Source organism: Coffea arabica, chromosome 2e (assembly GCF_036785885.1).
Source record: "Coffea arabica cultivar ET-39 chromosome 2e, Coffea Arabica ET-39 HiFi, whole genome shotgun sequence".
Lineage (NCBI taxonomy): Eukaryota > Viridiplantae > Streptophyta > Magnoliopsida > Gentianales > Rubiaceae > Coffea > Coffea arabica.
In genome coordinates this window covers 11,040,607-11,093,928 of record NC_092313.1, presented here as the reverse complement: position 1 = coordinate 11,093,928, position 53,322 = coordinate 11,040,607, and the positions used below count along the sequence as shown (strand labels likewise).

General features: G+C 35.8%; 3 protein-coding genes and 1 pseudogene across 7 annotated transcripts; all 4 read left to right on the top strand.

Annotated features, from left to right (window-relative positions):
* Positions 1-5,109: 5,109 nt before the first annotated feature.
* LOC113728551 (uncharacterized) lies at positions 5,110-6,298 on the top strand (annotated as a pseudogene).
* A 7,741-nt stretch (positions 6,299-14,039) lies between these two features.
* Positions 14,040-17,807, top strand: LOC113730928 (uncharacterized). Its single transcript, XM_027255923.2, has 2 exons — positions 14,040-14,627; positions 16,910-17,807. The coding sequence occupies exons 1-2, from the start codon at positions 14,340-14,342 to the stop codon at positions 17,090-17,092; spliced, it is 471 nt and encodes a 156-aa protein (XP_027111724.1). The 5' UTR covers positions 14,040-14,339; the 3' UTR covers positions 17,093-17,807.
* A 17,866-nt stretch (positions 17,808-35,673) lies between these two features.
* Positions 35,674-43,538, top strand: LOC113730927 (protein STRUBBELIG-RECEPTOR FAMILY 3-like). Of its 5 annotated transcripts, none has more exons than XM_072078911.1 (17): positions 35,674-35,910; positions 36,481-36,708; positions 36,981-37,110; positions 37,213-37,284; positions 37,512-37,577; positions 37,697-37,768; positions 37,870-37,941; positions 38,026-38,097; positions 38,641-38,706; positions 38,804-38,869; positions 39,923-40,317; positions 40,425-40,801; positions 41,382-41,653; positions 41,920-42,058; positions 42,227-42,360; positions 42,465-42,621; positions 43,087-43,538. In XM_072078911.1, the coding sequence occupies exons 2-17, from the start codon at positions 36,612-36,614 to the stop codon at positions 43,159-43,161; spliced, it is 2,262 nt and encodes a 753-aa protein (XP_071935012.1). In that variant the 5' UTR covers positions 35,674-35,910; positions 36,481-36,611; the 3' UTR covers positions 43,162-43,538. The 5 variants fall into 5 exon arrangements, with proteins under 5 accessions (XP_071935012.1, XP_071935011.1, XP_071935009.1 ...); XM_072078910.1 differs by having other exon boundaries at positions 35,674-36,166; positions 36,486-36,708; XM_072078908.1 differs by having other exon boundaries at positions 35,674-36,166.
* A 633-nt stretch (positions 43,539-44,171) lies between these two features.
* LOC113730926 (E3 ubiquitin-protein ligase JMJ24-like) lies at positions 44,172-52,823 on the top strand. Its single transcript, XM_072078907.1, has 15 exons — positions 44,172-44,487; positions 44,810-44,891; positions 45,471-46,066; positions 46,879-47,021; positions 47,105-47,204; positions 47,319-47,451; positions 47,545-47,596; positions 47,744-48,428; positions 48,589-48,918; positions 49,494-49,925; positions 50,031-50,103; positions 50,754-50,839; positions 51,681-51,800; positions 51,899-51,969; positions 52,368-52,823. Exons 3-15 carry the CDS (start codon positions 45,533-45,535, stop codon positions 52,465-52,467), a joined length of 2,859 nt encoding a protein of 952 aa, XP_071935008.1. The 5' UTR covers positions 44,172-44,487; positions 44,810-44,891; positions 45,471-45,532; the 3' UTR covers positions 52,468-52,823.
* Positions 52,824-53,322: the final 499 nt, after the last annotated feature.

The following is a 53,322-nucleotide window of genomic DNA, read 5'->3' as shown; positions in this document are numbered from 1 at the left end:
ACAAAACATGTTTGGTTGGAAGCACATATATTAATGTAATGTAGTCATACATTGTTGAAAATTATATATATAATTAAAATATTTAAAAAATCATTTAAAACATTGCTCATATTTTAATAAATAGATTTTTTGTCTTTCGCTTTGAAAATAATAACTTTTCGTCGTCAAAGACTTTCCCGGTAGCAATTTCTTGAGGTCGACTGATTCTTGCTCAAGTCCATTGTGAAGAAATATAGCTCAAAATTCATTAATATTTATTTACGGCCTGGAGTTAATCACGTGAAATAATCGGCGAGGAATCTCGCTGGTGATGCATCAAATCAGAAACCCTTTTTCCCCGTAAACTCGTTTGTCTCCGACAAAAGGTAGTAGTGTAAAATGCGTTCAGAGTTGTAGATTTCAATGCTTCTCCCCAATGTCTAGTTGCAGTAGCCAGTTTGGACTTTGCAGATACTCAATAAATTCTCTTTTGCCCGATTTTTGGTCCCCTTTCCCTTGGGCCTTGATTACCCTGGTTAGCGGTTGGGGGTGTTCACGCACGCATTGATATCAATGATATGTTGACTCGATTCGCAAAAGCGGATCAGTCATTTTGTGATCCATATTCGGATCCTCCGCTAATGCGAATATCTACACATATCTGCAATATGCAGTCGGGTCAATTAGATATTCGATTCGTATCTGATTTTAATTTTTTTTGAAAAAAATATAAATCCAAAAAGTAAAATGAAATTTAGATGCATTAGAGTTTCAAAAATATCATGTGCCTAATTTGCTGAACTTTTTAGTCAAAATTAATCAATAATTCTGTTTTGTTGCAATATAAAGTAACTTTTATATTTTTTTTCTTATTTCGATTCAAACAAATAATATTAAATATTTCGTCTACAATTTCTTTATCCACAGATTACACAACAATATGTTTAAAAACTTAACATCATATGCAAAGAAAGTTTATTTTGAAAGATGATATCGATATCAAAATAAGAAACAAGAGGTAAAATAATTATAAATTAGTGGATTTAATGTATAAACAATTCTTAAAATTTTTAAAAAAAATACTATACGGACGGGATCAAATATTCATGGGTCGATGGGATCAAATATTCATGGGTCACAAAAAATGATATCCGAACTCGACTCGCATAACTTCTTGATTTAGATGTGATTCGATCCACATATGATGATCTGAGAGACTGAATATTCGTTATTTTGCATCGGATCCAAATCAGATCACTGGATTTTTAGATTATCGGATCAACATGCACACCCTTATTAGTCGATAGCCCCACTTCCTCCTACACGCCCTTCCGCAAAAGGGAAGCTGAAATTTTGAGAAAAAAGAAAAAGGTAGAAAAACAAAAACACACAGTAAATTTGAGACAGATGACTCAGGAGACAACCAACCAAAAAACTGCCAATTGAATAACTATGTATTCTATTATCGTTAGGGAAAAAAAATAATAATAACTATGTATTCAATTTCTGATGTGCACGGCCCCGGTATAATAGTTACCCCATCTTCCTGCACATTGGCTTCTGTCCTCGGCAGGACATAAATGCACTGATATACAGCAAAACATCTTTGGAAGCACGTATATTCTTTTTTTTTTGGTTGAAAATTATATATATATATTTTAAAATATTAATATTGCGAATTAAAGTGACACATTGGTACATTGTACTAAAAAGAAATAAAAGTAATATATCACAACTAATCGACTTAGAATGGAGGGCCTCTTTAAATCTTGCCAAGTCCATGTTGATCAGTTCTGGACCAAACCTTATTATATATATTAGTTTAAAAAAGTCTCCAAGTCTTACAAGTTAAAAAAGCAAAAAAAAAAAGGAGGAGAGGAGAGGAGAGGGGAGGGGGGGGGGGACATTTCAAAGACTTGAACAAATTAATATAATATTCGGCTACTAGGGATTCATCAAAAACTTCCATCGTTTCTCTGGGGTTTGGGGGTTGGGTAGTTAAGTCCCCAAGTTTGCCTCAAGAGTTGCCGATTTTTGGAATTAAATTTGGGATTAGGTTTAACTCACTAATTTCAAAAGTCTGGAAAAAAAAGACAAAGACGCAGGGGAGGTATCTGGGGTAAGTGGGTTCTTCTTTAAACGTCTAGTAGAGGCTTCCCTACTAACTTTCCCGTAGTCCCACATCGTTTCTCTGGGGTTGGGTAGTTAAGTCCCCAAGTTTGCCTCAAGAGTTGCTGGCTTTTGGGGTTAAATTTGGGATTAGGTTTAACTCACTAATTTCAAAAGTCTGGAAAAAAAAAAAACAATTTCTTGAGTAGTTGACTCTAGCTATTAGTCTTGGTGGCTGAGCCCGATTCATTGACTAAGATTAAGCTAGTGTAATCCATTGGAATTGAGGCCCAAAAGCAATCAGCCCATTTATTACATCACTTGGTCCATATCGCAACAAAGAAAACTGAAGCTTAATCTTTGGATTGCTAGTTTTTAGAGTTTTTTTGTATAAAAATATTATGATTAATCTTTCGCGCACTGTATTGTATATATTTTTATTATTAGATATATTATACATAATTTTAATTTAAATTTCAGAATTTGCATAAGTGTCGTGCATCAAACTGTAATAACGTATACACTGTCAGTATATATAAGATTTTCTCAAAATGTTAATATAGTAGTGTGATGTATATGAGGTAGAAAGAAATTGAAAAATGTGTCCAAAAATTCTTTTTTTTTTTGGGGGTCAAACTTAGCATTCCAAGCAAGGTTTAATTTTTCCCAATGAAAACTGGTTTTTAGGCTAATGCAATCATGTGCATGGTCCAATTTGATATTAGTTTAATACAGCAATTAAGAAGCACTTCTTATTCTCTACTTTAGGGGAAAAAAAACCCAAAAAGAAAATGATGGCAGAATTTTAACAAAAGCGCAATTCGATAGCTCAATAATATTTGAACCTAAAATTATCCACCTTAGCCAATGCTATTTCATAACTCGATCAGGGGCAATCTTGGGGTTAACATACATGAAGCTTGTACACAGGAACTACTCCCTAGACATGTTTTTCTTGCTCTTTTTTATTCTGTTAAATATTTTTTTCGCTTTTCTAATGATGTGGAACTATAATTAAAGTTAAGTGGCATGCAGATGTGACTCAAAAAATAATAATAAAAAGGGCAGCCAGCAGATAGTTACGTTACTTCTACAAAGCTGCACCAATACAAGGTTGATTGGTTCCCCGGTTGCATGCCTTGCTTTCTCAACCCTTAAGCAACAGCAATATCCATATTGATCTAGAACTGCAACTTCAATATAGTATTTGGTTTAGGATTTCTTTTCGCCCCAAAAGTAGATAAAGAAGATCTTTGAACAAGAGATATTGAGACATTATTATGTTCTAGCTCGACTAAAAAAGTTAGTTGTTTCTTGATAAGCAAACCTCGATGATGTCTATCGCCGAATTGAATTATTCTTGCTCATTTAGACCCTAATAGTAGTATTAGTAGAAGTAATAGTGAGATTTGGTGTATCTTTGTATGGATTGGATCCATCTTCTTTTTAGGCACTTTTTCAGAGTGGTTCATGCGAAAGTGCATCTATAGCCAACTTTTAAGTAACATTAAGTAATGAACTATTCCAGCCCTCCACAATTTATTTATGGATAATATCAGGAAATCTCCCTTAAGGTTTCTTCTAATATCATTTAGCACTCTTAAAATTTTGAAGATATCACTTGACTTACCTCCCCTATTAATTACAAAAAGATTATATTAACTCTCACTTGATACATAATTCACATATCAAATAAATGTAACTCAAAAATTTTTTTTTGTTTATTTTGAATTGATTTTTATAATGATCAGTACAATTTAAAGGATTTAACACGGATTGAGAAGAAGTTGGAAAAAAAATATAAGGATCATAAGAAATCAATTTTGAGCATATAGAATAAAATTGGTACTAGTGTATTTCTTTACAAATATCTTTTTTGTTTTTCAGATTTGTACTTTTATGGACTATAGCATTGTGCCCTGGTAGTACTATTAGATATTATTTTTTAGGTGATGGTTTTCTTGAAACAAACAAAGTAACTTACGAGCATTTTTATTTAGCGAGCAAAATGGTAGTTTAGGGTTTTTAACACAAATAAAAAAAAAAGTAAAGGAGATTAAGTGATAATTTTAAAACTTTAGGAGTGCTATGTGATATTAAGAGAAGCTTTGGGGGAGGTTTTTTATATTATCCCTTTTATTTAAGTTCTAATTAAACGTGATTGATTGCATAAATAAAATGAGAGATAATGGAGTGGTGATAGAAAGAGAGGAATAGAACACCATGGAATGATTAGACTTGTCTATGATTTGAGGTCGTGTGTTCCTTCTTCCAAATTAAAAAAAAAGGTCGTATGTTCCTAAGCATGATTTTTGTACTGATCACTAACAGTATTTTAGATGTAGTTTGCACTTTAGTAAGACTTAATGTGTCGGCAAACCACTAGTTTTTTTTAGTATAAAAAATTTGTGTGTCCGCCTATATATATATATATAGCTTTCCTAGTAGCAATCATCTTCATTTGGATTTCACTTGATTTGTTTTGTGCAACACACTCTAAGCCATGCCCAAATGTGTACAATCTTTCATCCCATGATGGTATTAACTAAAAAGAAGGAAAAGGAAGAGGGAAAGAGACCCTTTTACTCTTAGAATTGACCAGGATGAATTAAATGATAATAAACTAGACTTCTTGGTTGTATCGAATTCGAGTATTTGGATTTTGTAACCAACTCAACTCCATTCTAATCGTGGCAAATGTTATGATGCTTGCATGATCCTGATTTACAAGCAGTGCCCTTGAATTTGATCCCAAAGTACTAAATCTCAAGAAATACAAACAGATGTGGGAATACAACAATTTTGGACGTGTGACACATCAGAAGAGCATGAATTTAGTCAAGATTTTGTCCAAATTCTTCTAATCTAATCCGATGATTACACCGTCCATAAGTTTACTCCTATTCGATGCTGACAAACAACAGCTTCATTGTTGTCTTCGCCGCGTTATTCCGCTATCTGACACTTCCCTTATAAATAGTATGGAACTGCAGTAATATGATTAATCCCATATACTGCAATCCCCCCCCAAAACCACTTCAAGCCCCTGTCATGAGTTCCCTCCCTTTTACACCACCACCGTCACCGGGAAATTCTGCTTCCGGTTATCGAATTTACGCCTCGTTTTGCTCAGGGGAGGTAGAACCTAATCTAAGTGTCACAAATTGGTTAGAGTCTTACGACCCTTATAGCAACAGATGGACTTATGCTAGCTCAGTTCCAGGACTAAATGAGGACCATGTGTTAAAGGGCTCTGCCATGATATCAGTTGGAACTTCAATTTACATAATTGGAGGAAGATTATGCCTTAAAGGGAGAGTACGGAGTTCATATGAATTTGATGAAATTTTAGACACAGATGTGGAAGTACTTTCAAGTGTATGCTGCTACAATATCCACACTGAGGAATGGTCTAATTGTGCACCCCTCAGCGTACCTAGATATGATTTTGCGTGCACTGTTTGTGACAACAAGATCTATGTTGCTGGCTGGTGCTAGGGGCACTGCTTCCGCTGAAGTGTATGATCCCCTGATCGATAAATGGACTCCCCTGCCGAACATGAGCAGATTGAGGTACAAATCTGTAGGTGTGACGTGGCGAGGGAAAGTCCACGTGGTCGGCGGATTAGTCCAATCGTGTTACATAGATCGGTGCTCGGCTGAGGTGTACAATGTACAGAGTGGCAAGTGGGACCTTGTTTCGGGGATGTGGCTGTTGGACGTGCCACCTAATCAAATTGCTGAAGTGGATGGCCATCTGTTTAGCTCTGGGGATTGCCTGAGTGCATGGAAAGGTCATACTGAATTCTACGATGGAAAACTCAATATATGGAACGTGGTTGAAGGGTCACAACTAAAAAGATTTCCATCTCCAGTTTCCACATATCTAAAACATGGTGGTGAAGAAGGCTTCGAACCCATTCAACGGCTTTACCTAACTATGGCACCAATTGGAAGTCATCTGTATTTCTTGGCTGGTTATAAGGTGCCAGGGGAATCATCAAGAACAATTTCAATGGTCCATTCATTCGACACATCTGCAACAACAGCAACAGCAGATCATGCATGGAGGAGCTTTGAGCCGATTGAAGAAGAGGGAGTGAGGGAGCTCTGCAGCCATTGTTGTGCAGTCCAACTATCTTAGTTCATTTTGGTGTCCGTTAAGGGTTTGATTTTGCCTAGTGGATGCAATTTCCAGGTTACTGAACAAGGGTTTCCTCTACTGTATGTTTAGTTACCTAATCAACCCAAAAAAATTAAAATAAAAATAAAAAAATCGTGACCTATCTTTCTACATTGAAAATGATCATGAGGGACATTTGATTTGAGAGACTTTCTTCTTCGCAATTCCAACTCTGTACAATGCAGCCGAAATTTGTGACTGATATGTCATTCCAAAACAGGAACAGGATTAGCAATTTAAATCATGATTATGTCAGGTCTGGTTATTTACAAGCAATCCATTCATAACCTCTGGATGGCATGTTCATTAAGTCAACCAATGATGCTGCCTCCTAAGGGCCTACTTAAGAGTAATCAAACAGTGTTCCCTCCCTGTCCTTGATTGTGTTTTTAGATGTCTTTCTAAATCTGCCCCCCCCCCCCCAAAAAAAGATTAATTAAAAAAATTTAATTAATCTTTTTTTTTCCCTTTCTTCATTCAGTTTGGCCCCACAGTTTGAGATTGGGTGACACTAAATCAGTTTTTATTGCCCATGATTATCTCCTTTTCAACTAATAAGTATTTTAAATCATTTCACTAGCGATCAAGAACTCATTCCATTAACACAAATGCTTCCCCTATGGACCCAAGTTGTCCCCATGAATGGTCTGCATGAAAGAATGGTCATACTGAATCAAATAGAAATCGCACAAAGACCCAACTCGTAAAAGGACTTTTACAACCTTCCAATGACCCAATCTATTTTCACTTTCTTTTACTTTCCTCCATGATCAAGTACCTCTTCTTTTGACCACATGGAAAAACTGAATCCTATGTTTCTGTCCCATATGCTCTGATTTCACCCATTTGGTTTTTTGGATTTTTGACCATTCTTTCCAGAAAATTATGACCACATAAAATTTAGGCAAAATCAATCAAGCCCTCAAAAAGCAAGGATATGATTATGATGTGAGAAAACTTGGCCCTCAGAGACCAATCATAGTGTGACATGTTTTGGGCCAACATCTTTTCTACAACAATATTTTTTTTTTAAGGCTTAAAATTGGGCCAAGACAAGATTTGTGGCTTCTATTTAAATGGAGGAGAGGCCGAGTGCAATTCGAGCATCAATTCATCCTTTTCTCTTGCTCATGAAAAGTAGAGAAAGTATCTTCTTCTTCTAATCTCACTCAGTAGTAGGAGCCAAGAAAAGCGAAAAAAGGTCTTTCACGTGAACCCTTATGAGTTATGACCCATGAGCTCCGCCTCACACGAGCCACCAGCCCCACCACCTGACCCAGCATTCACAGGTCCACACCCATCTGACACACACTCCCAAAACACAAGACAGAGTTAGCCCCCAGTCGGAGCTACTGAAACAAACATTTTCCGTGCTTAGTCACTTCACTTATAGCATTGAAATTCTATTATAAAAACGTATGAAGCTACAATAAATGATGTATCCCATCAGTACTGCTATTTTTTAAAATTTTTATTAAAAAATATATTATAAAAATATGATGCATACGAAATAAAAAAATGATCAAAAAATATATTCACAAAGACGTAATTTTTTTTTTAACAAAAAAAGGACAATCCAAATTAAGAATATATTTCATTTGTTGTAGATAAAAGTCGCCCTATATTCAAAATTGATACGCGTAAATGACTGCATTTTGCATGTAAAAAAAAAGGTATAAACACTAAGCAATGTCAAGTTTAATGCTTTTGTTGTCCAATTAGCCGACTTTTAAAGTTCAATTTCTACAATTTTTTTAAGGTGAGAGTAATTTTAGTTAATATTTAAAATTCTTATTCATTTATAGCGGTAAAAGGCAGAACATGATACTCAATCCATAACACATACGTAAAGATAACTTAAAAGCAGTTTTATTTGTTAAAAGCACGTCAAGTTTTTGATAGCTTAAAAATAATTTTATTAAAATTATCTGTATTAAAAGTGATTTTTTATACTGCAATCTCAAACTGCGTCTAGAATTAGCATTTATCTGATTTTGCTTCTCCCAAATTGCAACGGATGCCAAAAGAAAACACAGTCTCCCACAAGCCACAAAACCGCTTCGGCCCTACATTCCGCGGCCGTAAGCCCCTACCCACCCAGCAGAAGTCAGAGTCTCAGAGAAACCACAGTCCCCACGCCACCCACACGCAGCCCTCACGTGCAATTGCTGCTCATACGCACGCGGGCTTCCCGAGTTTCTTTTGACTCATCTAGCTCGTTGACTACGGGACTAAACGATCCAACGGTCCAAGCCCGTTTGATCTTTCCAGAGGATCTGGACCGCTCGATTGGGGGGACAATCTCGAGAAATAAATGTCCCATTTGTTGGCGAAAACCTGAAAGGGCCGACATTTTTTAGAGCTGATGTATCGAGTAGGACATGAAAAATAATAATGAAGCTTTACGCTTTTATTCTTGACTTTCCTAATTTACCCCTTGTACAAGGACTAATACTGCTACTACTATCATCGGGTGGGACCTCAATGCCACGTGGAGAATGATGATTTGGATGTCTTGGTTGACACGTGTATTAAAGAGCGTTTCTTGGGGACCAAATCCAAAAGGGATAAGCCTTTTCTATGAGGACGAACGAGGGATGATGATAATTGATGAACAATTTATTAAGGCTCAAGAAAAGTACTAGCGCTCATATGAGGATTATAATTGAAAATTTTTTATTATATTATTTATTGTTAACGTTTTATAATGCGACGATTATAAGTTAAAAAGCGACAGAAAATTTGTTTGAAAACACTAAAATTAATTTTTTAAAAATAATGACATCCAAATGAATCCGTTAGTTTTTTCATTTTCTTTCTTTTTTTTTTTTTGAGAATATTGTGTCCATGTTAGTAATATAAATCATAAATGCACAAAAGAGTACAAGTTAGAACCTGTATGCATCAGTTTAGCCATTCTCTTATTTTTTTTTTCTCAATTTAGTGGGGAAGCAGTTAAATGGATACAGAAATGTGAAAGAGATGGATGCAGCCGCTCTCACCATGATGAATGCTTTCAACAGCGCAAAGAAACACACGCACCCAGAATCTAAGGTAACCCCATAAGTTTATCCAAAAGGCAATTGCTTTACCATGATGAATGCTATTAGTTTAAATTTGAAAGTGGAAATTAGAGTGCCTATAAAGTGGAAATTGTATCGTACTAAGGTTTCATTTGAGATCTTGATGGCTTGTAAAAAAACACTTCTGATATAAGTACCTTTAAATTATCAAAAATTAAGATACTTAAGTTACGAAAAATTAATTATTAAATATCCTGTAAACACTTTTACTGCTCAAAAGCATTTTTTTTCCTTCGTAAACGTAATGCAATCTCAAACGAGCCCTAAATTACAAATCGAATTACAATTTATTTGTTTAAACAAACAAACAGCCGAGTAATAATAATATGCATCCTTCAAGGATTAGATCAATCAGCTCCAAACCATTATTACTTGGTCAATATAGACAAATACCATACCTGCAATAAAAGCCCTCAACCTGCCATGTCGGACGCCAAGTCATCTTGTCCAAGTAGGTGGGCACCAAAATTTGCTTTTGGCGAGCGGCTTAGTTGTAAGAGTCCTGCAATCCAAGGGACCACAATTTGCGCTGCATGTTTGATGTTTTATTATGGAGGCAGGCGCAGCAGCTTAAATACTTTACCAACACTTTTGTTGTAGATGCTCTACTACTGACTAATGTGGTACTTCCTCTCCCCAAGTTCCTCAGATATTGCTGAAATTTAGTATTGGACATTGGCAGATGGATTTAGGCCCATATGTTTCGCTTTTACTCCAATAATGCCCCCCCTCATCAACATCAACAAAAGTGCAGAGTACTTGGGTCTGGGGATGTTATTGTAATTCGACCTGACTAAGTAGGAGACAATAGACAAAAAGGGGAGTTATTGGGCTGGGCCCCTCAAGATTAACTTTTGTTATTAGAAAAAGGTATACTAATGGAGCTGGCAGGGACCGTTGGTATAAGTAGTGGACCTATTCATCGGATGGAAAAGTGGTACTCTGGAGTTTGATTATTGATTGGGCCTTGGCGTCTTGCTTAATTAATTATTTTATTTTTTTCTCTCTTTTTCCTTTTTGGTTTTTTTTCTTCTGGGTAAGGCGTCCTCTCATTTTCTCTGCTGCACTTTGGGAGCTGAAAATGAAATTGTTGGGGTTGAGTGGGTCAATTCCCAATCTTTGCTCTATGTTTGCCCGAAACATGCTTCAGTAATTGAGTGCAAGAAAAGTTTATTAGTCTATCTTTTATGTCCATGTTGAAAATAATGGGCTTGTTTGGAAGTGAAGTTTTTGGCCTAGTTTTTTAGCTACTAGTTTTATAACAACTTTTGCTACAGGAACCCCAAAAAACTTATCAAAGTTTTTTACCTACACACTTCAAAATAATACACAAAAAACTTTCACTTCAACTTTTATTCTTCTTTTTCCTCCCCCACCCAACCGGCCACCACCTCCACCACCGCTTCCGAAACCGGTAACTATTCCAGCCAATTTTTGCAGGCCTTCCTCTTTTTTTTTTTCTCTCCCTCCCCTCTTCTTTTGACCGATATGTTGGTATCCAAAATCTCTTTTTTCTTTTTTTTTCTTTCCCCCTCCCCCCTCCCCCCTCCCCTCTTTCTCTCTGCCTTTCCCCGCCATCTTCCCCTTTTGTCTATTGTCATTTCCTCCCCTCATCACCAGCGCACGCCGCCACCTCGCCGCACGTCTCTCTCTTCTCGCGCGTTTCTCGGTCTCCGCGGCCGGACACCGCTGCCCATGGCCGCGCGACTCCAACGACACCACAACCCTTTTCTCTCCCTCGCAACGCCGACGAAACCACCACCACCTCGCGCGACTCCGGCCCAACCGCCGCTTCTCGCTCGAGCCACGCCCCCTAGCTCCACCGTGTGCCGCCGTTCCTCCTTGGCCGCGACCCAAAGCCCTCACGCGTTCTCTCTCCTCTTCGCAACTCCCACCTTGCCGTCGTTCCTCTCAGCTCCCTCCACCACAGCGCAAGGGTGGGGGAAGGGGGTTGCGGGCAGAGGGGTGGCGGGCAGAGGGAGAGGGAGGGGGAGCTTTTGCAGGGGTGGCGGGGCTGAGGGGGTGGCGGGGGAGAGGGAGGAGAGGGATGGCGGAGGTAACGGGGAAGGGGAAGGGGAAGGGGGAAGGAAGAAGAAGAAGAAGAAGAAAGAAAAGAAAAAGAAAAAGAAAGAGAAAGAGAAAAGGAAAGAAAAAAAGAAATGGAAAAAAATTTCGCCTTACAAAAACCTCTACAAAATTTTTTCAAAAACTTCTACAGCGCACTACAGTAAAGTTTTAGACAAACTCCCAAAAAACTCAGGTTCCAAACAAGCCCAATATTGCATCATTTCCTTTGGAGCCATTAGACTGTGTCTATTCGTGTAAGATTAGTTCTGCAATTATTAGATTGACTGTTTGCTGACCTACAAGTACAGGACATCCCTACTTGGTTGCCACAAACCAGAATTCTTCTCATACTTTGTGCAACGAATGGTAAACCTAGCAAGTCATTTTTACAAATGCTATTAGCTGTTTTTTAGGGTGTTTTTGAAATATTTTACTGTAACAATGTATATGAAAATTTTTTACTGTAGATGTTTTTAGTGATGTTTTTGGATATATTTTAGGGTATTTTTAAAGTTTAAAAATTTTTGGAATAATTTTTAAAAATTAACATTCCATCCACCACTATTACCCACTACCGTCACCATCCCCTCTTTCCCTCCTCCACTCTTCTCCCCGTCCCTCTTCCTTCCTTTCCTTTCTCTGCCCGTTCTCGTTACACCCTGCCCCTACCTTTCCTTCCCCTCTCCAATCTAGTGGAGGCTAGAAGGAGGAGGTGGGCTATGGCGGGGAAGGGGAGGAGGAAAGAGAGGGAGAAGGAAGAGGGAGGGAGAGGAATGAGGAGGAAAGAGAAAAATGAGTAAGATAGTGGGTGGGGGTGATGGTGGTGGTGATAGATGAAAGAAGAAAATAATATATATTTTATTTTTAAATTTTTTTGTGTACTTGAAATTGTTTTTGATATATTATAAAGATATGTATTTTTTGAATTGTTTTTGCTTGTGCATTATTATAGTATTATATACAAAAAACTTGTTTTTTTAAAAATGGAAAAACCAAACAGAGCCATTTTTCCGAGAGTTTGTAAGTGTGGAGTGAAGACGACAAACTCTTACTCTTGCAAGTTATGCGTTACGTAACCAGGTTAGCAGCTTTTGGGCTCCCCCTAGTGTAAGATCAATATGTATGTAAAATAAAAAAAATAAAAAAAGTTTGTACGATTATAGATTTTTTTTTGGTTGGAGGGAAGGGGGAGTTTAAAATTGACCAACTCAAACAAACCCAGTATATTTCCATCATATCTATGAGTTTTTTCTATGTAGTAAATATTGCAAATAATTTATATGTGTTTTGGATGTAATATAATTCTTTCGAGCAATCTCCTAATGTCATAAAATTTGAAGGGATTATTGTGTTAGTCGGGAATGATACTGCGAAATATTTGCAGAAATCTATTTCTAAAGGATTTGCATACTAAATGACATGCCTAACCTTAAGACAATTACACTTAGGAAATCAATTTGGAACTATAAAAATTGTAACTCATATTTAAAATGTTCAATGTTTTGAGAAATTGTAGTAAAACCAAAACAAATGCAAAATCCAAGAAAGAAATTGTCGTTTCAATTGAAAATATTCTTGTATGTGAAGCTCGAACCATTTTAGTTTATAACAAATGGTTTCACACTAAAAGCATTAATTTAGTTTTGACTAGTGTTGTAAAAAGTCACGAGAAGTACAAATAGTCAAAATTTCACCCCACTTTTTGTTGGTTTATTTGAAATGATCTTTTTTTTTGTTATTTATAAAATTATTTCCGTACCAGAAGTTTTCTAAAATTAAAGACATCACCTCTTAGATACTGAAATTCATCAATTATGGTAATTTTATTCATTTTAGATTAGCCATTGGACGCCCGGTTAGCCGGTACCACCACCTTGTGCCTTATTTTGGTACAAAAGCAGCCCTGAGCAGAAATAATGTGGAAAACTAGAAAGGGGAATGGGGAGTTCCGGAACCTGGGCATGCGTGTCGAAAAAATAAGGAAGGAGCCCGCAGGTAACTTCTTCTTGGAAAGTCCTAAGAATCCAATTAGGCCAATAAGGCACTACGTAACTAGAGGTCAAACTAGTGGAGTTTTATTTATGACACCTATGCCTTCAATTAAGGGAAGGGGTTCTTATTAGGTGGGGTTTTTGTATTTGGGAGGACAAAGTGGCTGAAATATTGCCAAACTAGAGTAGTTAATAGTAGTACATCAAATTAGTCCAGAAGTTCAGGCTTAAGTTCTTTAGGCTTGCCTGCCTCTGTAAAAGAAACGACGACTCATATGTCAGCACAAACGCAACAGTTATTCATTCTTTTTTTTTTTTGACATATCATAAATTCTATTTTACGTCTAATCTTATTCTTACTGTATACTGAAAAAAAGGCGGTCAATGAAGTTAATAGAAAATTTAGAAGAGACTGAACTGTTACCGATTCAAAGGAATATATTTGCACCTGTGAGTGAAATTTCAAGAAATCCTGAATAAGGATGCACGCCAAAGAAATTCACTTAGATGCTTTCATATTTCCAAAGTATTCAACTTCTTTTTCACAGCACAGTTAAATGACTGAATGGAAGAACGATAAAACGCACAAACCGCAGCAGTATAGCACAAGCCTTCCTTACTCCTTATCTAACTTTTCTCTGTCCAAATCCCAAAGCTCTCTCTTCTTCAACATCTCTGTCTCAAGACTGAAGCAACAAATTTGCACCCTTTCCTCAGTCCTCAGTCTCCTCAGCATTTTAACCACTGTTCTTGCTTCAAAAAGCATTTTCTGGTCAAGCTTCTCATTTAGTTCCCCATCTTTTTGAACTGCCATAACTGTCTTCTTGCATATGTTCTCTCAGTCTTTTGATCACCACATTATGTTTGTGATTGTTACCCTTTTTTCCTAGTTCTGAAATTTGGAGTTCTTAAAGGTGTAGAAAAAAGATGGGAGGAGGAGGAGCAGAAGAGGGAATGGGATGGTCACCAAATGGTGCACCACTTTACATACAAAAAGATGATCACTGGAGGCACTTTGATAACTCAGTCAATGCTGTGTCTTTTGGGTTTGTGGCCACTGCAATTCTCATCTCAATGTTTCTAGTAATGGCGATCTTTGAGAGGTTCCTCAGACCAACATCATCAGCTTTGACACCGTCTGCTGGGCGCAGACATCCTCATGACATCGAATCCCATATTGGGTTTGCAGGAAAACTTTGTCATCCATCACCCAAAGTAAGTGCTTTTTAGCTGCTTGTGTTATTTATTGTTTTTGTCTTGTCTGGATACGATAAGTTTTATACTAGCAGTCAAAGAATGACCATAACTTTGTGACTTCTTCGGATTTGATTGGAGTTGGTTGTGTGGGATTGCCTGGCAGTCTCAAGTATGGATGAAAGTTTGGATTTTGTCAGTTAATGCTTATTCGTGGTCTGACAACAAGTATTTCCGTAGATTATGGCCATCTCTGTTAATTTTGGGGGTTTGGCACTTCTCTTCAGCTAATTGGTTTCTTAGCCATTTTTCGCTTCTTTCATTCTTTTTCTGCTCTTCTTGTTTGTGCCCATTAAAAAAGATTCCTTTCTTCCTTGTATTTGTGTTTTCAGGTCTGTGTTGAGACCTGTTTCCACCATCATTTAGGTTTCTTTTAATTCAGGTTATCTTGAAGTTATTTGAAACTTTTCTATGAGAGCTCTTTTTCCTAGGGTAATTTACAATACTTGTTTAGCTGTCAATTTTTAGACTTCTCTTTTCGTCATTGTCTAGTTCCTTTCTTCTTCTCCTCTTCCTTTTTCTGGTTTAGGTTGCTTCTTCATCTAAATACACCTCAATCGCTATGATGATTATTGTTTAATTTGGAATGCCACTATCAATTTTGTGGAAATAACCTTCCGCCCTCTATGTTGGGTGGACGGGGAGTTTGTAAGTTTATGGGATCAATACGGCGTCTTCTATCATATCAGAACGTATGGAAGGTGAATTTCCAAAGTACATTTCCGCATTGTTGGAAAACTAATTACTTCCTCTTGGATGCAATACATTCCTAGAACCTGCAAGGATTCTCAGAGCTTATGCAAAAAATAAGTTTGGAGTCCTTTGGCCCTTGTTTCAGAAAAAAATTAATCCGGCTTCATATTGTCTTAGCCTCTGCGCATTTCAGCTAAAGAATTGGCAGAAGGAGGAAAAACTTCAAAGGCATAAAGTGAAAGGCTGCATTGACTGCTCTGGACAATTTTACCATTTGAGATCCTTGACAGGTCTGCATGTGCATGTTCCTTAAGTTTGTATGCCCCAGAAAACACTCCCTCTGATTTGATTTTTTTTTTTGGTCAATGGCCCATCAGTGAAGTTGTTAGCTGGTCGATTGCTACCCATTAATGAGATTTGGGACTTTATGCTGCATGAAGCTCCATCATTCTGGTCCATTTTTGGCCCACCACCTGTACTTAAATTCCACTTGGTCCGTCACCATTAATCTTGAAATTCATTCCAGCTATGTTATTATCATTTAAAAAAAGGCATATCTGGCCATAAGCTTTTGAATTTCTATTCTTCTCTGATCTGTTTGTTTGTTAAGTTTTCATGTGCTTGGTTCTTTAACCAAATTCTTGTTCTATCCTGCAAACATTTTAGTAATAAAGAGTCACATACCTAGATTGTGCTGGCTTCTCAGCATGGCATTTAATACCGAGCAAACTGTGTGGTTTATACTGTTTAGTGATTTTCTTTGCTAAATTGTATGGACAATGATGTGCTTGCAAATTCAAGCATTGTTGTCTAGTACAGTTTTTACCAGTTTCTGGTGAAATTCTTTCCCCACATTTACCTGCTTCCAATACCCTCAGGCTTCAACGGTAACAGAGGTAACATTTCGCCTGGATTTTATTGATCCCAAAACAAACATGAGCATTCAAGCTTCTGTTTCCTCAGGTTTGCGTGACAATCTATGTTACTTGGGTCATAATTGGATGCTTATGCTTTTCTCTCCATGGTTGCATTTTTTACAAGAGCACGAATTTGCTCAGCATCCAGTTGCCCTTTTTCAAGATTGCTTAGTAGAAGCAAATAGGAGTAGCCGAGGTTCCAACTATGATACTAAGTTAATCAGGTCGTGATGGTCACCATCCTGCAGTGACCAAACTTTACCTGCACTCCACACTTTCCACTTTCCTTCGTCATTTTGTAAAAACTTCCATCGGTCAAGTACCGATAGAGAGCTAGCTACCTTTTCAGTCCTCTTTCAATGAACAAAATATGCTGCTTCTTTGATAAAAGCATGTTTCTATGTGCCATGCGTGTGCAATTTACAACAGATTGTTCAGTAACTCCTATTTGGTATAAAATTATGGGATCATCTACCATGTGTATACCGCATTTGCGGTATCTCATGGGTCACACTCTTGTTTCTACGAATTATGGTATATCACATTGTAGAATTTCTCATAAAATCATTGATGCCCTTTGTGAAATACACTCTTGGAAGTTCTTGTGACTGTCTTTTTGTTGAAATATTTCAGATGCCTATAAGTGCCAGAGAGGTGTCTGTTCTAATGCCTGGAGAAGACATGCCTACCTTTATAGCGCACCCTGCTCCTGCGCCTTGTCCTCCTGAGCGAATTCGATGGCCTTCTCATCAACATCATTCCTTTCCAAAGAGCGCCATGGACCCAAATGCAAGTACATCCTCAGGCTCAATGTGACAGCAACAAACTTCCAACCAAAAAAAAAAAAAAGGCTTCAAAGATTCCATCTTTACTATCACTTTGCAAGCAACTGGTGCAGCAGTCACGTGCACGAGTAAAAACTGTTGGTGAATATAAATCGTGCCTTTTTCCCTACAGGCTCTTCAAATGTTGTATATATCATTTAGGCACGAGCATCTGAAATTTCCTTATAAGAATGTGAAGGGGGGGGGGGGGAAGCATACATATAATTCCATTTGTTGTCGATATGCTGCATCATCTTCAGAGTCCATTCAAAGCCTCCAGCTAGCGAGAACCATCGCTACTACCCATTGCAATAAGGAAGGTTATTTTCTTCACCTTGAGTTCACTTGGAGAGTGTTCTTCTTTCTTGGGATGTCATCAATTTTCTCAAGCATGGACTTTGGGGATTGTTCTTCTACTTGCTATAGAAACTGGCTGGCTGAAAGTCATCAAAAAAGTGTACAAGACTGCTGTTATTTAGCTATTTAAGGTTGCAGCTTATGATGAGAATATTTACTTCTTTGGAATCTGATTTGGCGCGAGTATTGTACACCACCCCCTCGGCTCCTTTCCCTAGTTTAGACCATGCTTTGAATCTAGTCCAGCTATCTCCATCCTCCTCTCTCAAATGTGTATCCCCCTTTTCTCAAATGCCCTGCTAGCTGCTCAATGTGTAACGTAGTTTGAAGAAAGGATGGTTTTTTTTTTTTTTTTTTTTTGGGTAATAAGGATGGTTACTCGTGATAAATGGTCTACGTGATTCTGATTGATCTTGTTCCTTAAATATTATTCAGATTCCAATAATCGGCCTATTTGAGCATTTGATATTGAATTGCAATCTCTCTTGTGATCAACAATAATAACAAAATAAAAGGCCTTCATCAATGTTTGCAAACATGCTGAATAATGGGACAGGACGTCATATTGCAACTCCCATTTCTTGCTGTTCATCTTGTCAAGACAAGAGGGTAGTTCTGAGAAGGAGTCCAGATATGTGGAAATGAATAGTTCTGATTGGCAGCCCATGTGTTTACGGGCTTCTATATCTCGTAGCCTAGTTTTCTACTGCAATGGGTTTGTTTGGATTGTGTTTTATTTCTCCAATTTTATCTGCTTACATCATCATTACAATTTTCAATACACCTTTTTATCTCACACACATCACATCACAAAAAGTGCTACAGTAAAAATATTCCAAAACAAACACAATCCAAAGTACTAGTTTTTTGGGCTACTTTATTTAATAAACCGAATAGACGCATATAGCTCCACTGTGCACCAGTTGCTCTTGAGTTTTCTTTCCACGAAAAAAGCAGAACTCTTAGAAAGTTATTCTATTTTCCTGTCTAATAAACCCTGTGTGCTGAAACATAAAGCAAACAATTTTTTTTAAAAAGAGATTCCTTAAAATCAAGTTCTATATCACTAATTATGGAGTCTTCCGTTCTATACGTTTAGCAAACAGAATATAGTGAGGTTTGGAGTTATTTTGTCTGTAGAACGCGCACGATAACAAATGGTACTGATCTGTAGGACTTTAAATTTTTTTATGTTAAAGTGTAGTAATTCAAGAAAGGATAATAACGTCAAAATTCTATATAATGCCTAGGATTGCAAACGAATCAAGCCGCTCGCGAGCAACTCGAATCCGAACCCGACTCAAGCTCGGTCAATATCGAGGTCAAACTGATCAAGTTGAACTCGAGATCAAAGATATTCAACTCGTTAACTTGCGAATCGACTCGATTATATATATATCTTTTATTTTTTATTTTAATAATAAAATTACATAGATACATTCTTAATATTTTATTATTTGTTAAGAAAAATTATTATTTTATTCATTTTTTAAAAAATAAAATAATTATTTTTTTTTTGTTAAGCTCGAGTTTGAGTTCGATCTTTATATTTTGAGTCCGTCGAGCTCAAACTTCATAAAATTAAATTGAGATTCGATTCGATCTGCCTCGTTTGCACCCTAATAATGCCTACTTATTTTGGTGTGCTTGTCCCGCGGAATACAAAGAACCCACTAATTAGGTAGAGATGAACGATGATGATTGGCAATGTTGAGACGATGACAAGAATTCCCCACAGTTGGGTGATAAACGAAGTATATATTTGCTTATATTATAGGAGCTTATTGCCACTCTCCTGTAGTGCCATCTATAAGGGCATACGGCCATAAAAAGTACCTAGGTCCTTTCCAAAATTTGAAAGGTCGATAGAATTAGCTAGTCCCTCACCTTAAGGTTGAAAGTTTTATATTTTCCATTTTTGCGATGTTGTAAAATATTTGTCATTTTACTTAAATCACAGTTATTTTTTATCTTTTTTTCTAATATTATTCCCATCTTTATTTATATTTTATACTAAATTCAAATTTATATTTTGAATTTTTCAGGACAACTTTGGAAACAAACCTATTAATATCACCGTCAAGTAATTATTTTTAAAAAATTGAAATCTCGAAATGCGACCAATAATTTGAGACGAAGGAAGTATTTGTTTACAACTTATTGCATAAAACTTTAAAAGTGTTTCATAGCGGGCAAATTTGTAAAGCTCAATTGGCAAAGAGGAGATGCACATGTCTTGTTTGTTTCCTTTCTTCTCGGATCAAATTATTATTGTTTCACGTCAAACAAGAAATAGAAGGTTCTACGATCCAACAACTTAACTGATAGGGATATTAGTTAAATGACCATGAAATTTTGATTCAGCTCTTGAGCCCCTCTCTCTCTTTCTTTCTTTTTCTCTCTCTTTCTCCCATAATTAAGAGAACGGATTGAAAGAAGAACCACAAATAATCGAGAATAAACACAATAAAACAAAGTACTAACAACCAACAAAAAGGCAAAATGTCCACTTTCTGTACCGGGAAAATTATATGCTTGAAATTGATGATCTAATCGACATAAAATTCCGTTCGGCCCATCAAATTTCATTCATCTTGTTGAGACCATGTAGGCCAAGAAAAAGACCCCAAAGACCAGTCCAAAAGAGCAGTTCACTTGTCGACTGCCTATTGCGATCTATCCAGTTTCAAAATTTCTATCTAAACCATAGTCATTAGTCAATATCAAAATTTCTACCATCAAACCCTAAGAAGAAAAAGAAAAAAAATCACCATCAGATTCATAATAAATTTTTTGTTTCATATCACAGGGAGGACAGTGATCCTATTTTGCTTCCCAAGAACTACGGGAAAAAAAAAATTCTCAAACATTAACCCAAAATCCAATCCTACCTCTCCCGATTTCTCTACTCTGTTTAGATTGCATTTTCTACGAGAATTTTCAGAAAAATATTAGCGTACCGAATTTTGTTCTGTTCGACGTTATGTTTTTGAGATGAAGACAAAATGTGGTCAGAATGGATGCTTTGAAAGCTCTTTTTTTTTAAAAAAAAAAAAAAAAACCATTTTTCTAAAAAAAATCCCTTTATTTTATGGTGATGTAGTATGGTAAGTAGTACGTAGCAGCATTTATGGTTGATCTTGTGAATTCATTTTCAATCGGGTTGGCAAAATCCAAATGGGGTCCAATGAGCTACAATCGCATTTTGACCTCGTCCTCTGTTTGGAAATTATTGCATCCAAAAACAGAACCAATTCATCCTCAACAACAAAGCCATTAGAAAACAGAAAATTTGGTCATCCATAAATAAGGTCTCGTCGACCTCACCTCATATAATAGAAGGGGCAAGACCAAGATCTCTCACCATTCTCGGATCCCAACCTTCCTTCCAGTCAGTCCTCTTGATTATTTAATAGTACTATATCTTTGGCACATGCCTCCACCCCATTCCAATATTGACCAGCACCAAATGAGCTGTGAGCCTTTATTACTAAATTTCGTTATCAGAGGTATGAATATTGAATGCAATGCACAATGTACCCACCATCCATCCAGTGATAACATCTGTTGGTTTTTTTTTAATTCTGGGTGCTAGGGACAAAGTTTAAGGTTTCGAAGACAAAATGTAATATACGTGAGATAAAAAGATTATTAAAAAAATATTTGCGGAAGACGGAAAATTTTTTCCTAAAAACATATAACAATTTGAACAAGACCTTAAAAGGAATTGGCCTTATTATGTCATACAAGTTCTTTGGAGAAGTTGTATGCTCATAATCACGGTGAGATTAGTGACTTAGCTAGTGCTTAATCACAGTCATCAGAGAAACATTTTCAATTAATGACAACTACGAAACATTAGAGAATGGCCAGTTAAGGTTTTGATTGAATTGTATTTTTTTGATATTTTTATAAAAAAAATTACTGTATCGATTTAGTATATGTAAAATAAAAATATAATTAAAAAACATGTTCGCGGAATCGTAGCAATTGCAATCCAAGGTTTTTGGTGGCAAAAGAACAATACACAAAAAAAAAGGGCAGGCACTGGATCCTCCTGTTCATTGGTGGTACAAGAAATCTATATGACCTTTGCTTGTCAATGAAGCCAATAGTACAAACAATTCACAGATATCAGAGGGGTGATTTTAGAAATTCCAGAGTCTGACAAACCTTTTCCCTCCAAACTCTTACCTTTTGACTTTTTCATTTACAAAATCAAAGGGCATAGATCAATCTCCAATTTCCAGCGGCATCACTTTTGTCCCATCACATACCAAAAGCAACCTCCAGGGAATCCCCCAAATTACAACTCCAACCATATGTCTATTACAGAAAAATAAAACATTCCAAGGACACAAGCGGATTTTCCAGGGACTCATTGCCCGTCGGTGGCCACTTGTTTTCTCTGCTCTCTCTGTTACTATAGCCAAAGTTGCCATTATGAGCATCCTCCACCTTCCGGATCTTATCACCCACTTCCGGATCTTATTATGAGCTTATGCTTTTAACTAGAGGTGGCAATTTGGATTGAGATCCATTTATCCATCCATATAATCCATAATTAAATGGATTTGGATTATCCATTTATGATATTGGTTTTAAATGGTTGACCAAAGTAAAACCATTAAATTAAATGGATTTATATGGATTATCCACAAAAACCACATATATTCATTTATTTAAAAACCAAATAAAAGTAGCCAATCATGATCAAAACTTGCAAGCAAGAAATATATGACAGTGTAGTCCTCCATGCTCCCCAATCATGCGGCGGACCGCATCAACGAACTCAATTTGGGAACCCCCACCCCCCCCCCCCCTTTTTGATCCCTCACCATAACCTTCCCTCCTATTCCTAGCTGGGTTCCCTCACTGTTTCTTTAATTTAAACCCAGAAAATTTTCCAATCACTGGTTGTATTTGAAAGAATATTATAAATTTTTTGTGACATGACGTGTATGAGATAAAAAAAATTAAAAATTATATTTATGATATAGGTTAAATAACATTTGAAAATTTTATTTATAAATTACGGTAACCAAATTAGACCAATTGTTCTTAAATTAGACCAAAATACTACCTAAATTCTTAAATGAAAAATCTAAGTATTTTGCCATCTTTCTCATCCAACTACACCTAAAATTTACGAGTACATAAAAAAGTATCTTCATATTACAAGAAATGGTAATACAAAAAAAAAGTAACCAAAATATTTAAATGGATTATAAATGGATAATTGGTTTTTATTTAATCCATTTAGATCCATCCATTTAGATCCATTTATTAAATGGATTTAAATGGATTGGATAAATTTCATCCACCATCCATTAAGTCAAAACCAATTATGAACCATTTATCCATATTGCCACATCTACTTTTAACTATTAAGGAGAGATATTAAACTTAACCATATTTGAATGTGTTTGGAAATAAAGGCTCTTGGTTTTAGCATCAAATAACCAAACTACGATTTGGCAACTAATTAACTTGGACTTGTGGCATGAGCGTAGTTTGCATGCCCGCTGCATGCACGCGACACATAATTTGGGGCAGAAATTTTTTTTTGTGCGTGTGGAAACAAACAAATTATGCGAATCAGGCACAAGAAACATTTTCTTGTTCTTTTATCTTCATACATGATAGATCAATGCATCATTTCCATCAAATTTGATTAGCCACATAAATTTGGATTAATTTTTAGTGCTTCTAACTTTTGCTGAGAGAAATTAAATTTAGCCATATTTGGATGTTTTGGAATTGAAAGTTTGTAGGAGTTTTTGTTTTTAATGTCAAATAATCGTAAAAGTTTGGTAGTATTTAATTAAAGATTAATCTTTCTTATACTAATAGTGTACACACTGTCAGCGTTGGATAAATCACAACTATGTAAAATTTGAATTCAAAATTCAATTTTCACACATATGTCATGAATTTAACGGTAATAATGTATACAATGTTAATGTATATAAAACTTATTTTTTAATTAACTTGTGAAATGTGTGTGGTTCATATCCACGTGGCATGCACGCATAAATATAATTAGGGTTGAAAATCTTGTGCCTGTGAAATCAAACAAAATTTTTGCGTCCAACATGCAAAAATGTTTGTTCTTCCTCCTTCTCATATAAATCAAGACATCACTTCCATCAAATTTGATCACACACATAACTTTGGAGCAAACTATGACTTTGGAGCAAACTTTGTTCACATGTTTGTTGTTTCTTTTTTTCATATGATAGATCATGGTATCACTACCATCAAATTTGATCTAAAAACTTTGGAGCAGTGCCATTATAATTAATACTTTCAACTTTTACAACGAGATATTAAACTAGTGATATTTGGATGTTTTGGAATAAAATGTTTTTGAGAATTTTTATTTTTAACGACAAATGAACATAAATTTTGGTAATTGATTAGCATTGACTTGTGGCATGGCATGCACGCACATACATAATTAGGCACGAAAATCCTTGTTTGTGTGAAGTCAGGCCCATAACTTTGGAGCAATGCTATAGAACTGATTTTTTTAACTTTTTTTTTTATCTAGAGAAATTATACTTATAGCCATATTTTGATGATTTGGAATCAACAGTTTTTGGGATTTTTTTTTGTTTTAATTTCAAATAACCATAAACTTTGGTAATTAATTAACTTCAACTCGTGGGATATAGTAGTTTGTATGCAAATGTTATATACTCTCAAACATAATTTGGGTGAAAAATGGAATCGAACAAAAATTTTGGTCTATCATTAGAAACCCGTATTCTTTCTTCTTTTACATGACGGACCAAGGCATTACTCCATAAAATTTGTTCTGAACAAATAATATTGGGAGAAATATATTATCGTTTTCCGTGATCACATTTCCCTATCACCTTTTTTCCTCACATATATCAAATTGCTACAGTAATTTTTCCATGAAAAATGACGGAAAATGCAATCCAAACACAACCTAAAGTTTTTCGATAGGGAAATGTGATCACGGAAAACGATAATATTTTTCGACGGAAACAAGCAATCCAAGCATGGCCAAATTTGTGTGTTTTGGGGTTAAAGTTTTTCGTTTTCAGTGTCATATAACCATAAAATGTGGTAGTTAATGAATTTTGACTTGTGGGATGCGCCTGGTTTACATGCACTTGCTATGCACGGACAGTCGGACACAAACAATTGCTGTAGAAAATCTCGTATGGATGGAATCAAATAAAATAAGTTTGGGTTTGTCAAGAGAAATTTCTGTTCTTTCTTTTTCTTTCACTGTGGACTAAGGCATTACTTCCATCAAATCTCATCAGACACATACTTTTGGCTCGATGTAATGATAATTGACATTTATCTAGCCATATTTGAGTTTTTTAGAAACTTTCTTGGAAGGTTATACTTTTTTTCCCTCCAAACATTATAAGAGATAAAGGGGAAAGGGGAGGGTTTAAGAGTCGAACCAAGAACTTTCCTGTCAAGTTGAGTCTTGAGAATAGAAAATTTTATTTTATTGTCAGATTATTATAAAATTTGGTAATTAAATTAACTTACTTTGACTTGTGACATGTTTGCATATGCATGTAATATGCACGCACAAAATTAGGGTAGAAAATCTTGTTTGTGCGTGTATGTTTGTGATATATGTGGTATGCATGCGAATTCGTGGTTTGGTGGGGTTAGACTATATGCCTCTATTGAGACATAAAAAGGAAAGGGAAAAAAAATAGATAATGTTGAAAATTGTACTCATATGCAGTTCTTAAGTGTGGAGAAATTTACCAATTTTTTGTTTTAAATTTTATTTCTTTTATGACACTTATGGCATATGTAAATGAACAATGTATAGTTATTGATGGTAAAACATAATATGCCCGTTTGATTTATTAAGTTAGCTCACCTTAAATTTGAATGAAAGTAATTTTTTTTTTTCTTGAAAGTAGTAGTGATAGCATGTTTAAAAAACCAAAGTTACTCTTAGAGAAATGATGATATTTATAATAGTTGAAGTCATTAACAAAACATCACTTCCAATGTGGACTTCGAGGATGCCAAATCATACATAGTGGTTCATATTATATAAACTTCATCTCCACATCTTGCCGATTGAAGTCCTTGAGAGATTGAATTATCATGCATACTTGCTAGGAATTTGGCAAAAATTTGGTACAATTAAAGCTCGACACTTGGTTAAAGTAATATACGCGGATTTTGTGCACTTATAGTTCTCTCTTATCATTAAAGGTAGTTTTTCTCTACTTGTTCTCGTGTTTTTTTTTTCGCAAGTGAAAGGTATTAAATTTAGAATCTTCTATTTATAATCTTTTTCATCTTACCGTCCAATTCAACCCTTCTCCTCGTTCCCATTTTTAGTTTCTAAAATGATATGCCACAATTTTTGACTTTTTTTTGTGAAGAAGAATTAAAACTTACACTCATTTAAATCCTTTGTGACCATAGGCTTGCATCTTGATGTCAGACGGTCAAAGAATTGGGTAATAATAAGGCTTGGTCTGATGATCTGTTAAAACGTAGTATGAATTGTTGCCCACCATAGCTTGGTCCACATCATTATTGGGCCAAACTTTCGGCTTTCACATGATGGAGTTCTGTCAAATGAATTTCTTCGTGTGCCATTATTATTTAGCAATCTAATGTCTCCTCTTGTAATTCATCGAATTCCTATGATGCTGAATCCAATGGAATTATAAGCTATAAATAATATATTGTTTCTTTACATTTTTTTTGTGGATTTTTAATTGAACTAGTTCTTACGTTATTTTGTTTTTAATCCTGTGTTCCATCATTAAACGTAATCGTTGTCGGAATTGTTTAATGAGTAGCTCATGTTTTCTCTGCTTAATATTCCAAGTATGAATCACTAGTATGATGTTAGGTAACAGTATCGCACATGCCCATGTGATATTGACTTTCTTTTTTAATTAACATTTTTTCTTTTTTTCTTTTCTCTATTGCTTTTTCTTCACTTTCTTTTTTTCTCCTAAAACCTAGTTGTCTCTTAAAGTCATTTATGCAATAATCTCCAGATAAAAGCAGACAAAACCAATTTTAGAATGCTACAATTTTTGATGTTATATTTCTAATCAATAGCTTCATTTTTTTTTTTCATTTTGAAGAATGTGATTGCCCATAAATGATAAAACTTTGGGGTCTAAGCTTGACCATTTACCATTCACCACCACTGGTTAGTCATGGTTTTGAGTGATTATTGAAGGCCTTTGTTGATAAGTCCTCATTCCAGTCATGAATTATCACCAATTATGAATTAACCGAGTAATTTTTAATTGAACGGAATCCATCGATGCAATTTGGATATAACAAACGAGATTATCCTTCGCTTTGCAAATTAAGGCCCTGTTTGACAATCCAATTCAGCACTTAAATTTAATAGATTTAGATCATAACATGTTCAGACCATTTGATAACTAAAAATTGAACATCTGAATTAATTAAATGGTACCGAATTTTTTAGACAAAACTTGCTCCCAAATTAAGTGATAAGTTATTCAATTATTATTGAATGTGATATGCACTCAAATGTATTAGATTTAATACTTAACAATTTAATAATTTAATGGATTCAGACTTCAGATTTCAGACTTTCATTTTCAGACTTCAGTTTTATCAAACACAAGTGTTTGGTTTGATTTATTATTATTACTCCTATGTAGTTTGAGCAGAAAATAATACCTTAAATATGAAGTAAATGACATGTAGAGTGATCATCAAACCGTAGAATCAACAAATTAAACTAAATAACTAAAAATTTTATTCCAGAAAGTAATGAACAAAAAAAATACTACTACATATGGAAGTGGGAAACAACAATAATGCAGGGCTCTACATCTGCATCTTTAAACAACAGTTACAAAATTGATGAGTGTCAGAATGCCACAAAATTGACATCATGCAGGAACAAAGGCAAACAAGAGTTCTGACAGAAGAAAAAGAAAACAACAAAAAAGGCACATGGAGTTGTGAAGATGTAGAGGTGGAGAGTGGAGAACTTGCCTGGGGAAAATTAATAAATGTGTCAGTGGAGAAAAAAGCTAACTAATGGCTTACTCTATTAATGTTAAACGTATCCAGTTGAGATCTAAGAACTAATAATGTAAATTAGAATACTAACAACAACTTAATCAGATCCAGCAGAAATTTGATCCAGATAATGCAAAGATTAGTGGAAGATAAGGATCCATATAGAATATAGTGCAATAATTAATACTCCGGTAATTTTATAAGTAAAAAGTAGTACTCCTACTATTATATGACTTCTACGGAGATAGCAAAGAAGGGGTAGATAGAAAGATTAATAACCCCATTAAAGAAGCCATGCTGCCAAGGGGACAGGATGGCCTGTAGAGAGCTAATGGTCAGAAGGCTCATCAAGCCTTTGTCTTGAAATTTAAGATCTAGCCCACTGCATAGGTAGCCTTCAGTTTTTTATTTTTATTTTTATTTTTATCAGGCAGCAACATTTAGTTTAGTCTACTCGTACTCTAACCTACACTACGGGGGAGACGCCCAACAGAGCCTAGAGAAACTGACGGGGAATTACTATCGAATCAAATGGATGCACTACGCACTTGTATAGATTGAGAAGAAACCACATATAGTAGTACATTGATGGAAGGTAAGGTTTGAATCCTTGATCTCCCACTCCACAAATGTTTAAAGTGTTTGGTGGTAGCTAACAGCACAATTACGTTGGTTCATAGGTAGCCTTCAATTACGTGGCACAATTTTCAATCTTTTTCAATGTTATAATTCTTTCTAGGCATGTTAGTATTACATAAAAATGAAGGAGATCCCGGAGGTCCTAGATGATGTATGATCCTAGCTAAACATGAAAGTCCACAAAAGTCACAAAAGTGGGACAAAATTAAGTAAGGCTCTAAGCTTCTGTAACACCAGTTTTTGGCCAAATTATCAGCAACCTGATTCAGCTGATCGAATCTTATGTTAACAATTTATCAGCCTTTACTAAAGTGGCAAGACCGGAAATGAGGAATGCAGCTCATGGTTACGCTATATGTATTACTGTATGTTCCTTTTCCTTTTCTCGTAAAATGAGTTTTTTATTCGTTTTCTTAGCCGCTCACAAAAAATCTTAAATCCTCTCGAATGATAACTCTAAATATTAAACAGTTTATTCCATATTTTGTAACCCTTTTTCTTAATAAAAAGTAAATTTCGTTAACAGATTGCTGAAAATTTTTCAGCACGATTTCATGTATATTGCTGCCCTAATAACGGATTAAACGTACACTAAAGATTGCGGATCTGTAATTTAAAAGATATACAATAATAGATCTGAAAAATAGTTGATTTATCACCAACTATAGATGATTTCAGTTATCAGCAGCGAAATAGGCCACCATTCTCATGTAAAACTATTAAAAAATTGTCTAAAGACTGTTCTTACGATAATGGTTAAGTGGTTACTAAGTGTTAATTTCTGGAAAATGAAGTAAAATGGGGACGAAAACAAAAATGAATTATGAGTATAAATATAACTGCCAACAAATATGATTGTGTGCACTATATATTGAAAATTATATGCTAACAAGGCACTCGTTAAATTGGAACTGTGAGAGTTTAGAGATAAGGTGGGAAATAATATCGGTTGAAAAGACAAATTATCAGATGGGAAATAAAAAGCATGTTTTGTTTTAGTTCAAAATATCTTACTTGAAACACCACAGCTTAGTCTCATAAATCAAGACTATCAAGTGATTGAAAAAAAAAAGTGATTGAAAATTTTTTTTTTCTTTCAAGTGATTAATTAAGTTAATGTCAGAGAAACAAGAATCCTTACTCCCTAACAATCTATTCTCTATATCGTTTGGAAAAAAAAAAAAATCTATTCTCTATAAGTCCAAAAAAAAAATCTATTCTCTATAAGCTTTTTGTGACTGTATATTTGGTGATTTTTCCTCTGCGTTCAAGCCGGATGAGCTGTAATCAATGTTTTTAAACCCGGACCGGAGAGTGAATCGGAGAACCTTTGGTTCACGGTTCGATCGGTTCAACCGATTCGACTCCGTTCAAAGGTTTAATAATTTTTTATTCATTTTAATATTAAAAATTTTGAATAAAACTAAAATATTTATTTTAAAAAATAAATACTTAATAAAAATCGGTTAAACCTCTCGATTTTCACCGGTTCTTGACCAGTTTTGACCGATTTAATTGATTATGTGGGTTTTAATTGAACCGGACCGGATGCATGGCCGGTTCGTGGATCAACCGGTCGAACCGTCCGATCCGGTCCAGTTTTCAAAACATTTGTTGTAATTGGAGAACGAACATAATCATTATGGCGACCATTTGACCATATCAACTCTCCAAAGATTTCAGAGAAAATTTATCTCCGACTTGAAAAGTCATAGCTTAAAACCCTTTTCTTCTCCAACTTTCTCAAATTTCAGGATAGATCGCTCCATAGAAATAGAGATCCCAGACCAACGGATGTTGGGCTTGCATCCCTAAATCATAAGATTTAATTCGAAATTCATAGGAATGGAAAAGATAACGTTAGAAAAGTTTCTCCCACAAGGGGCTCGATGTAATTCGAATAAGATTAATTACAGACCATAAAATGAACGTAAATATCTGTGAATTATACCAAAAAAAAAAAAAAAACCCAGCAGGTTGGCGCAAAAGGGCAGCATGTATAGGTTCCATGTGCCAACATTTTTCAATGTCCGACTTACTGTTGCGGAGCGGTGCAGTTAAGAGTTTAAGTGAACCACATAACTTTGGGCCGCCCCGGAGAATGGTTCGATCCTTATGGCCCAATTTCAATTTTCATCATCTTTCAAAAAAAAAAATTGGCATATGATATGAGGTCTTAATGTTTCAGAACTGAGGTTCGGTGCATTTTTTTTTTTATCATGGTACTTTGCCAACACCGTGATCCGCACGAGATCAAGTCCAACTGGTCCGCAAGAAATGCCTCAAGTCTCATTGCTTAGGGGAGGGCCAAGATGGATGGAGCTTTATCCTTCGAGTATATTATTTGTAGGGGGAAAACCATTCTCTCAAAAAACAAGGGAAAAAAGGATATAGCAATTGAATTTCAATTTGAAAAATTCTTGTTAATTGGTATACTATGTTTTAAACCAACATTTGTAACCTTAAAAAACAGACATCAAACGTCTTTCTCTCTTCCATTTTTTTTTTTCCAATTTTACATAAGAGAAACATGTTGTTAGAGGTGCAGAGAAATCCAATTTAATCATAGCCACCATCACCTAGACTTTATTCGATTAATGGGAAACTTACATAGCAAAATAAATTAAAGGAAAGAGAAAATCACTTTATTGAGTGTGTTTGTTTAATAAGTAAAATTTTGTAGATAGCAGTTGTTATTGTAAATGACAAATGAAACTAACTTTTTTTATAAAAAAAAAAATCGTGCAGAATTTGCACAAAGTGAAAAAAGAATATAGCAAAATTTTATAATCTTCCTCTTAAACATATATATATATAAAGGAAAAATAAAAATTTTCCTTCACTTTTTCACCTTTTTTCTTACAAACAAATACTACCCTAATTGCCATCTATTGTCATCAATCACTAGATGACATTTTTGCCACTTCAATTTGTTTGCATATCCCTTGTGAAATTCTCCCACTCTATTCACCATACACCCGATCGATCCAATTTTATCAGGTGGTATTTTCAAATAGAGGACTTTAGTGGAAGAAGAATCCGCTCTCTTTTCTAATTTGAGAGAAGAAGGCGGTGTATTAAATACCTTATAATCGAAATGACCGCGGGGATGGAATCAGAAATCATATATTTGCCGTTCTTCTTGTTGCAAATTAAAGGTCAATGAAATAGCTTCTCGAAGCTTTATGGCCGCTTTTCTCTCAAGTTTATAGCAATATCATTCTGTCCCCTTAACTGCATTTGTGAGAACGGCATGCAAAATGGGGACCTTTCACTCGCCATGGTTTGTTTGGATTACTATTTTTGGAGTTTTCATAGAAAAATATATTTTAACAATTTGATGTATTTGAAATAAAAAGATTATTAAAAAATACGTTGAATATAAAAAATTTTTGTTAGAAAACTACAATCCATTAACTAATCAGTTAAATATATATATATATATTCATTCATTTTTACTAATGGATTTGAATGCATAATAAGTTATTTTTTTAAAAAAATTCTAGATTTTTTGGATGTAACTTGCATTTACACCTATTAGCATAAAAAAAATGTATGCACTAGCATCATTAGAAAAAAAAGAATTATGCATACATATACACACTTTACGCCCGCGCGGGTAATCCGAAGCCTGGTAATTACCAGTAGGTTCCGTAATCGACTCTCTTATGCTACCTCACTGTATATCCCTGGAACAAAACTCTACACAACCTTAAGGGGTTAGTCTGATCGAAAGGTTGGGATACGCCTAAGTGAAAAAAAAATACATATACACATTTTATAGTCTAAAGTGTGTAAACTCTACATTTATTATCTCTATAATTAACCAAACATTGTTAATCATTACGTCCAACCCGATATATTAGTAATTCAGCAACAAGTAGGTTTTTCCAATTTGCATTGCTCCATTGATTAATATCGAATCACATCATAAGCAATTCCCAACTTTTACTCTTTTTCATGTCATTTTTTAAAGTGTAAGTGAGAGGATTCGATTTCGCGACTTCACATTTTCACTTCTCTGCCTGTGAATCATCAAATCCATCTCTTCACCCATTTTGTGACATTTACAGATGCAAGATACCCATCTTTTTCGCAACCAAGACCTAATTTACCTGTGAAGAATTTATTAAAAAAAAAGAAGAAGAAGAAATCAGAAGAATTAACGTTAAACTTGCTAAACCAATTCCTACTTAGTTCTCCTGAGCTTGTTGCAAAGAGGACGCTATGAAGTTCTTTTTTCTTTTTTTTTTAAAGGGAATAAAGGAATAAGCCAGATGGAAGGAAAGGTCTGACCCAGAGGAAAAGTTTTCAGCTTTTTGTGTGGAGGAAGCTGCATGCATTAAATTATTCCTCCCAGCTAGTTTTGTGCCTCTAGGGCAAATGTCAATTTTTACATGACGATGCCCGAATACAGTGAGGAAATAAAGGAAAGATCTAGTGGCAGTGATCTTATCAAGTATAGAAGAATTTAGAAATTGGGTTAGGTGCTTTTCTCTCGGAATCTGTAGGGGAATCCCATTCCATTGTCTTACCCCAATGAAAGTGTATTGATCAACACGCCAACAGCTAATCCCGTGAAAGTTGCAAAGAGAAAAACCGTCTTAATTGCATGATTTGAACCAATTATTGAGCCACCAAATGTACCAACGTATTCTAACACCTTTCGTTCCTTGGCTACTTGACAAGAATGACATGTGGTGTCTACTCTTGTACCTTTTTCCTTAAAATCCTTACTGTTGATTGATCATGATCAAGTAAAAATGGAGTGACAAAGAAGCATGATTACCAGATTTGCAGAATTAGGTGCTTGAACATGTCCAGCACATAAGGATAATGACCTTATCATACCATCAACAGGTGAATGATGATGATGATGCAGTCATGCAGGTGGTTGCATTAGTACTTCTTCACACTTGAAATAGTGATTGATATATTCGTGTTTGCACTTTGCACCAACAAGCACTGGTTCCTTCACACTGAAACCGTAGAAGTTTGTTGAGGGGTCACACCATGCTATGAGATGTATATTGGATACTTCATGAGATAAACTGACAAACTCCTACTGCTCTTCTAGTCTAGAAAATAAGAAGATGGATGAGATATTTCTTTTCCTTTATTTGGAGAAAGTATGATACTGATCACGTTATAATAATATTGGGTTGATATCAAAAGCGGTTTCATGAAAATATATAGGTTAAAGCTCAATAATAGGGGCCTCTTCCTTTGAAACCACACATTTTTTTCGTACCCGAGGGTGTACACAAACATTTATCGGTTTATTTTTTACTCAATTAACCTCAAAAACCAGTGTTCTGTGGATAAATTTGGAGTTTGCAAGGGCATTATGCATGTATATATGCATGTACATAGCTAAAATGTCCACTTCTAGACTATGCATTCTAGTGCTCAATTTATTAAAAGAAGTGGACAATAAGTAATTGTCAAGTTTAATTTGCAAAAGAACCTGTGGTTTTCGGAAACGTCACCAATTATTTTAAGGATTAATCTTTCTTACATCCACAATGCATACACTATCAGCGTTGGATGAACGATAATTATGCAAATTTTGAATTTGAAATTTAACTTTTACACACATGTCATGAATCAAATAGTGATAGTGTATACACTGTTAGTGTATATAAGATTTACTCTTATTTTAACTCTAAGAAGCTTCCAAAAAAAAAAAAATCCAAACTAGGAGGACTGACAAACTACTTTATGCTCAAGATTCAAGAATGCTTTCAATTAATCCCCGACATACGCCTAATTCGCTAGTTAATTTATCTTAGTGTTTACCAGCTTTCGAATCAAGCTTCTTTTCGCAAAGGCAATAAAAAACGTGTAATTATTGAGCGCTTTGCTAAAGCTTATTTGGGAATCCAAATGATTTTCAGCCTTTTGATTTTGGCTTCATTTCCAATTATGCTTCGGAGTAAGAAAGATTGATGTAGTAGATTTTCTGTTTCTCGTGAACAGTTCACTGTCTATGTTGATAGAAAGGTTTTTCTAATATGCGTCCCAAAAGCTCAAGTTGAAGCACATAAATAAATGGATAAATTTTTCATATGCTGACACTACATACACGAGACTTTGATATATGATAATTAATCTAAATGTAAATTTAAAATTTAAATATTACGTATTTTTCAATTACTTTTTTATTTTTTTTAACTCTCTTTTTATCTCAAATACATCACGTAAAAAAAGTGTTACAGTATTTTTAAAAAAAATTTATTTCAAATAATATCCTATCCAAACATAGATAATTTTGGGAATTCCCCCCCCCCCCCCTTTTTTAGAGTCACCACATAAATCATGGGCTAATAACTATCTGACCAAGTTTTATTTGTTTTCGTCACTAGCTTAAATTTCTGATTGGTTTGTCATCGAGTGTATCCGCTATACATTTACTTAGAGCATCGTTTGTTTTGAGGGAATGGGAGGAAAAGGAAAGGAAATAAAATGAAGGGATAAGGGTTTTGACTTTTGATGTTTGGATTGGTTTTTGAGAAGGAAAAGGAAGGAATTGGAAGGTAAAGGAAATGATAAAGTTTAGTTATCTTTTGTCAATTTACTTTTTCATCCAAAAGTGAGTGGAAACGGAAAGAAATGACACCAAAATTAATGAAAAATTTTAAATTTCCTAAAAAACCGTTTATGTATTTATAAATTAAACTTTTGATTGTGAATAAATATATAATTAATATGTGATAATTTTCTTTCCTCCTTTCCTTCCGTAATTCAAACAAGACAGATGGACTTTTAAAATTTCCTCTGCTCCCCTTTCTTTTACTCAACTAGAGTCCTTCCCTTTCCATTCCGTCCCTTTCCTTCAATCCAAATGGTGCCTCAACATTTAAGCAAGATAAACACTAAAAAGACATCACCTTTTTTTATTGGATTTTTTAATATTACTTAAATGACACTTAATTTACTTCGTGAATGTACAAAATCACAATTTTGTATCCTATACATTTATACATTTTTTATAAATTCACTTCACTTTGCAAAAATTAACCCGTGAGACGGCATATATACCCATTAATTAAATTATTTTTTATATTTAATTTGATTATTTTTTGGAAAATCAACACTCAAGTCTCGCATGCCACGTTTTTAAATTACTGTCCTTTTTTTTAATTTCGCAGACATCAAACAAGGTGGCATAAGTTCCACGTGAATGGTCCAGCGGCAGCGCCTCTCACCAGTGACCCTTGAGGTCACAAGTTCGAGTCTCCGCTACGCTGGATTCCTCCGCGCACTTAACGTGTTCGGGCCGGGTTGGGGCGCCGGGCCCAGACCGCAGGGGATTAGTCAGGCCCCGTAAGAATTGACCCGGACATCCCTGTGTCGACAAAAAAAAAAAAAAATTTCTCCAAAAACACTTCAAGAAATCATTTCAAACGAAGGGTTTTTATTGTGAATTTTTCCAATCGATAGATATTGATGCACCATCGCATGGTGCACTGTGCTGCACTTTATAGTTGCTCTACATGGGCCAACTGGGGAGTGACTGAGTGAGACAGCACTTAACAGGAGACGCTTTTGGTGATAGTGCTGTCGCCTAGTTCCCAGCCTCCAAGGTTCCAACATGGTGAAGTCAAAAATGAAAACTCCATGAGTTTCCATTCAGACCCTTCGGAACTATTAAGATTTAGTCCCCTATTCAACAGAAATTTAAAATTAAAACCCTTGTGCCTCAACGGTACACTCAATGATTGACATTTAAAAGGATTTTAAACCATCATGCGCCACCTTTCAATTCCGGTAAAGATTTGTAGAAAATCTAAAATCTAATAAAACCTTGATTAAACACTGATTAAACAGATATTCCTCCCTCCTTGGGTTCTTTAGTCTTTCTCACCACTGATTAAACAGACCCATATATTTTGTCCAAATTCCAGAAATTAAGCACTTTTTTCGAGTAGCCTTTAATTTCTTTTTGCAGGATAGGTTTCTCACACCAACCCATGTGCCTTCCATCAGAAGTTCAAATTTTTAATCGCTATTCCATTTGCACTTGGTACTTTTTTTGTCTGTGTTGTTCTTGTGGTAGTTGCTCTTGCTGCTTTTGGCTGGTAAATTGAATCATTGCAGAGTTTTGAATAATAATGGGTGCTTTATGCAAAGACGCCTTTTAGACTTATCAAATTAATTGGGTTTTGTGCTTGACTAACTTGCTTTATAGCACAAGTACTTTTTCTTTTTTCTTTTTTTCGTGGCTACTGTTAATTGTGCTAAAGACTGTACTTTTTACTGTTTTTTTATGCAGAAAGACAAGGTTTTGAATTGAGGGTTTTGTATTTGTGGTTCAAATTTGTGTTTTTTGTGTTAAAGTTCAGATTTTTGAGGGTCTTGTTGAAGTGTTTTGACGACCTGTGCTGAAAAGAGGTAGAGTTGGAGAAAATTGAGGGAGCAAAAATAGAAGCGTTTGAGTTCTGGGGTGGCCATAAAGCCTGTAACTCCTCATGGATTACTTAGATTGCAGAAAGTTTGAACTTTTTCTGGTTTTCTTGGCGGTTTTTGCTGTGCCAACTTGCAGGGGATTCACAGACATTCGTGATGGTGAGAATCACAGACCCCACCCATTTTTTCCATTTATGTTTTCCAGTGTGTTTATTTTCGAGTCTTTGTATCTGCATGTGCTTATTCTCGACTTAAATTGAGTATTTTGCCCGTATTTTTTATGTTGATGAAATCTACATGCTAGTCTCTGATTTGGTATTTCATGTATTTCAACTTAATCTTAATTAGACGTTTAATTTTAATAATGCTTTTTCGTCTCCTTTTTTTATTCCTTCCTAATGTGTTATCTTCTGATGGTGTTCTTGTGTTAGTCTATGCAATTAACAGTTTATATGCTGCTTTGGGCAACCCACCGCTCGCCGGGTGGCTTCCAGTTGGTGGGGACCCATGTGGGTTTGCTTGGCAAGGAGTGCAGTGTGTCAATGCCAATATAACTGCTATGTATGAATCAATGCTCTTCTCACTTTTAACTTTTAAGGCCTTGTGATGCGCTACCGTGACAAATTCTGGTTTCTGACCTTCTTTTTTGGTTGGAATTGACAGTAATCTTAATGGCCTGAATTTGGGAGGCGAACTCAGTAATGATTTGGGCTCCTTTGCTTCCATAATACAAGTGTAAGTACCTTTTTCATGTGAAAGTCCAAAAATTAAATTTTACTGCTTCTCAAGTTAGGCAGGTAAGTGTTAAGTGTTATACTACTATATCTTTTGTATGAATATCATAAAGGTTGCATTTTTAGTTCATTTCAGCTCGCATGAATTGATGCATTGATAGATGCCTAAACATTCAAAAGTGTTTTTCTACTTAAGCTGACAGATATTTTTGGCTTTTGTAAAAGCAGAGACCTTGGTGCCAACCAAATTGGAGGCAGTATACCAACCAATTTGCCTTCTACTCTCCAAATCTTGTAAGTTTGACGCTTCTGTCTCACCTCATTCATAATATAGCTGAAAGGAATATAAACTTTATTGAAGAATTAAATATGGAAGACACTAATTGACACATTTTCTTCCCTCTTTTTGGTAGTTCTCTTTATGATAATCAGTTGAGCGGAAGCATCCCGGATAGTATATCGTTGTTGGGTCAGCTGACAGACTTGTGAGTTCCCATAAATTTGGACATGAATTTTTTACATTGCCGAGTTCTTATTGTCTTCTTTTCTCTTGAACCCCAGCTAATATTCAAATGTTATTTTCTAGGTCGCTGGGAAACAATCATTTAACAGGAGAAATTCCAGATGTCTTTCAGCAGCTTACCGGCTTGACCACTCTGTAATTCTTTTATCAAAATCTACATACACTGGTACGCTAAATGTCAATAGAAATTTCTTTAGCTGAAATGTTTATTTGTTTTAGGAACTTATCTGGTAACATGCTGAGCAGCCAACTGCCTTCTTCAATGGGAAAATTATCCTCTCTTACAAAGTTGTAAGTTATTTTCTTGGATGCATTTCTTTTGAGAAAAAAACAAAGATATCATTTCCCTATTACTGGGGGAAAGGGATCATGACAACTAAGTCCAACAAAGCATATGCCTGAGAAAACGACTTTGAAAATTCATTTCAGACAAGTACTATGGGAAAACACTTGCTCAAAATAAGTTTTATCAAAGTTATTTCCAATTTAACATGATCCTTCTATTCCCTGTTTATTGTGGGAAAAGAATGCTGGAGTCATGTCATCTACTTGACATGTAAAGTACATTGAATTTGGAAGCAAATAGTCTGAAAAGAAAGAGAGTCTGTTTCAGTGAAAATCCATGACACATCACTACTAATAGGAGCAATTAAACAGAGAAGTTTACGGTAAAAATTTGTGCATGTGGATGAAAAGTATTAGAAAGTACTTCCGTGGAAATTTAATCACACACAGAAGCTTAAAGAAACGGAATAAATAGGTTAAAAATGTTGATTACATTAAGGATCTTCTTTGTCTTTAGCATTCTACAGTCTATTTTCTTGTTATTTGCAGGTACTTGCAAGAGAATCAGCTTTCTGGGACTCTTGATGTTCTAGAAGATCTTCCTTTGACTGATTTGTAATCCTCTCACCTTAACTTTCAAATCAATTATTGGCTTCAAGTAAATTGCGTTTTGCTAGATTATTTAATTTGGCGTGTCTTCATTGTTGTGCAGAAATATAGAGAATAACCTCTTCTCTGGGCCGGTTCCTGAGAAATTAAAGAATATACCAAACTTCAGGTGAAAAGTATAATCAATTTTTTTTTTAAATTTATGGTGCTACATGTTATTGTGTTTTTTTTTAATATACAGTTTATTCTTCTTGTGGATTTGTTGATTTCTAATTTACTGAGTGTAACGACTTAAGATCATCATGCTCCCTAAGTTTGCTGTAGCAAGCTTTATCAAGCAACATCATAAAATTGATTTCTGTGGGGCAGAGCTCAAATTTGAATGAAACCTCTAACAAACAGGAAACAATATCCGATACTAGCCTGCTACAATTGGAACTGATGTTGCAGGATTATGGTTGACTACAAAGGTTCTTGATTGATATGTTTCTGCAAAAAGATAAGCTAATAAAGACATTGAACCACTTTAAGAGATGGAGACGTAATGTTGACACATGCTTTACCTTGTGACCGTGTCAAAATGATAGATGCTTGCACTAATCATTTTATTTGGCTGAACTATTCTTTTTGGACAAAAAGGGCATCTTTAGTACTTCATTTGTCCAGTGTTCCTTCTCATGCTACTGGTTCAAGCCACTTCAGCCAAAAAATCAAATGTAATTCCACGTGTTTTCATCTTGTTTCTCGTATCCCATTTCTTACTTCTCTACTTCCCTATCACAGTTGTCCTTCTCTTCTCCATCTCACCTCCTCGCTTGTTTTTGGTCTTTCTGTTTACTGCAGTTAGATGGCTTGGCTATGAAGAGTTGAAGTCAGTAGCCTGTATGGCTCTGTAGCTAACGGTTGATCTGTTATATGAATTATTTTTTCATTTAGTATTTGTTTTGACTGCTTAAGGGACTCGAGTCCAAAATAATATTATCTAGTACCAATACTAACATGTTTCTATAGCATCATCCAAAACCACCATGAGAGGAACTGACACACTTATTAGGATTCTAACGCCACATATATAATTGTTATTGATAATAATACAGGCTTGTAATGTTTAGATTAAGCTAGAGACTCTTATATGCAAAAGTGTGGAGTTTTTGGGAGTCTCAATCTATCACTATCCAAGACATTGTTGGTTCATCAGTTGACTTTTAGTTTTGTGATGCAGAAAAGCTGGAAACCCTTTCAACACCTCAATTATTCCATCACCACCTGTCTCATCCCCATCACCATCTTCATCACCATCACCATCTGAGGCATCTCCTCCCGAATTAGCCCCAGTGCAGCAAGCAACTGGACCATCACTGCAATGGTCTTCACAGACTGGAAGCACCAGAGGCACAACTAAGACGTCTAAAAGCATTTCATGGATTGCTATTGCAGGAATCCTTTTCATCATAGTACTTGCATTGGGGATGTGTCTTCTCCTGTGTTGGTGCTGCAAGAGGAGGGAAGTGGCTGGGAAAATAGCCAAGCGGCATGAAGCATATCCGCATCATGGCACCAGTGCAAACTACAAGGAAGATCACTCATTGCGAAAGCCTGATTATCAAGTAGAGAAAGGTGAATAGTTTTCCATGATGAAAACCGCCGGTCCTTGTTAGTAATTTATGCTTTATTAAGCTTTTAAGTTGTTACTGCATGACTGACATCTTTAGGGCTCTGAGTAGTGACAAAAGAAGCAGTTACAAGGCCAACAATGACCTCATTAGAAGCAAAGCAGGACAAGAGTGCCAACCGTAAGAATGCATTTAAAAAGCAGGAGGATCACAGAATCGACATAACATGGATGGATTCAAGTGGGACAGATTCAAGTATTCGACCACCGCCACCACCTCCTTTTCCACTTCTGCCTTCAGAGAGGATCATTGCAGATCCTATTTTGCCTTTGATAAACCCTAGTGGACGTACTATTGATTCTGTGAATTCTGTGAAGACATTCACTATTGCATCTCTTCAACAATATACGGATAGCTTCTCTCAGGAAAATCTTGTCGGAAAAGGCATGTTGGGCACAGTGTATAAAGCTAAGCTTCCCAATGGAAAGGTAAGTACTGATAGCTATGTTGCATGGACTCTCTGGATAAAATTATCTGTACAAAAAGTCAGATGTCCATGCTTTTTAATTAATTCTCTCAGCCAAAGGAATTAGGAGGTGATGACCTTCTCCAGTACCCATATTAATGTTATGTAAAGTAAAACAGAAGAAACAATCTATTGTTCGACGATTGCATCCCTCTACTGAATGCCATCTTTTTTTGTTGATTTTGACTTTCCATTTCTGAATTTTCAATCAAAGTAAATTCTTAAGTCATTTGACATGTTTTTGCATGGTTACGCATCTGACATATGCAACGAGCGTATCTGATGTGTGTTTCTCACACTTAAAGTAGTCTAAACGCGTTGTTATGCCAATAGTTTTACTAGAATAGGAGTTCTGCCCATAACCTTTGTCCTGCAAAATGATGAATAAAAGGAAAAGCAAGTAATCTATCTAGCATAGAATATCTCTAAAGGGAGATCTCAGGCTGCCCTAACCTGTCTATACTTGTTCTTCTTTTGCTTATACAACTGCACCATTATGCTGACTTTATCTTATTGCTTCAATGAACTGTTTTAATTGTTAGTTGCTGGCTGTCAAGAAACTCAACACTGCAACATCCAGGCATCAAAACGACAGAGACTTCATTCAGCTAGTTTCTAATATTGCTAAACTTCAGCATGCGAACATAATCCAGCTTGTGGGCTACTGTGCGGAGCACAGACAATGGATGCTTGTATACGAGTATTGCGAAAATGGAACACTTCATGAAGCACTACACTTGGATGATGAAATCAATAAAAGGCTTTCTTGGAGTACTCGCATCCACTTGGCCCTTCAAGCAGCTAGAGCCTTGGAGTAAGTTGATAAGTACTAATTGATTATGAGAATAACAAACAAGGAAGTTGTACCAGAAAGATGATTACAGGCCAATAGTTTATTGTTTGTGCATTTGAACTCGACTGATATGTTGCACACATTGAATACATAAACAAATGTTAGCTTTATACACCATCTCCTCGGTTCCTGTCGCATGTACCATTCTGTTGTTGTGCATACTTAGCATATTAGCTCCAATCTTCTATTTGCATGACTGAGAGTTTTCTTGCTGTTTCATTGTAAAGGTATCTGCATGAAGTTTGTCAACCGCCAATTGTTCACCAGAACTTCAAGTCTGCTAATATCCTCCTAGACAATGAGCTTTCTGTATATGTTTCAGACTCTGGTTTGGCGCCTCTACTATCATCTAATTCAATGGCTGAGGTATCATTATGCAACACCTTAGTCAACTTAAAATTTACATTAGGAGGAAGTCTCAGTTTGTGATGTCAGAAAGAAACCTGTTTAAACTATTTACTTGCCTCGTAACTTTAATTAACCAATGCACATGTAGTTGCTTCTTGTTGAGTGTAGAGTTTTTCTGATCATCAGTATGTTTACCAGCTGCAAGCTTGTGGATATGGTGGCCCTGAACTTGAATCAGGAAGCTATACACATCACAGTGATGTTTACAGCTTTGGAGTTGTTATGTTAGAGCTTCTGACAGGAAGAAAATCTTATGACAGGTTAATAATCCTGGAGTAGAACCTAAATATGAGTTTAACTATCAAAAATTTGATTCAGAATTGAGAAAAAACTAATCAGTAGCCATTGGAACTTAAACTTTCAGGTCACGTCCTCGAGGGGAGCAATTTTTGGTTAGATGGGCAATTCCTCGGCTTCATGACATAGACACATTGTCAAGAATGGTTGATCCTTCTCTAAATGGTGTATATTCTTCAAAATCTTTATCGCGTTTTGCTGATATAATTTCCTTGTGCATTCAGGTGAGTTCCTCCATTCGTGGTTCTTTTTTCTTCTTCTATATCTAGTGCTTTCAATAAAGTTTTAAAGATTAGAAGTACCAGATTTATCATACTTAATGACATGACCTGCGTGAAAATCATTACACAGTATGTTGAGCATTACCATTCACTTAAACGTACGATGGCTAGTGTGGCTTGCTTTGGTTTCACATATAATTCAATAGCGGACCCAAGATTGATTTTGTCCTAAGAATACACTCTTCTAAGAGGGAATCAGCACCAGTCCACTTGGATCTTTTGGAGAAGCTCGATAAGGAAGAGTTAGCTTAGATTTTGTTCATTTTACTAAAGAAGTCTTCCATTGAACGAGAACTTTTCGAGTTCTGCATTGACCGAAAGAACAGCTAACAACAACTAAACATGTTTTAACTGATGCAACTATTTGATATTTTTCTCCTGATGTAACTTCATTGTTGGAAAATGCAGCCGGAGCCAGAATTCAGACCGCCCATGTCAGAAATTGTCCAGAACCTCTTACAAATGGTACAAAGGAATTCTTGAACAAGGGATGAGACCCTACAATCTCTTTTGTGAAGCTCTTGGTGGCATAAGAGTTGAATTCTGAACGTTCTCTTTGTTCTGCTAACCAGTCGTGCATGATGACATGTATAAGAAGTAGCTTTTGTGAAACTCTTCTTCTAAAGCCTTGCTTTCCTGCTCTTTTGTACGTGAAGCCACAATTTTTCTAATCCAATTCTTTAATTTTTTTTTTCCTTGGCCCCTAATTGTATTCATCAATTGGGTAGGATATTGAGATGTATATTTGTTTTCTTTGCACTTCAATTGCTTAAAAACCATAACTTGGACTATAACCCAAGTGTATTAACAGACACGAGTTTTATGGGATGATCTGTGTATCTACATGGAACATTATTGTATATGATGGTCTTGTTCCCAATACACAATCCAATCCAACAAACCTTTAATTACCTTCTTCCACTGGTTTCCAAACACTATGGAATTCACAGTAAATCTAGTGCGTTTAGTTTAAATTCAACTCCCAGTCCTTAGGAATGGTCACATCATACTTTCAGTAATGTTTAATCACACCATTTGAGTTAATAGAAAAGAAAAATAAAAATGGTCCAACACAATTATAAATTACTCAAGAATGATTGTATACACCATAATCTAAAGTCCTCGTTGAAACTCATAAATTAAACTACTTAATCATAAGTTGAACCAAGCCCCTCTCGGCTTATTAAGGTTCAAAGATGAATCAAATTCAGTTTGGTAAGAGCTCATTCAAGTTTGATTTGCTAATTAATTAAGTCAAAATTGAACAATATTTTATGCGTGATGATAATATTTAAATTCGATAGAAAAAAAAAGACTTGTTTAAATTCAATTTGACAAATAAACAAATTAAATTTGAACAAAATCTTAAACTCATTAAAATAATTAAACAAGTTTAAATGGTAGAGTGTTTGGTTTGATTAAAATCTTTAACCCCTATCACCTGCTGACACTCGGTCCGAGTTGATAACCATTATGGTCAAGATCTATTCAGAACCGGAAATTCCAAAGCTGATAATGCTAACTTCAATCCGACGTCGTCTTACTTGTCTTTCTCCCCTGTTTCCTGCAAAAACTAAAAACAGGCCAGCAGCGGCTGACTGGGCTCGAGTCTGGTCCTTCTGTTCAAGTCTTTCTTTCCTCCATTAAATTTACCCCAAAAATTTCCTTCCTCATCCTTCTCAGCACTTCAACACTTGGGAAAAAAATAATTGACAGACCAAATTAAGAGCTGCTAAATATTCCCAGTTTTTCTTTCCCTTCTTCTTCATCCATTCTGGTCCCTCAACACTGGGCCCCACACTTCTCCAGGTTCCCCTCTTCTCTTTCTCTCTCTCTCTCTCACACACACACACAATTGCTAACACTGGAAGCATTTACACGGCGCTAAATACTTTTACCTAAATATGTAGCTATTTACGTATACAGATATAAGTAGACATTGATCGAGACGTTTATTCTATGTTCATACAGATTCTGATTATTTTGTGTTTGATATCAATAAAAATTTAAAATTTGCCTTTTATACTGCTTTGATTCACTTGGTAATTCGCACTTGTATGAGCAATCAAGCATGCATGAAGAGCGTGCTGGTGAATTTTTTATTTATCTAATTACTTTTCTTGATTTGCAGGTCTTGGGATTCAGGAATTTTGGAGCTAGGGTTTCGTTTTTTCAGTTAAAAATAGGATTTTTTTCCAGCTCTTGTCTTTTAGGTAAAGTTTTCAATTTTATCTGTTCTTTGTCTTTTGCTTGCTGTAATTTTTAGGGAGAAAGGGACTTTGTTTGTTTAATGCTGCATTTGAAATAGTTTACTTGAGCTTTTAGTCGCCTGAATTGAATGGCCTCAATGTAGGCTGAGCATCTGGTTTCAGTTTTTCTTTTTTCCTCTTTTTTTTTTTTTTTTTCAATTCATATGTTGATCTCTGCAAAGAGTTAATGGTTTGGTGCTGTTTTCTGCATTTAATGCGGTGAACATAATTAGTTGTAGTTAAATTAGTGGTTTTTGGTAGTTGTTGATTGTACTTTACTGGAGCTCGGCAAACATGCAAGTACTTTCTTTGGGGATACTGAATCTTCTAATTGTTGATTCAGTGCATAGTGATGGCTGGTCAACAACCTATTTATTTAGATAAATCTTTGATGATTCTGCTCTAGCTTTTCTTTAGCATTGTTGTCGTTTCAAAATGCTTGTCGTGTTTCTCACACATTCACACATTTGTTAGTTTCATATCTTGTCATCTGCCTTTTCTTATTTTTTGTGTGCACACCGCTTTAAATGGTTGCCTCTTCAGGTTGATAGTTTCCTCAGTCAGCATGTGACGCTACCATTAAGTTTATTATTGAAGATTTTTTCATGGATCATTCGCGGTCAATTGCCGGTGCTGGTGAGGATAATGTAGCGATTCCTGATGATCTGCGTTGCAAGAGGTCAGATGGCAAACAATGGAGATGTACCGCAATGTCCATGCCTGATAAAACTGTATGTGAAAAGCACTACATTCAGGCAAAGAAAAGGGCTGCCAATTCTGCACTAAAAGCTAGTATGAAGAAGAAAAGGAAACCTATAGGTGAACGTGATAATTACTACGAGAGTAAGAGTGATGATATGGATGTACCCCTTGTTAATTCCATAGCTGGGGATTATTCTGGTTCAGTCTCTGGGAAGAAGTACAAAGAAAAATTACCAAAAGCGCAGAGGAATTATTCACCTGAAGCACCTTCAACAAGGAGTCTTACCCTTCGGAGTTCTCTCAAGTCAAATGATGAATTACAAAGGGATGGTATTATGCATGAAGACAATCGAAGATCATACAAGACACCACCACCTCCTACAATCGATTCATCTAGAAGCAGATCACAGAAGATGTTTGATTCTAGTCCAATGACAGTGAGTCAATATTTTGGCTGTTGCAATGCACTAAAGATTAGTTGCTTTTACCTTAAACTTTCTCATCAGACATGTAAAACAGTGTTAAGAAGATACATAGCATACTTGTTAGCTGGAAACCATGATACGTATTGTTCATCAACTAGTTTGCGTCCTAGTGAGCTTTCGATCAAAGACTAATCTTAGGTCATGGAATTTTCTTTTATCCATGGAACATTTCTTGTAATCAAGGTTAACTTGGAAATTTCTTATCATGACTGTATAGATATGGCATACATTCTTTAAGATAACTATGAGTTAGTACTTTGGATATTTGTGGATTCCACTTTGTGTCTATTTTTGGGTAAGTATGGTCTATTTTTGTGTCTATTTTTGGATGTTGGTTTATGATATTAGACGCCTAAAAGCTGTAGCCAGCATGGCAAAACAATATAAATAAATGAAGAGAAAATTCTCAAAAACAATAGTTACCTGGTAAGCAAGCCTACAAATGAATATGCTTTGATCCTCATGATGTATGGTACGTCTACTTAGCATTCTTTTTTCCAGTGTGCAATTGTATAGCTCTCTTTTTAGGCCATATTAAATTACTGATGAAGCAAAAACATGAGTAATTATTAAATACCAAATAAAAAGTATTGTTTTGATGAAGTGAATGTCAAAAAAATTTGGATAAAAATTGTTTCCAACTTAAAATTGTGGAGTCAATCTCTTTGATAATTCTGGCTTGGTCAAATTTGTTCTTGTCGACAGATTATCTTTCTTGCAAGCATGTGTTCTATGTTACTCATGATTAGCACCTTACATAATAGGAAACTTCCGAAGGAAGCTCAGAATCTTCTGATGATACTGGCGGGCAACCTTGCCATCAGTGCAGAAGAAATGATAGAGACAGGGTGATTTGGTGCCTTAAATGTGATAGGAGAGGATATTGTGATATCTGCATTTCAACATGGTAGTCAGAACCTTCTTTCAGGAGAATTTTTTTTTTCTGAAATGAAATGTTACTAGCCTAACCATTAAGTTCTGATCTATCAGGTACTCTGACATCCCAGTGGAAGAAATTCAGAGGGTTTGTCCAGCATGTCGTGGTAGTTGCAGTTGCAAGGTGTGTTTACGAGGAGATAATTTGATAAAGGTATAGGTCTTTTTGCTGATGCTGCTATTCATAAGTTCTTCCACTCTGTAAAATATAGCATTCTCCAGAAGCAGACGTTACTTCTCACAAGAATGCAATCTTATCTAAGTGCAGGCAAAGATACGGGAGATACCTATACAAGACAAATTGCAGTATCTTTACTGCTTATTATCTGCTGTGCTTCCTGTTGTTAATCAGATCCATCATGAGCAGAGTGCTGAGGTTGAGCTGGAAAAGAGGCTACATGGTCAGATGTTTGGGTTGTTTTAGTTAGATCTGGTGTCCATTTTTCTACATCTTATGTCTGACAAACCTCAGTATTTCACATCTTTTTTTGCAGGAAATATAGATCTTGCCAGGACCAAATTGCATGCAGATGAGCAGATGTGCTGGTACTGTTAACAACATTGGGTTTATTTGCTTTTATTCTTTTCTTAGAGATCCAATCTGCTTGATTGATGTGTACGTGTTCCTAGGTATACCAATGCACTTTGTGTATGTACAGACAACTGTTTAATATTTCCTTATTTTCTCTGCAGTAATTTTTGCAGGATCCCTGTAATCGATTACCATAGACATTGTCCAAATTGCTTGTATGATCTTTGTCTTAGCTGCTGCAAAGACATTAGAGAAGCATCCAGGCTTGTTGTTGAGGTAAAGATGGAAAATCAGATAGCAGGTGAAAGTAATGACAGAGAATGTGCATTGGAGCAAGTTGAATTATCTAATGTCCAACTAAATTTGCTTAGAAAGTACTCTGGTTGGAGAGCTCAGAGGGAGGGCAACATTCGATGTCCACCACGGGAGTATGGGGGATGTGGTTGCTCGTCATTAGTACTAAAGCGCATCTTCAAGATGAACTGGGTTGCTAAACTGGTAAAAAATGCTGAAGAAATGGTTGGTGGATGTAGAGTTGATGATTCTGGCAGTGAGGAAAGAACGGGATTTGATCTCAGGCTTTTCCAGGCTGCACATAGAGAGAATGATAGCGACAACTGTCTATACCATCCATCAGCCCAAGATATCAAGACTGAAGGGATTGGGGACTTCAGAATCCACTGGAGTCGAGGAGAGCCTGTTATTGTTAAGGAAGTTTGTGATACTTCCTCAATGACAATTTGGGATCCCGAGGTTCTACTGAGAGGAATTAGAGAGACTGCAGAAGAGAAACTTAAGGATGCAAATAGAACTGTAAAGGCAATTGACTGTTTTAATTGGACTGAGGTAAATTTCCAGTGAATTAAGCTGCAAATTAACAGCAATAAAACTCCATTCCTCCCCCCCCCCCCTGGCAGCAAATAAAAAAGTCATCTATACTTCCATTTATGGGTTTCTCTTCTCCACATTTTGCATGTCCCTCGCTTATGGATCAATATAATAACAGGTTGATATTGAACTGAGTCAGTTCATTAAAGGATACTCAGAGGGTAGATTTCATGAAAATGGTCGACCAGAAATGTTAAAGTTGAAGGATTGGCCGTCTCCAAGTTCTTCAGAAGAGTTTTTAATGTACCAGAGACCTGACTTTATAATTAAGCTTCCCTTGCTAGAATTTATCCATTCGAAGTGGGGGCTTCTAAATGTTGCAGCAAAATTGCCTCATTATTCATTGCAGAATGAGGTAGGCCCTAAAATTCAGATTTCATATGGAACATGCAAAGAACTCGATAGAGGTGATTCTGTGGAGAAGCTTCGGCTTAATATGCGTGATGTGGTAAGTGCTATATATTGCATGCTTCCTGCTTTAAGTATCTAGTTCCATTTGAGAACTGTTTCCGATTTTCCGTTGGGGTGGGTGTGGAGTTGTATATTTTTAGGGCTTGTTATCATTGGATTATTTCAGCTGATTTTATATTCTATTTTTTTATAATCAGTTTTTTTTTTTTAAAGGTTCTTGTTTGCTTTTGCATCTAATAGTAAAAAAAGCTAAAAGTTAGAATCCAGCCAAGAGTAGCTTTAGTCGATTCTGATTATTTTCAATATTTGCTTTCCATACTCAGACTTCACAAAATCTTCAGCAAACTAGAACAAGCTGTTAGATGATTGCGTTGTATATGACTTGTATTGTAAAAATTTAGTACACAGACAAATTATGATCCAATTATTTACTTTGTTTTTGGTTTTGTGACTTACAAGAAAATATTATTTATTAAGTCCTTGTTTTGTTATTTTATCTTTTCCTTTTGGTGGGGCAAAGGATGCGTGGTTTGCTCTTAACTCCTATTGCTTGGTGTGTCAATGTTGTCGATTGATCAATGATTTGGATTACCATTCCCCTACTTTAATTAGGTCTTCCTACTGGTACATGTAAGTGATGCTAAACTAGAAGGCCGTGAGAGAACAAAGGTTGAGAAGGTACAGAAGACCGTTGCAGATTCTGAGACAAGAGAACCATCAGGTGATCCACAAATGAGCTTGAATGGTGATTCTCTGAAATCATTGACCAGTGGACAGGATAGACTGGATGAAAATCAAGATATTTTAGATCCTGATAATTATGAGGCTGTCAGGGATCAACACACTAAAGCTGCTTCTCCAACAGAAGAGGAAACAGTCAGTGGTGAGGATCTGAATGTATCTAGTGATAATAACTGTGAAAGTTCTCAACCAGGAGCACTTTGGGATGTTTTCCGCCGACAAGATGTTCCAAAGCTGATTGAGTATTTGAAAGTTCATAAGGAGTTTGAAACGCCTGACAGGGATGGGTTAGAAAATGACTTTGTGAGTTCTTTTTCCTTTTATGTTTTTGTCATTAACTTCTGAAGCTTGATAATGAAATTCACATTGCCTAAATACACATTGCTAAATCCACTACACTGGTCTCAGGTGCGGCATCCTCTTTATGATGGCACAATTTTTTTGAATAGTTATCACAAGCAAAAACTAAAGGAGGAGATTGGTGAGTCTTACACTGAGATGTTATTTTTAATTTTCTATGTCTGTTTACTGTAGGCAATAGCATCAAGTATCTACCTAAGTAGCTTACTTGTATACTTTCTTTGAACTACAGAGTTTCACTATGTCTGAGCATTTTTATTTTGGTTCTCTTTCTTTGAAGTTATCTCTCTTTCCAAGGTTTGAATAGTTTGTTTTACCACGTTGAAGTCCTCAAAAGCTTTTTTTTGGAGCTGGTATTTCTCTCAGGTTATATTAGTTTTGTTCTTTCCTCATTTTTTTTTTCTTTTTTTTTCTTTCTTCTTGGCATGAAATTTGGAAATGGTATAACAAGTCTGCCTTGTCAATGACCAATCTTTCTGGTGAACTAATATGTGAAATAAATTCTTGCTTATTCTCCATTGAAGGGAATGACAAAGTCTTTGTTCCATTTAAAATGGAATGTTGGCAGCATTTTTAGACTTGTGACATATATTTAGTCTTGGACAATAAAGAGTTCTTCTAAAAAGTTTGGTTCCTAGTCATTTCTTAGTAATTTCTTGTGATATTTAGTGTTTGATTTGGACCATTATCTCCTCTTTCAATATCTCTCTGTGTCTTTGTTTGGGTTTGTTGGTATAGGATAATTTAAGGAATTATTAAATCCTTTCTCAGGAATAGAACCCTGGTCATTTGAACAGCATATGGGGGAGGCTGTCTTCATCCCAGCTGGTTGTCCTTTCCAAGTGAAAAATCTTCAGGTGAGACTAATCAAAATTTTATTTTTTTATTAATGAACCCAATTTCTTCAGGTGGATTGTAAAGAAAAGATAAGAATGTCTTTTGCTTTGGCTCAAGCCAAGCTGATGCTTAGTTGATATTCATGTCATGTTAACGTAACTTCCCAATTGTGTCATGAGATTATGTCCCTGGTATCATGACTACTCTTTTGTCCTGCCTGAACGCATCTCTAAGCTCCAGAGGAAATAGGACTTGCTATTAGTTTGTCCCTGTTCATGTCAATCATTATATCTCTTGGTAGTGATTCTCATTCTTTTAGCATTTCCTACAACTTGAACAAGAAGCACAAGCGGTGCTTGATGTTATGTTTTGCACTCAATGTACTTACTATAATCCCAGTTAGCTTTAGAAGGTTTTCCCATAGAATTTTTCTTGAGAACACCTATCAACAAGTTGAATTCTACTATTATTTCTTTTTGCAAAAATAGTGTTGAAGTGGTTTGGTGTTTTAAGAGTCTCTAGACAACTTTCAAAGCAGACCTTTTGCCTCAAAGACATTTTGTGACAACCTAAGAAGGTTGGTCTGCTGAGGTTACTCGTGTGTAGCATAGCAGTAAGCAAGCATATTTGAAGATTTTCCAATAAGCACCATTTTGAAACCTCGCCTCTTGGTGGAAGGTTGTGATTTTCCCAGTTTGGTGTGGCTGTCTTAGATGCTATGAGCTGCAGCACAATCTCAGCAGCAAGGAAAGAGCTTTAAAGAACTTCATGTGATTGATTTCTCTTGTTCGTTTGTCTTAAAATGGTTGTTTGGGTGAATTAAATTTCCCTTTCATAATCCTTCACTTTGTAAATTTGCAGTCCACAGTTCAGTTGGGTCTTGATTTCCTTTCTCCAGAAAGTCTAAGAGAGGCCCTTAAGTTGGCTGAAGAAATCCGTGGCCTTCCCAGTGACCATGATGCTAAGCTTCAAATACTGGAGGTAGCCGAGGAGATTTACTTCTGGTTTCCAGTGCATCTGCTTTACAGAGTCTTTCATGTGTATCGTGGTGCTTTCTCTTATACTATACCATGATGCAGGTGGGAAAGATATCATTATATGCTGCAAGCTGGGCCATTAAAGAAGTTCAGAAGTTGGTTCTTGATCCAAAGTAAGCCAATTTAAGACGTGTACTCTTTTAAGTTCTGATATTTTTGCCCCTTCATTTTAGCATACACAATTGTACATGATTTACTAGTGTAGCTACATGCTCCTTTGTGGAATCTGACATACTTTTGCTCTCTGAGCACGAATGGTCATTGATTTTTCTCCAGCTAGCCAAAATTTAGAACCATAATTAGATGTGTCCTTTCTTGATGAAATTGCTACCTGGATTGTCTGATGGCAACCAAGAACTGTAGCTTCCCCCTCCTCTGGCCTCTCCCATGGCTTTTGTTTGAAGAAAATTTAATAAATCAAGAAATCAAGAGTGAAAAAGACGTGGGATTTTGTACTTTCTCCTCCTTTCTGCCGGTGGTTCATTGGGACTTTATGTTTTCTGTATTGCAGACTCGGTCCTGAGCTTGGGTTTGAAGATCCAAATTTAACTGCATTGGTGTCAAAAAATTTGGAAGAGATGGTTAAGAGGAGACAGATCTCTTGTGTGTAAATTAGTGTACGATTTTAATGTACAAGAGCAGCTAGGGAGTAATTACTCCAATACTTTTGTAGATAGTTGTGTGTATGTAGATCTTTTTGCTCCTAATTATGAAGCTCCCGGCTTTTGAAGCTTCTGGTATCCCACAGCATAAAAAGGTACTCGAGTGCCAAATAGTGTTGCCTACAACCTTGAAATGTATAATCTTGACCGAGTCAGTTTTGGACTGGCATAAATATGTATTAGCTTTTTTGAGTGAATATCATGAATTTAAAGGCCCAAGGTGGTCTATATTGTTCTAGGCCTTGTATACTATTGTGGGAAGGGAAAAATATGATATCTAATATTACAAGCAGGTTTTATGTCAATCATTTGATTTGTGAACTAAACATGCCTGGAAGTGAAATTGACTGACTTCTTCAGGAATGCTGGCAAAGAAGCACCAAACTAACACGTCAAGTTTTGCTTTAGTTTCAAGGTTCCTGGATCCTTTGTAGGACTATAGAGTAGTAGTCTCTGTTAGTGTGCGCTGTAGCTGTATTAGTCGAGTCCTGTAAAATTTGAAACTTTACTCCCAAGTGTTCATCATATGGTCTGTGAACGAGCATTGAGTAGGCTTTGAACTTTGGGCATTGGTGGGAAGTCATCTAGTAAATATGAGTCGTTCTGTTTAAATAATAATGTAGGTCGGTTATTAGTGTGAACAGTACTATTGATTAACTTAACATTGTTTGGATTCAATAACCTAACATTGTTCGGATTGTAGCTTTTCGCAGAAAAAATTTTCACATTTTTTGCGCGCACATTTTTGGATCATTTTTTTACTTCACATATATCAAATCGTTACAATTTTATTTTTTTTTACAA

Excerpts from the sequence above, each read along its gene's own strand:
- LOC113730928 (XM_027255923.2), top strand. The coding sequence starts at position 14,340 with ATGGGAGGAGGAGGAGCAGAAGAGGGAATGGGATGGTCACCAAATGGT. Across the intron at positions 14,628-16,909 it reads TTTGTCATCCATCACCCAAA|ATGCCTATAAGTGCCAGAGA; the intron begins GTAAGTGCTTTT and ends GAAATATTTCAG.
- LOC113730927 (XM_072078911.1), top strand. The coding sequence starts at position 36,612 with ATGGATTACTTAGATTGCAGAAAGTTTGAACTTTTTCTGGTTTTCTTG. Across the intron at positions 38,098-38,640 it reads TTATCCTCTCTTACAAAGTT|GTACTTGCAAGAGAATCAGC; the intron begins GTAAGTTATTTT and ends TGTTATTTGCAG. Across the intron at positions 42,622-43,086 it reads TAATTTCCTTGTGCATTCAG|CCGGAGCCAGAATTCAGACC; the intron begins GTGAGTTCCTCC and ends TGGAAAATGCAG.
- LOC113730926 (XM_072078907.1), top strand. The coding sequence starts at position 45,533 with ATGGATCATTCGCGGTCAATTGCCGGTGCTGGTGAGGATAATGTAGCG. Across the intron at positions 47,022-47,104 it reads GATATCTGCATTTCAACATG|GTACTCTGACATCCCAGTGG; the intron begins GTAGTCAGAACC and ends CTGATCTATCAG. Across the intron at positions 50,840-51,680 it reads TCCAAGTGAAAAATCTTCAG|TCCACAGTTCAGTTGGGTCT; the intron begins GTGAGACTAATC and ends GTAAATTTGCAG.